The 72,089-nt window shown below is 40.3% G+C and overlaps 2 protein-coding genes across 2 annotated transcripts; both read right to left on the bottom strand.

The window, feature by feature from the left end:
* Positions 1-2,484: 2,484 nt before the first annotated feature.
* LOC125466449 (cytochrome c oxidase subunit NDUFA4-like) lies at positions 2,485-8,415 on the bottom strand. Its single transcript, XM_048560968.2, has 4 exons — positions 8,292-8,415; positions 6,485-6,573; positions 4,964-5,024; positions 2,485-2,703 (listed from the first exon to the last, which is right to left on the bottom strand). Exons 1-4 carry the CDS (start codon positions 8,331-8,333, stop codon positions 2,647-2,649), a joined length of 249 nt encoding a protein of 82 aa, XP_048416925.1. The 5' UTR covers positions 8,334-8,415; the 3' UTR covers positions 2,485-2,646.
* A 35,492-nt stretch (positions 8,416-43,907) lies between these two features.
* slc35b1 (solute carrier family 35 member B1) lies at positions 43,908-70,179 on the bottom strand. Its single transcript, XM_048560647.2, has 9 exons — positions 69,756-70,179; positions 66,810-66,907; positions 66,106-66,236; positions 60,489-60,519; positions 58,681-58,841; positions 53,789-53,915; positions 50,488-50,594; positions 48,114-48,267; positions 43,908-46,865 (listed from the first exon to the last, which is right to left on the bottom strand). The coding sequence occupies exons 1-9, from the start codon at positions 69,911-69,913 to the stop codon at positions 46,813-46,815; spliced, it is 1,020 nt and encodes a 339-aa protein (XP_048416604.1). The 5' UTR covers positions 69,914-70,179; the 3' UTR covers positions 43,908-46,812.
* Between the last annotated feature and the right edge of the window lie 1,910 nt (positions 70,180-72,089).

The raw sequence follows: 72,089 nt of genomic DNA, 5'->3' as shown, positions 1-72,089 counted from the left end.
GAAATAGTCCAGGTGAACTTAAGGTTGGGGTGGAAGGTATTGGCAATGTGGATGAACTGTGAGCTCCTCATGGGAGCACAAGGCAGTGCCAATACATTTAATCAATGTAACAGAAGAGATGGGGGGGGGGGGGGGGGGGGGGGGGGGGGGGTGGTTTAGGGTCAGTGTAGCTATAGAAGAGGGATTGTTTTATGTAACGACATAAAGGAAGGCATAGCCTGAGCCCATGTAGGTACCCATGGCCAACCCCTTTGTCTGTAGCAAGTGGGAGGAATTGAACGAGAAGAAGTTGAGGGTGAGGACGAGTTCGGCTAAGCAGATGAGGGTGTCAGTTATAGGGGACTGGTCAGGCCTGTTGGGACTATCTGAACAAAAAACAAACTTTGAATGGAAGGGGAGACAAGTACTGTGAAATAAAAGCCAACCCTTCAACACAAATACGATTAGTATGTTACATGCTGTGATGGTCTATTTTTCGGTTACTCTTATCATGACATTGTTTCAATAGTACGAGGACAACCATAAATGTGTGGCATTTTTGTCTTTAAAAGACCCTGACTTGAGGAATCTCAGTAAGGGGTGCCTTTTGAAGCACGTGAAAGATTCAAAACCGAACAAATTCATAGCTGCTGAATTGGAAGGAATAAGACCATAAACACACAGAAGCTAGGCCATTTGGCCCAGAGTCTGCTCCACCATTGAATCATGGCTGATAAGTTCCTCAACCATGCTTTCTCTCTGTAACCCTTGATTAATCAAGAACCTATCTGCCTTAAATACACAATGATATGGCCTCCTCAGCCTTTTATGGCAATGAATTTCATAGACTCACCACTCTGGCTGAAGTAGTTTCTCCTTATCTGTTCTAAAAAGGTCTTCCCCTTACTCAAAGGCTGTGCCCTCAGGTCCCAGACTATCAATGGAAGCATCTTCCCAACATCCACTTCATCCAGGCCATTCAGTATTCTGAAAGATTCAATTAGATCCCCCCCGCACCCCCCCCCCCCCACCTCATCTGTTTAAACTCAATGAGTATAGTCCCAGAGTCCTCAAATGTTCCTCATTTAAGCTTTCCATTCTTGGGACCATTCACACAAAACACCTCTGAACCCACTCCAGGGCCAGCACATCCTTCCGGAAATATGGGGTCCAAACTGCACACAACACACCAAAACATGGCCTGACTTGGAGCCATCAGGCCTCAGTCATATACATCCCTGCTTTTATATTCAAGTCCTCTCAAAATAAATGCCAGAATTGCATTTGCCTTCCCAACTACCGAGAGCCTGCAAGTTTACCTTGAGAATCCTGGACTAGAACTCAAAAGTCTCTTTTCACTTCTAGTGCTACTATCTTGTAATGTTTCAAATTAAAACAAATTTATACAAGAAACGTGTCAGAATCAAGTACATTCAGCCACATTCACTCACTTCCAATCATTCTGCAGAATGACAAATCAAACAACATACAGAATCTATGCTTTTACAACAAACCTGCTTGTTTTTAAACAAAGTTGCATTTATTTATTCTACCATTTCTTATATGCAATGCTTAAATTTGACAGTTGTTTAATTAACTCATACATGGAGTAGAATTCTGATCTTTGATCTTGTGGAAACTCCCTTCCATCAGGCATTTCCCAAATTTGCAGGAAACTGCTGGGCGACTTGCTGAGATATTGGTACAAAATTGGTTTGAAAGTAGGAAAGAGGTGGTTGCAGGTTCTGGGGCCACTGCTTTGCCGTTTATACAACAGATTTGATGTTAGTATGGGATGTTTGCAGATGACACCAAAATAGGTGTAGTGGACAGCGAAGATTCTAAAGTACAAAGTGGCAGATGGAGTTTAATGTAGATAAATGCAAAGTGTGTCATTTTGGTCAAGCAAACCATGGCAGGGTTTAATTTGAAAAAGCACACATCATTGCTCTTTCACATATAGTACAATGGTATTTCTATAGTCTCCAGTAATGGCTATCTGACTCAAAATATCCCCAAACCTCCAAGTGACATTCCAGGCCAAATATATTACTCTACAAGAGACAGAGGTAGCTTTATCTGCCACGAAAGTGAACCCTCCACCTCAACAAATTAAAGTGTAACCCAGAACAGAATTTATGTCCAAGCCAATACACCAGCAAAACTACAAGCTCCATCTGGCAGAACAGTGCTGTACTTCGGTAACAGCAATTATGCTCAAATACATACCAGGGCTGATCAACATTTAAACAATGCATAAAAAAATCTTGCTTGAGTGTTTTGGGCATGGCATTCATAAGATCAGTGTCTTGCTTACCTTATAAAGCAAGCTATCAACTAGCACCATTTATCTCAATACCATCATTTTTCTTTCAAAAGATTCAAAGTACAAAGTCTTGAGTGAAATTATGTTTTTTTCATTCCTCTCCCAAATGAGTGGCTCGTGAACTTGCATTTTGCAAATAGAAGACGCATTGACAAACAGCAATAAACAGGCACAAGAAATAGGTAGTGCACACCAGATTTATTCTCAATTTCATATATACACATAAGTGAAAAATAACTGATTCCCAAATGGTGCACTAAGACATACAGTAGTAATGTTGGCTGCAGGGCTCATTGCACAACCTAGCAAAGCCACCTGGACAAAATGGTCCCATTCAACAGTTAGAAATCTGGCCGATCCTTCTTCAGTTTACTGTAGTCCATGTTTACAGCAAAGAACTATTGAAGAAAGAGAAAACAAAGGAAATTCAGATCAAAAGTTCCAATTTAAATGCAAGTCTTTTCCAAAAAGTCCCTCAATGCCAGGGACACAGGTTCAATTCCACACTTTGTGACTGTACAGAGTTTGCACAATTCTGTGTCTGCATGGGTTTCTGCCAGGTTCACTGGCTTCTTTCCACAGTCCAAAGATGTGCAGGTTAGGTAGATTGGCCATGCTAAATTGCTTGCAGTATGCAAACTAAGTGGGTTAGGGTAGGGAATGAGTCTGGGCAGGATGCTCTTTAGAAAGGCCAATGTGGATTCAGTGGGCTGAACAGCCTGCTTCCACACTGTAGGGAGTCTATGGTTCTATGATTTGTTTCTGATTCTGCAGTAGAGCCAAAGCTCATCACCCCACACCCTCCCTCAAAGGGGAATGACTTACCTTCATTTGGCAAAGTGAGCCAGTTTAGAACAATTTGACATCCCATTTTAAAAACAGGGCATGCACACCAAGTTTGTATTATGACATAAGCAAATTTGCAGCTATTTTAAAGGGTGGGGAAGAACAGATTCACTTGCAAGTGTCCCTATGATCACTACAACTACTAGCAGCACACTAAACACAATGGACAACTGTCAACTATTGCTCCGAGCACAGGCCTGTTGAACAGCATCAGAATCTGGGGACCTGCCTTGAAGTTGGTGCCTTATTTTAATTGAATGAAAGCCAATTTCTTTAATGTGATTATAAATCAAAAGTTCATGCTATGGTCAGTGAAGCATAAAACAGACCTAAAAACCTAACATGCATATTTTATGGTTAACTCAAAAATTTGATTGTGGTCTCTGATCTCAGTTTTCTGAATAAAGAGCAGACTTGATTAGGCCTTATCGGCCTACAGATAATAGCCATATTGAACAAGTGCATTTGAATAGGATGCATTCTGATACCACATGCTCATGATCTGGTACCAGACTTTTGACACTATGCAATTGTTTAAGTTTAGTAATATCTAAGTAAACAGTCATTTAGGCCTTGCACCCACTAGTAAAATCTTGATCACCCAACCTAGACCCATTCACTGAATACCTTTGACTTAAAACGGAACTTGCTAAGACTTGTTAAAAAGTGAACCAACCTGACTAACTGCTTTTTAAAGAATATTAAGCTTTACCACTTGGCAAGTCTGCCCAACCTCACTGCTGAAACAATATGTTCTAATTTTAAGACCACATCACTTGATCCAGATTCTCCAATCAGTAGATTTTCTTCAAGCTTAACACTTCAATTAATAGGAAAACCTAGATCACAAATTTAACTGTCTAAATGACAGTCAATACAACACTGGTTAGTACAATTTCTCAATTGAAACTATTTAGACTGGATATGGGCAAGTTATACTGCAATCCCACCCAGTTTAAATATCATTCTCAGTGTTGTACTCAGCAATTTGAGGACTTCTAGTATGTCTAGTGACCTGTACATCTGAAGCATGACTTAACCTCATGTTTAGATATACAGTCAGTGATCTTACTGAAACACAAGGTTGAGATGTCACATTTCTAAATCCTGACTCCTCCAATAATGAGTACTGTTCAAAAATAAGGAGCATTTCATTTAATAGGAAGAATGTCTTCCCTTGAGGAAGGCTCATCTATTAAAATTTACTGTGGAAGAGGCAAGATCAATGAAGGCATTCAAGACTTTTGACCCAGAACAGAATCAAGGATTTTTAAAAAGGCAAGCAGAAAGGCCACAATTAAAATCTACAAACATTGTTTATGATAGTTGTGCACTGATACAGTTTACATGGATCCCCAAGACTAACATTTAAAACGACTTGGAAAAAGAGTCCGTCTTTGAGTCCAAAGCAGACAGTTTAACACTGGCTACATTTGTTTCAATTTATCATAATTTTGTCTGTTCACTTCATCTTGTAGTACCCTTAATGTCATACTTCCATCTACATCTGTAATTTTCAAGCTACTTGTTGGAAGTGGCTCATTTATCACTGCCTCAAAGTAGTGCACGTATGGTACAAGGTTCAGGTTGTGAAGTTCATTGCAGAACATTAGGGCAGAAAACAATTCAAAGAAACTGATTCCATATAGTGTCCAGCTTCTTGCTAAGTCAACAGCTTGGTTTCAGCCAATTGACAGAATTATTTTGTGATTTGTAGTGTATGCACAACAATGGATCAAGGCAATAGATCAAACAGTGAAGTAGGTTTTCAATGAAGATCAGTTGAGTTTAAGTGCAAGAAATGGATATTACCTTGTACTGCTCATTGGGTGCTATCTTATTCCATGGCTCAGGGTTATTCTTGCGATTCCAGCTGAAGAGGCAAAAGGAAGATGTACAATTAAGAAACTTGCCACATTACCTGACAGTTGAGATAAGAAAATAAAAGTTTTGCTTTGACAAGTTGCTGGTTAAAATGTGAACATTCAATTCCTTAATAAATTTACTATAAACAAACATCTACTGACAAATTATTAAATCAAAAGCCTACTTATGGTGAAAATAAGCAAGTGTATGGAAAATCTGCATTAACACTGAAAACCCCAAAGCCACTTAAGCTATTTTGAATGCACTGATTGAAGTTAATTTTAACTGTTGCTGACGTTCCACATTTAGAATCCAAATTTTGGAAGCAGGAACTTATACTCTCACTTACACAATCTTTTTATAGATGTGAACCAAAATTTAAAAGGTTCAGGTATTTACATGAATATTGCCTCTAAGCATTCCTCACAAGAGCTACAGAGCAGAGCACAAAAAGTGGCATAAGGAGATATTAGGTCAGATGACTAGATGCCAATTTTAAGCAGCATTTGAAAAATCATTTGTAGGACATGATGTCACTGACTGGCTAGCATTTATTGCTCATTCCTAGGTACTCATGAAAAAGCATTGCTAAGCTGCCTTCTTGAATTGCAGCAAAGCCACCTGCTCGTACTGAAGCAAGGAGATGCAAAGAGGAAATTCCAGAGCTCAGGCCACATGTAACTGAAAAGGTGCAAAAAAATAGCATATGCATCAATTAAAGCGATGGTTGCTGACCAGTGCAATATTTAGATTGACATGCGTTGGTGGGTTTAACATTAGCAATACATAGAACAAAGCCTTGGAAAAATTTTAAAACAAATAAGAATCTCAATCTGGACTTAGCTTGGCTGGGCACAAACGTAGGTCAGCAAGCACAGGGTGACAAGTGAACAATGCTTCTAAGTGTAGGTGCAGGCAAAGGCTTGGATGATCTGTCTGTGGAAAATCAAAAGCAGGAGAAATGCATAGTTCTCTCCAACTTGGACTATCCCAAAACTGCAAGTGACGGTTTCAGCAGATAAGCTGATACAGGGGTAAAAAAGTTAAGACGATGGAAGTAAGTGTGTTAGTGGCTGTGAGAATACATAGTCATATGCCCATCAAGCAAGGTGCAAACAAGTCAGTTTAATCTGAACTTCTGACAGGGCACCCATAATCCACTGCTGCATCTGATTTTAATCAATCAATTGTTGGTCACACTTTGCTGCCTAGGCTCCAGGTTCTGGGGTTCACCACCTACATACTCCCACTTTTCCCTTTCTTGAAATAGATCCCTCCATTCAAATTCACAACATAACTTAATCAAACTGTTAGTTAGTTTAGTTGTTATCTCCTATTACATTTGTGATTAAATTGGTCATGTGACAGTGAAAATACAGCTAACAACCTGTTTATTGAACATTCAGCTTGCACACATTCAACGAACCATAAAGTACACTATAATGTTACAGCTCAATTGTCACCAACCTAACATCAGGGTTACGGAGAGCAAGCCGCAGGAGGTACATGCTTGCTCCTAAACTTCCGGTTCCAATGAAGATAAACAATGGGATTAACTACAAAGAAGAAAGTGAATTATACATATTAACAACCATAAAATTTAAAAACACTTGGGCAGTAAGATAGTTCAACATTAAATAAAACTCACTATAAAGCTAGTCACAGTCAAGAACATGAAGTTCAGTAACATTATTTCAGTAATATTAAATGAGCAGCTTACATGTAACAATGTGGCTGCTGCATTTTTTCACTTTCCAGCAAAAATAAACATCCAACCCATAATTTTAACTAAATAAGAGCTCAAGTATTTGCATTTCCAATCTAGTGGAATAACCTTCAGTAATCACCACAAGGTCACTGGAGACTGCCGTGAAAGGTTTCCTGCTTCAGTGCCATTTAAAAAGGCTTAGCAACCTGGTGCAAGGTATGTCAAAAATTACTAGTTTTAAATATATGCACAGTTCAAAAGACATATGGTGCATTTGTTAAGTGTTGGTTATTCCCACTCAGCAGATAATTTGGACCATTTGAACTTGCTCCCTGCAAGTAAACTAAACCAGAAACATTCATTCTGTACAAGTGCATGGAATGCCACAAGAGCAAGGAAAAAACTCATTTTCTTCAAGGTCAAAGTCTATCACTGATATTTGCTACACATTTAACAAGTTCAGAAGCCATGTGAAAAATTTGTGGAATGTCCTTCTCCCTACACCATCTGCAAATAGAAAATCAGAATTAAATATATCATACCCATGCTCAAGTTATAGTTTATCCACATGCAAACAAAAAACTGTCCAAAGTTATTTGCACAACTGATCAAGGGCAACAAGAAAATCTTAAATTTTGTGATTTAGGTATTTTTACTGCTTTAGTCTCCACTTTGGAACAGAACTGGTTCAACTGAGATTCCAGGAGAGAGAGAGAGAACAAACCAACTTTATTGAAGTCAATGAGAGGGTCAGAGTTCAGTTATGATGATGAAGTGTCAAATTAACATCAGCAATTTTAAGCCAATAAACATTTGACCTTCAACTCAATTACCCATAATCAATTAATGCTAAATAAAATGAAAGCTGCACAAATAGCATTCTAGAACTCATGCCAAAACAAGTAACACAAGACAGAAGCTGTCATCACTGCAGTCCTCATTATAAACAGAATGCAGCAGCAGCCTACCAAATGCTGCTTGTTCAGGATTGTGAAGCTGTTAGAATAGCTCTAAAGCTGTACATCTTCACACAAACAAACGGGTTCTCTTAAGGACAGAAAAAGCCCTTAGGCAACACAAACCAAGATTCGTGACTGGCAAGTCAAAGGCAATTAGGAGTTTAAGTAAAAACAAGAACTTGGGAGAATTCCTTCCCCCCACCAAAAAGTCATCCTTTCGGATTCTGAGTATATAAACCATGCACAAAAGCGAATGGTAAAACTCTGGCAAAATGCGAAACCCTCGTCCTCAGACACCCTCTTTCAGGCGGCTACCAAAATGCTGGCAGTGTAGTCTGATAGGGTGAAAACACGACCCGCACTTAACGTAACAAAACTATCACTTGGGGGAGGCACGTATCATTGTCATGGTTGTTAAAACAAAATCAAAGTGCATTAGCGACTGCAGCTAGAAATACAGGTGACTACGGCCTAAGAGTCACAGAAGGCGCCGCCAACCTCCTCCACATGGCTCCGCCAAAAAAAAACGCCGAATGCGGACTTAGAAAGCCCGGCGGGAGGAGACCGCGACTCCCGGCTGTTCCCCACTCGCACGCCATGTACTCACGCTCGGATGGCTCTTGACCTGTCGGATCATTAACCCCAACATGACAGCGACACGTTCCTACCCCACACCGCACCCACCCTCCAACTGAGGCGCCTCAGCCGCGTTCGCTCTAAGTCATCAGGGGTCTTTGATTAGAGTAGACCGCGCATTCTCCTGACCATGGTGGTGGTTGGGGGGGGGGGGGGGAAATTGAACACAGTGATGCTCACAATTTTTTCGAAATAATTAAAACATCCAGTGGCAGTCAATAGTAAAAATTCAGTTTGACTTTGGTTTTAAACAATTTCAGATAGAAAATCTGGCGCTCTATCCTGGCACCTTACCGCTGGGAAAGCCCCTTTCCTCCCTCTCCCAAACGAGATCTGTCACGTGAGCTGTGCTTGCAACATGTGAATGACGACACTCTCCAGTCTGGAGCTGAGAACATAGGGACATTAGCTTACTAACCTAAAATTTCCAGAAATTACAATCTTAAATTTACAGTTGTCTATTTAGGTATCGCAGAATGATGACAATAAAGAAAGACTTACATTTATATAGTGCCTTTCACATACAGTGCAAACAACTCATACTTGGCATCCAATGGGCCAGGGAGTTGCATGTGCCTTGGTGGGTACAGAAGATGTTGGCAAAGCTACAGCACCTGTGGCAGGGTGGAGACGGTGGTGTCAAACCTGTATGTACAGCAGATCACAAAAATCAATTGAACAGAAAGTGGAGCAAACAGCATGTCTGATGCAGAGAGCTTAGGTCGGGCACCTCTAGTATCGGATGCTCTTGGAAAATCTACAATGTTTCAACCCAACATAACATCCCCATTCTAGGGAACTTACTCATGGAGACCAGAAACACCAGGTACTCCACCTATCAACCTCCACACATGCACAAAAAACTGCAAGTTGGCAAGCCAGCCAAGAATTAATTAAGCCAAGTGTGGAATGCTGATGGTACATTCAAGATGGTGACAACACTGGGCAAGTCTTTGCGAGCCTTCTACACCATGTCTTATTCTACAATTCATATAACCATTCCACACTTTTAAACCTAAATGGTCTTGTTTTGTGAACCTTCTGTGAAGCTGTAACCTTATGTGCCTTGTTCTGTGTAAGCACCCTCTGATCTGTATGTCCTTAATTGCTAAGACCTGTCCTGCTTTCATGAAACGAAACGTTTCACTGTACTTAGGTACATATGACTACAGCAATAAATTAAATCAAATGATCACTTTATTGATGAAGTTTAAGTAATAATGAACAAAATTAACTAAGCAACAACTCATATGTAACAAAATGATCAAGAATTTAAAGTCAATTTAGCCACCATAAGAATGGTTAATCTTTATACTTTTTCACATACTTGGTGTCATTCAGAAGTTCTCAGTAACATTAAGGACAGTGTACCCTGTGCAAAATATTACCAAAGTAATTGGCTGTAACAATGTTTTTGGAACACCATTCAGTTTCTTCTTAAATTAACTTGTCCAGGCATGGCACACTGCCATGACAGGTGGAACTAAAATCTAGATTTTTCACCTAAAGGAAAATGTACTGCCACTATGCCTCAAGACTACCTACTCTTTCAGCTTTTGGTCAACGATGTTGCACGGTCTGTAATTCAAACTTGGGTTGTCTGCAGAATACACTGAAAGTTTTGTTCTAGTCTGAGATTGAAGTTACTAACTTTGAGTAATGTCTCTCCTGCAATTACTCTTAAGGTTTGCTGGCTATCACGATAGGAACCCAACAGTAAATGCTTAGCCCCATTCCATAACATTGAAATATCTCAAAATTAATGAGAAACACTTTCGTTCTATACCCTGGTTACAGACCCTTGAGGGTGGCTCAGTGGTTCAGTCATTAGCACCGCTGCCTCACACTGCCAGGGACCTGGGTTTGATTCCAGCCTTGGGCAACTGTCTGTGGGCACTTTACACATTCTCCCCAAGTTTGTTTGGGTTTCCCCCAGGTGCTCCAGTTTCCTCCTACAGTACAAAGATGTGCAGACTAGGTGGATTGACTATATTAAATTTCACCATGATTTGCATGCAAGGTGGGTTAACCACGGTAAATGCAGGGTTACAGTGATATGGTGGGGATGTGGGATGCTCTTCAGAGATCAGTACAGACTCAATAGGCAAAATGGCCTCCCTCTGCACTGTAGGGATTCTATGATTCAGAAGTATCAAATGCCAAAATAATTCACTTTGATGTAATTAAAAAATTTCCGTTTAGCGTTGTTGCCTTTGTTTTCCCACATATTAGGTTTCTCGTCACAGAGGACACACTCGAGATTTCTTCATCAACATTTACATTGCAGCTCAAATACCTGTGAGACTAATGGTGCTTCACTGGCATTGAGTCTTTAGTTCAGCAGCTGTCATTCTGTTCTCTTGAGGCCATGAGGATAATCTAAAAAAGATCCCAATGATGATGTATGCACTTCTAGAAGTAAATCTGTGCTTTTCTCACCAGCTGTGCTGATCAACCTCCTGCCTTCTTTGGTGGCTGACATATTATTACCTTGATGCAAAGCGCATCATGCTCTCCCTTCCTGGTCTTTTGCTAAAATGTCACATTTTACCTCATATTTCACTTGGAAACCCTGCAGCCCAATGGTATCAATGTGGACTGCACAAGCTTCAAAATCTCCCTGCCCCCAACCTCATCCCAAAACCAGCTCAGCTCGTTCCAACCTCCATAACCTGTCCATCCTTTCTACCACCTATCCACTCCTCCCACCTCAACCCCACCGACACCTCCTACCTACCAGCCTCCTCCTTGCCTCCTTGACCTGTCCGTCTCCTCTCCACCTATCTGCTCCTTTAGCCATCTTCCAACTGCCTCTCCCCCCTTTCTATTTATATCAGAATCCCCTTCCCCTCCCCCATTTCTGAAGAAGGGTCCAGACCCAAAATGTTAGCCTTCCTGCTCCTCTGATGCTGCTTGGCCTGCTGTGTTCATCCAGCTCCACACCTTGTAATCTCACACTCTTTACACCATTCTGGATTGAATTAGACATTTTGATTTGATGAATGCAACAATGAGCGGGATGATGAGAATGATGCTAGTAGCTAGCCTCAATGAATGCATTGAATACAAGAGCATGGAGATTATGATGGAGCTGTGTATAATGTTAGTCAGGCAGCTGGAGTACAGTATGCAGTTCTGGTCACCACATTATAGGAAAACTGTGACTGCACTAGAGAGGGTGCAGAGAGCTGAACAGATCGGAGATTAGTTAGGCTGGGATTGTCTTCCTAAGAAGACTAAGGTGGCGATCTGATTTAAGTATACAATGTTCTGAGGAACATAAACAGGGGAGATAGAGGGAAACATTTCCACTTAGTAAAAGGGTCAATAATGAGGGGGTACATTTGAAGACATATAAGAGGAGGCGTCATGGAGGACATTGCTGAGTAAGATAAGGGCCCATGGCATTAGATACAAGTTGCTAGCAGGGATAGAAAGATAACAAAGTGTGAAGCTGGATGAACACAGCAGGCTAGAAATGGATAGAAAGATTGGCTAAGTGGCAGAAAGCAGAGAGTGGGGCTAAAAGGGCCTTTCTCAGATGGCAGCCAGTGACAACTGGTATTGCAGAAGGGTCGGTGATGGGACCACAACTTTTCACTTTATACATTAATGATCTAGATGAAGGAACTGACAACATTCTGGCTGAGTTTGCAGATGCTACAAAGGTATGTGGAGGGACAGGTGGTATTGAGGAGGTGGGGAAGCTGCAGAAGGAATTGGACAGATTAGCAGAGTGGGCAAAGAATTGGCAGATGGAGTACAATGTGGGAAAGTGTGAGGTCATGCATTTTGGTAAGAAGAATAAAAGCATTACTATTTTCTAAATGGGGAGAAAATTCAGAAATCTGAAGTGCAAAGATACTTGGGAGTTCTAATCCAGGATTCTCTCCAGATAGACTTGCAGGTTGATTCAGTATTTACGAAGACAAATGTGACTTTGGCATTTATTTTGAGAGTACTTGAACATAAATGGAGGGATGTACCTCTGAGGCCACATTTGGAGTATTGTGCACAGTTTTGGGCCCCATATCACAGGAAATATGTACTGGCCCGGTATCGGGTTCAGAGGAGGTTCAGAGAATAGACCCAAGAATGAAAAGCTTAACATATGAGTAACATTTGAGGACTCTGGGTCTGTACTTGATGGAGTTAAAATGAATGAGGAGGAATCCAATTGAAACTTACAGATGAATGGCCTGGACAGAGTGGATGTTGGTAAGATGTTTCTATTGGTAGGGGAGACTAGGACCTGAGTGCACAGCCTTACAGTAAAGGGAAGACCCTCTAGAATGGAGATAAGGAAAAACATCTTCAGCCAGAGAATGGTGAATCTATGGAATTCATTGCCACACAAGGCTGTGGTGGCCAAGTTATTGAGTATGTTTAAGGTGGAGATTGTTAGGTTCTTGATTGTCAAGGGGATCAAGGTTTACAGGGAGAAAGTGGGAGAATGGGGTTGAAAAACTTATCAGCCATGATAGAATGGCAGAGCAGACTCAATGGGCTGAATGGCCTAATTTCTGCTCCTATGTCTTATGGTCTTATGGTTTAGAGGGCATTTGAGGAAAAGTGTTTTCAGTCAAAGAGAGGTGGATTTCTGGAAATCCCTGCCTAAAAGGGTAATAGAGAGAGGGATTCTTAAGACATTTAAGGATTATTTAGATGAACACTTGAGGCCCCACAGCATGCAAACTTATGGCCAAGTGCTGGAAAATGAGAATAGAATAGGTGGATGTTTGAAGACCAGCATGGACAGGATGGGCTAAAGGTCTCCTTCCGTGCTGTAAAAGGTCTGTGAATCTACGACCTGAAAATGCTCTTGAATAACTGACATTGATATTAACCAATGAGTCCGGAAGGCCAACATGATATACCATCGAGGGAACCACATTAAGATTACAGTTCAGGTCCAATAAGACCTTTACTCACAGGCATTCTCACTGACAATGAATTGATCACAGATGATATTTGACCAATGAAGAATAACCATTAGAATTAACTCTGACTGGATGAATAGTATTCATATTAGTTGGCAAGTCCCTGTGAATGAAAGGATTTTCCCTTGGATTGGCCTATGGCTGGGCAGTGCAAGCTTCTAAATATTGGAAGTAAAGCCATCAAGTATCAGAATGAATCCCCGCAGTAGATTGTTCAGTATAAAACCAAATATATGACCGCCTCTATGGATATCATCTTTATTTACAAAAATAAGCACTTTTGAAGTCTAGATATTGTTGTAACTTATGACAGCAATCAATTTGTGCGTGGGGAAGGCTCCCACAATCAGCATTACAATCACTTGGAAGAGCAGAGACAGCCTCCATTTAAAATGACATCTGACCGTGCAACACCCCCTCAGCACTGAACTGGAGTGTGAGCCTAGATTATCATGCTCAACTCACTGCAGTGGGACGTGAAACCATAAACATCCCATTCAGTTGCCAATTGAGGCATGGCTGACACAACTGTTCAGTGTGAATGTTGGAAAAAAATTAATTTTCTAGTCACATAGTTTGGGTATAGTAGGCCAGAGAACCAGCATATCAATACTAAAATAATACCTAGAGGTGATTGTCTATAAAACAGGTGACATCTTGTAGTTTATGAGTTTGTTTTGTTTTAATGAGCAGCAGATTGCAACATAAAGAAACTAATTGGTCCCCATTATAAAATCATATTGTGTGAATTATTACCGGTGAGATTCATGTGCGAGCTCAAAACAAACTTTAAAAGTCTGTAATTGAAAAGAACTACAAATTGCAAAAAGTTCAGTTAGCATCCTGTGTACAAAACCCATTTAAAGGAATGAACTGTGCATTTGTATAGCACCTTCAATGAAATATAATCATTCCATGATGAAGATTGTTATCAAACAAAACTTAACACTGACCTACCCCAGATGGTTTTAGGAAAGGTGATTAACTGTTTAGTTAAATAAGTCCATTTTAAGGATTGTCTTAGGAAAGGAATGAACAAGATGCAGAGAGGTTTCAGGAGGCAATTCCAGAGATCAGGGCTAAGACAGCTGATGAAGCAATCACTGGAAGTAGTGATAAACAGTAATGAAGCACAAGAAAGGTGAGAATTTGGAGAGGTTGAGAGAACACGCAGGGCTAGAAAACTGGAGAAGATAACAGAGATGGGGATAGATATAGTGATGTAGGGATTTAAAATTGAAGACTAGAATGTCAAAATTATGGCATTTAACCTGATACCACTGCAGATTGATGAGACAGAATAGATTTAAGGCATGACGGCCGAACTTTGGAAGAGCTTAAGTTTGTGGAGGGCCAAGGCTGAAGGACAGGTAGCATGAGACTAGAACAGTAAAATCTAAATGTAACAATGTTATGATTGGAGAGTCAGAAATCACACGACACCAGGTTATAGTCCAACAGGTTTATTTTAAAACACAATCTTTTAGAGCATAGCCGCTTCATCAGGTAAAGTGAGAAAGAAGCACACAGAACTCAGAATTTATAAGTAAAAGATCAAATGGTTATACAACTAATGAGGATGTATTAAACAAGCCTAAGATGCTGTTAAATATTTAATCAGTTAGAAGGTTTTAATTGATTAATATGTTTGTGTAAATCCCCGAATTCCTTTCAAGTCACTGCCCTGAGAGAACTAAAAATTTTATCAGTATAAAGAAGAGGTGATATTTTAGGTCAGACAATGCATGTTAGGTGTGATGCCTTGTTTAGAATCTGTTTGTGTTTTGGTTTGGGGTCAGACATGTTGAATGAGGTCACGCAGAAACAAAATTGCTCCTGGGACCTATTCGGACTATGACTTTGTAGCACACTATATGAAGTAACCCTTGTCAGATCAATGTAACATGGCTTTTCACCCTTGAACTTAATAGTGAACCTACTACAAGTAGATCAAAATAAAGACCTCTCTTGTTAGTTCCAACAGTCCTAAGTGAACTGAGTTCAATTAAATTCCTAATAGACACAAGCCCACAATCCACAGCAGTCCACAGACTGGAATTTAGTTGGCAGCTTCAGGCAGGCTATGTCAATTACGAGGAAAATGTAAATATCACATAATAAAGTATAGAATTTTGAGAACTGATTAGTATGTTTTTCTGTTACGTATAAGAAGAACTTCAGAATATAGGTGAACCAGGAGCAATTGATACAAATGCAGCAGAATATTCTCTGGCCATCACAATAACTCATGAGTTAGCTAAGTGCATTTTTATGAAACATTTTAAAAGTATACTTGCTAAATATTCTTCCCTCCTCTTGTCTGTCAGTTGCTTTCTTGCATAGATCTATGAAGGCAGCCATTCCTTCCCACTTTGTTCTTTCCCAATAGATAGCACTGTCATCATTCATAACATAATACTGAATTAACAAGTGGCAACATCTGATAAACTGAAACCCAATTTTGCCTATCTCAATAAAATTTCAAATCAAATACTCATAAAGCATAAAGTGGAACTGTATTTGAATGCAATAACAAACAAACCAAGCGTGAAACTTTTACAGGTACTTTGTGTATAGTTTAGACAACAGGACTTTAATTATCTATGACCAAATCAATAATCTTAGCTGTTCCACTGATAAATGGACCATTACTAGTTCTGAGATAATGGGAACTGCAGATGCTGGAGATTCCAAGATAATAAAATGTAAGGCTGGATGAACACAGCAGGCCAAGCAGCATCTCAGGAGCACAAAAGCTGACGTTTCGGATTTTTGCAGGAGGGTGGGTGGGAGGAGGTGTATTCTAGGTAGCTGTGGGAGTCGGTGGGCTTGAAATGGACATCAGTTACAAGCTGGTTACCTGAGATGGAGACTGAGAGGTCCAGGAAGGTGAGGGATGTGCTGGAGATGGCCCAGGTGAACTGAAGGTTGGGGTGGAAGGTGTTGGTGAAGTGGATGAACTGTTCGAGCTCCTCTGGGGAGCAAGAGGCGGCGCCGATACAGTCATCAATGTACCGGAGGAAGAGGTGGGGTTTGGGGCCTGTGTAGGTGCGGAAGAGGGACTGTTCCACGTAACCTACAAAGAGGCAGGCATAGCTGGGGCCCATGCGGGTGCCCATGGCCATTGAAGGGTCTAGGCCCGAAATGTCAGCTTTTGTGCTCCTGAGATGCTGCTTGGCCTGCTGTGTTCATCCAGCCTCACATTTCATTACTAGTTCTCTTTGGAGTCTCGAAGAAAATCACAGTGTCCGTGCACATTATGGGAGTAAAAACGACAACTTCATATTTCAGGACATGGATCCTCTCAAGGTCCTTTGCTTAAATCTCCCTTGATCCATTTTAACATGGTTTCCTTTGCAGATTCAAGTCAAGATGTAGAGGCATTCTGTCATCTCCTGCCCAAATGTAAACATCTTTTCAGAACAAAATCAAAATACAATTAAACTCTCTTCAGAATTAGATGATCTTTTCGCCTTGTTCTGGAGTGATCTTGGAGTCAAGACTCATTGAGTCCTCACCTTAAATACACAACTGTATTTCTTCAGTCCCTGGATAATAATTGGGAGAAATAATTGGCTGATTTGTTTTATTCTCACTTTCCAAGAAAAGTATTTAACATCCTTATTATTTCTGTCTAGTTGAAATCAGATTGTGATTTGGCATATTGCAGTTTAATGTTAAGTGTTGCATTTTTCATGTAATGCTACCTTTATCTTAAAAATCACACAGTATCATCAGTAACAATATTAGGAGTGAATATACCACAAAAACAATCAGAAGGGCACACAAATGGAGCAGGGCAATAGAGTTCCAGCATCGTGTGAAGTGGAATAGGGTAAACAAATTGATTAACATTCCAGAAATTCAATTTACTGAAGTTATCATTTCAAACTGCTGCATTATGGCAATTTGCCAAGAGGAAGATAAAGAACAGGACAAAACTCATCAACTAGGCACTTTATGGCAGCACAGTTGTTCAGTGGTTGGCACTGCTGTAGCCGGGTTCAATTCCACCCTTAGATGATTATCTGTGTGGAGTTTGCATGTTCTAATGTGTCTGTGATGGTTCCCTCCCACAGTCCAAAATGTGCAGGTTAGGTGGATTAGCCATGCTAATTGTCCATAGTGTTCTGACTAGGTGGACTAGCCATGGGATATGCAGGGTTACAGGTAGGGCAGGGATGGGTCTGGGTGGGATCTCTTCAGTGGTTTGGTGCAGACTTACTGGGGCAAATTATCTGCTTCCACACTGCAGGGATTCTACAATTTCATGGATGTACATTCATCCAGAGAATAACACAGGAATACTGCTGGTGGGTGGGGAGTGGGAGCACCAAAAGTGAATTACTCAACATGGGAAAATAGAAACTCAATACAGGGCAGTTTACAGGGAAGATTGAATTTTCATTGAAAGAGAACGTCAAAGGTTTTTTTTAACCTCAATTCCTTGCTAAAGTAAGCTGACATACCTCAAGTTGTGCAATTCTTGTTGAAAATGAAGTGCAATGTTATTAATTCCTATTTGATTAGGAATCCATGCCACAACCTGTGGCATCTATTGGTTGGTCCAGTCTCCTGTGAAGATTTTAATGATGCCAAATTGCTTCTCCACTGTTAAAGGATGCCACTGTGTGACATCTAATCATAGTTCAGTACTAAACAAATTTTGTGATTCAAATTACAACACTTAGCTAAACCTGGCGGTATTTGAAAGAGCTATTACTTGTGCTTCGATTGAAAATTAATGCCATGAGTACAGCTGAAGGGTCCAAAGATCCTTTTAAATGACGGTATTATTATGCAAATACGTGCTATGAAAGCAAACCTTGTGCAATCAACTAAATTGGAGTTCTCCACTAAAAAGCACAAACATTGATTAATATCAGTTTAATGAAAGTCTATTAAATGGATGATGAATTTGATAATACTGTATTTTTAATGACTTTTTTTGATACTTTTGTTCTTCTTGTGCCCAATCTTGATTTTATTATTTTGTCCTTTTTAAGGACTGGCAAATCAGCATTGAAGGAATCAGGTGTAGATGCCTGATTTTGAAACAGTTTCACTGCAGATCTAAGCAAAACACAATGCTGTTGCGGCATTCTGCATCAACATAATCAAAAAGGTTCTGTGAAAAAGAAACCAAACATGATGGAGATGCACATCAGGTCAGCAAGTGAAGGAGAAGGTAGGTTAACATTTAGATTGAAACTTCATTAGAATTTAAGTTCTGATCGGAGGTGACACCTAAGTTGCTTCTCGCAGTTTTGTGCACTGATTGATACAACACCTTCTCATTACTCTTTATTATATCTTTTTGTTGAGGTTTACTGATTATTAAGCCTCACTTGTTTACTTAGCAACTGAGTGCTTTAGAAAATATAGATTAGCAAATTCCAAAATTCAGCCCTGTGGCGGATTCATTGATCATAAATTGTTCATGTTCTACAATTAGCCTTGGTCCATTGGTTTAGAAAATGGGAAATTGGTCCAGATGATTCAGTCACGATTACTGGAAAGGATGATCAGGTGATGACAAAATGTGTCTGGATTATGATTCACTCTGCAGCTGACTGGCTGTCATGGCTAGAAATTTCCTTGCCTAGCACCATAAACCAGTATGCCCTGTACCTCTGTTTGCACTTTGTGCAGTACACGCAGTGTTACAGTAGATAAAGGTGCAAAAGAATGTGCGCCCTGCATACCCCAGAAAGAATTGAGATAGTGCTATATAGTGGCAGCAGCATGTATGATCCACAAGGAACACTGCAGAAATTCACTAGAGATCCTTAGATAACACCTCCCAGATCCATGACCGCATCCACCCTGAAGGACAGGGCAGCAGATATAAGGATACCACATCACCCCTGCAAATTCTCCTCCAAGTCATTCACCATTCTGACTTGGAAATATATCACAGTTCATGTAGTATCTTTGGATCAAAATCCTGGAATTCTCTCCCCTAATGACAAAGTGGGTCTACCTACAGCACAAAGTGGTTCGAGAAGGCAGCTCACCACCATCTCCTCCCGAGGGATGGGCAAAATATGGCGCCCAGCCGCGAGTCACCCATGTGTCCCACAAGTGAATAAAAAAACCTAACATCACAGAGACGGTGGAAAGTCATCAATCCAAACATCCACACTGTTTCTCTTTTCACAGATGTGTCAATCTTGGATGCTAGGCATAAGTCCAGAGTGCCAGGGGTAGCTGATGTGTGACCTATTGAACTGATGCTGCAATCACGCCAACAGGTAGGCACAAGAAGGAGTGATAATGGGGACTGCAGATGCTGGAGAATCCAAGATAACAAAGTGTGGAGCTGGATGAACACAGCAGGCCAAGCAGCATCTCAGGAGCACAAAAGCTGACGTTTCGGGCCTAGACCCTTCATCAGAGTATCTTTGGATCAAAATCCTGGAATTCTCTCCCCTATAGGCATTATGATCTCTGATGAAGGGTCTAGGCCCGAAACATCAGCTTTTGTGCTCCTGAGATGCTGCTTGGCCTGCTGCGTTCATCCAGCCTCACACTTTATTATCTAGGTACACCATGCATACATGTTTTCCACCTTGATCTAAATGAGCATGATTTGGTTACAAATTACCACCTCATGTTCTATAACGAGGGCAATGGAATTTCTAACCCTCAATCTTTGTCAAGGGGTGACAAAAGTCTATGCAGCAATACCCGCAGGCTAAGAAGATAAAGCGTACAATCCTGGCCTTTCTGCAACAGGAAAGATGTTGTTAAACTTTAAAAGGTTCAGAAAAGATTCACAAGGATGTTGTCAGGGTTGGAGGGTTTGAGTTACAGGGAGAGGCTAAATAGGCTGCGGCTTTACTTCCTGTAGCATGGAGGCTGAGTGGTGATGTTATAGAGGCTTATAAGAGAATGAGAGGCATGGATAGGGTGAATAGCCAAGGTCTTTTTGGCAAGGTAGAGGAGTCCAAAGCTAGAGGGCATAGGTTTAAGGTGAAAGGGGTAATGTTTAAAAGGAATTTTAATAGGCAATGCTTTCATGCCGAGGGTGATGCATGTATGGAATGAGCTGCCAGAAGAAGTGGTGGAGGCTGATACAGTTACAACATTTGAAAGGAATCTGGATGTATGCATGAATGTGAGGGGTTTAGACGGTTATGAGTCCATTTCTGGCAAAGAGGACTAGGTTTACTTTGGGATATCTGGTCAGCATGGACAAGTCTGCCACACAATTCTTTGACTCTGTTACACATTTGGCTTAACCATCAGCTGTGTTCTCTTTTCTGTGTTTGCATTTTCTCATACCATCATTTTTAGCTTAATTTTCATTCCCGACACCTCTAACTTAATTGAAGTGCTTCTAAATATTCCCAAGCAAAAAAGGGAATAAGCAACTTCCTCCTGAACATTGCCATCTGATACCTATTTGAAGGGGCATGAGAACAACAGATTGTAGTCATCTTATAATTTCCTACAAATAACTTAATCAAATTTGGCCAAGAAATACAGGGAGGCAAACACCTCTATCAATGGTCTGCAAACATTTTTGACATTTGTTTTATCAGCTTAATTTTTTTTTAAATGAGAAAACTTGAATTAATCAATACAAAATAAATTAATTAATTAAGATTTCAAGGAGAATAAAGTTTGCTACTTTGAAGATTTTTATTCAAAACACAAATTCTGTTTACTAATTAATTATTTGTGAATGATGGTGTGTCTTTTTTTAATGATCTGGTGTGGAATTATTAGCAACGGGGAAATGAATGAACTTCATGCATAACTTGCATGAAATCAGCCTGAAAAAGGAATGAAGGCAGTTGCTAATCCAAAGGGAGATAATATTCCCATCTGTTAAGTTTAGAAGCCAATGTGCAAACAGATGGAACACCAAGTAGTACATCTGTCTGAATGTGCTTTAATGTGCAAAGTTTGATCTTCTGAGAATTTCAGTGTTGGTCATAAAAAGGGATTATTATATTAATTAAAACATTTGTGGACCTAAGAAGTAGTAATTCTTTTAGCAAGAAATGTAGACTGCATAAAATGAACATATTAATTAAACTATTCTTATAATTCAAAAATAATTTTCAAACAACTGTGGGATAGTATTTAAGCCTTATCATTGAAAGCATATTAAGTTCCTAATTTAGTGTAACGTTTACTGCAGAGCAGGATAAATAAAATGACTTTTGTTTCCAGATGAGGCTGCAGAGGAGTATGAAGTTGCAGAAATACTTATTTCTATAACATGAAAACATTTGTTTCAGCAAGTTTTGCTCTACATTATTTTGAAGACTTTTATTCAAAAATCACAAAACACAAAATTTTGTTTACACGTTCATTATTTGTGAATGGTGATGTGTCTTTTTTTAATGATCTGGTTTAGAATTATTAGCAATGGTGAAATGAATGAACTTCATACATTTGAAAGAAAAGAATTAATGGGTTTATACACACGTGCCTTTTACTATACACCTTTTCATGATTCAAGCATCCGCAACAAAATATTAAACTACCTCTTTAATGCTGCATCTCATAAGTCTAAATAGATTTTGAAGAAAATAAACAAACAAACCAAAATAACAAATATGAATACGGTGGCAAGAGCTATGCTGTTAAAGAAATACAGTAGGTTAACATTGTAATGAAGTCATTCTTCAGAACAATTTTCTGACATCCCTTGCAAAGCCCTTAAATATGATTTTATAAGTGATTTCCTTCAAAATAGTTGATATTTCCCAATAAGTGACTGAAGTGTAGTGCCAGGGTCCTGACTTCATTACAGCTTTGGTTCAAATGCGAACGACAGAGTTGAATTCCACAGTGTGGTGAGAATGATTGATTTGAGAACAAGGACAAATTTGACTGACTATGGCATCAAGATGCTCTAGCAAAACTAGAATTAATGGGTTAAAAGGAAAACCTCTCACTGATTGAGTCATACCTAGCACATAGGAAAATGGTTGTGGTTGTTGAAGGTCAGTCATTTCAGGTCCAGGACATCTCTGCAGGATCTCCTTAGGGATACAATTGGCAGCATGCAACTGCCAAGCAACAACCATGTCCAAGAAGAGAAAATCTAACTCGCCATTTCTTCACATTCATTTATGACCAATATTGAATCTTCCACTGTCAACATCCTGGGGTTTAATCGTAAAGGTATAGTCACCACAGTCTAGAGGATCATAGAGCTGCTCTCTCGCTAGATAGATAACTGGTGGCAAGTTTAACCTGAGAGTCATCATGCCTCAGGTGAGATGATCCTTAGATTAAACTGACTACCCAATATCTCTCTGGTGGTTACCATTGACCAGAAATGGAACAGGACTGGGCACATAAATACGTCCATCCACCATCTACAAGACACAAGTCAAGAATATGATGGAATATCCTCCACCTGCCTGGATGAATGTAGCTCCAATAATACTTGGGAAGCTTGACATCCAGAACAAAGCTGCCCACTTGATTAGCACCAGATCCACTCTCTCCACACTGATGCTCATTAGTAGCAGTGTGTACCACCTGCAAGAATCACTGCAGCAATTAACCAAAGATCCTTACACAGCACCTTCCTAACCCATGACCACTACTGTCTAGAAAGACAGGGGCAGTAGATACATGGGAACACCACCACCTGCAAATTTTCTTTCAAACCACATACGATCCTGACTTGAAAAATATCACCGTTGGTTTTGTGTTGCTGGATCAAAATCCTGGAAATCCAGCCCTAATGGCTTTGTGGGCCTACCTACAGCATATAGTTTAGATTCCCTACAGTGTGGAAACAGGCCCTTTGGCCCAACAAGTCCACACTGCCCCTTGAAGCATTCCACCCAGACCCATTCCCATCCCCCTATAACCCACACACCCTTGAACACTACGGGCAATTTAGCATGGCCAATCCACCTAACCTGCACATCTTTGGATTGTGAGAGGAAACTGGAGCACCCGGAGGAAACCCATGCAGACATGGGGAGAATGTGCAACCTCCACACAGACAGTCGCTCGGGGCTGGAATCGAACCCGGGTCCCTGGTGCTGTGAGGCTGCAGTGCTAACCACTGAGCCACTGAGCCACCATGCCACCCCAAACAGTTCAAGAAGTCTGCTCTCCACCACCTTCAGTTGCCTTTGTATTACAGTATGTTAATATTGTGCTAGGAATGAGTAATAAATGCTGACACAACCAGTGACACCCGTATGTCCCACAAATATATAAAAAATATTTGAATATGAATGTTTGAACATGATGTTATCCACCTGTATGAGTGCTTGAAGTAATTTTGTCTTATTTTGCTTTCTCCTGTTACAGAACAATATTTCTGTTTAGTGTTTTGATTCATAACTATTAGCTGGCATATACACAAATTTTACCAATGAATGGATTTCCATGTCAATGATCTGCATTGTTACCAAGTATAATTATATCTACCCTGTCAAGGTAAATAAGGAAAGAAGTTGACAGGTGTAAGGGAGAAAGTATTTTCTACAGGTGAATGTCAACAGAAGATTGCCATATCTACAAAGTCAACTACTTTCTCCTTTGCTCTAACCTTGTTATCACCAGTGCCTTGCATGTAACTTTGATTGATGATAAATTGCTTTTGGCAAGTTAATCCAACTGACGACTGATAGCTGTGGGCTGGCAGTCTCCAACCTTACGTCAATAAACTACCTAACATGGCAACGTAAAGACAATGAGTTTTGTTCAATAAATGCCTAATGACATTTCCCCTCCCTCAAATTATTAAAAGGGACACTTTCCATTAGTGGTTGTGATAAGAACTTAAATGGAAGCTGTCAAGAGGAATCAAGGCACAGATGGGTTAGGGGAGACGTCAAAGAAGTGATATGTAGTCAGTTCAGAACAATCAGGATCACAGACAATAATAACTATTCAAGCTTAATTGAAAAGGCTGTACCAACTTCAAGAGACTTCTCATTTGGGATGCTTAAATTTTTCCTGCATCTATCTGTTCATTACACGTAAAAATAATTGCACACAGACTAAATTTAAAGTGAGTATTTCATTTGACTATTTTGGCAGGAATTCAAGATTCTCCAAAGCAGATCTTTTCAATGTAACTCTAATCTTCTACAAGAAACGCCTTTGAATTTGAATGTTCTGGTGCTGTTGATGTAGGTAGTGTTTCCACGCTGAATCATCTGAATGCAGTGAAGTTGCAGACAAAGTATAAAAGTAAAGCAAAACACAATACTACTGAATGTTGCCACAGTTGTTTTTAGCAGTGCAACACCAATACGGTCCCACTCTCAGAATAGCTTTCACTGTAAATTATGTAATAGGTTTCCCTCTGGGATTAATTCAGTTGCCTTTGTATTACAGTATGTTAATATTGTGTTAGAAATAACACATTTGCTGCAGTCCAAGATGGTGAGCCCCCAAACTCAATTTGGATAAGGTAGACCTGCAATTAGAAGAATACATACTTTCCTTAGAACCGTGTTATCCACATGTGGGTAATGGGGACTCCAGACAAGATTAATTGCATTTCTAATTAGTAAATAATGAAACATACAATAGATACTATGGTTGTGCATGTGATCAGAATAATCATATTCTGATAGAGAAGGCACCCATACTTTTGTTCAAGGATTGTTTGTATGTCTCGAAAGGATTCAAATACAGTTGGGAATCTGCTAATATAGCAAACAGTTAAACCAATGATTGAGGTTAATTGATTAATTAGTAGATAAAAGTGAGGAAGACGTTAGAGAAAGTGGGCATCGCAGAGGCTGGCATGTGTTATCTCCCCTTCCAACATCGTTTTTACTTAGTCCATCTTGCTTTCCATACCCCACTCTCACCTTTGATGGTTTGCAGTGCCTTTAATGCTTTACTGGTTTCCTCCGGGTTCTCCGGTTTCCTCCCACAGTCCAAAGATGTGCAGGCTAGGTGGATCGGCCATGCTAAATTGCCCGCAGTGTTCAGGGGTGTGTGGGTTATAGGGGGATGGGTCTGGCTGGGATGCTTCAAGGGGCGGTGTGGACTTGTTGGGCCAAAGGGCCTGTTTCCACACTGTAGGGAATCTAGTCTAATCTAATCATACAGAACCAAGTATATGCAGAGCAGATGCTCTATTTCACAAAATGTTGCAGAGTGGCTAGAATTAAATGGCCAGTGCTCATTGAGATTGAGGAAGTAGTGGTTCAGTCAGCTTCTCAGACAGCACAAATACAGGTTAATTCGAATGAACAAATTGACCATGATAGCATGGTACAGGGACTAATTCCAGTGAGAGTGAGATAACAGGAACATTGTAGTGGTAAGAAACTGTATATTAAGGCAGATAGATTCTGTTTTTAACAGCTATCAACATAGATTTTGAAGGCTATGTTGTCTTCTAGGGCCGGGATGAAGGGCATCTGTCCTCCTGGGGCTAGAGAGAAACTTGGAATGGGAGGGGAGGAATCTGGTTGTTTTTGTCCATGATATTAATAGGACTAGAAATGAGGATCTACTGAAAGATTTTGAACAGTTAGGAATTAAATTGCAAAGCAGGACCTTGGAGGTAATAACCTTGGCATGACTGTATGAGCCACCAGACAACTGGCATTGGGTAAATAAAGTCAAGGATTGAAATGTGTAGCCCAAGGATTGGTGTGGAGGAATGGATTTCGGTTCTTGAGCACAAATGTCAGTATTGAGGAGAACAGAGGTGGCCCATTGGAAAGGATTCACCTGAACTGTGCTGCGACAGTGCCCAGGCAAATCGAACAGTGAGGGCCATAAGAAGGCTTTAAACTAAGTAGAGGGGGTGAAAGTTTAGGACGGGGAGACATAGGCTTATGAAGCAAAAGGATATGGCGGCATGGCAGACCAGCTATTTAAATGATGATAGAGAGAGCTGGACAGGAAGGCACAGTGTGTACAAACATAGAAAAATAGCAACAAAGGGTCAGAGAGGAGGAAAGATGGCAAAAAAAGCAAAATTAGTGGTCCTTACTGAAATGCGCATTGTATTTGTAATAAAACAAATGAATTAATTGAGCAAAGGTTAATGGGTGTGATCTTGTCACCATTAAGGTACATGGATACAAGGAGATCTAAATTATGACCTAATTAGGGTTGTATGACTTCTTTCAAAGGACAAGCAGACGAGGGAAGAGTGTTAATATACCTTTGTTAGCACACTTTGGAATAAGTTAAATGGCAAAAAAAATCTTGGATAGAGGGATAAGTAACAAGGGGAAAAGACATTTGTGGGAATAGTCTATAAGTTCCCTAACAATAATTGTCAAATAGAGAATAAATCAGTAGATAATGACTGCATGTAAAAAAGTCAGCACATTAATTGTGGGTGATATTAATCTTCATAATCATCAAAAGTATCCCTGAGGAATAATTCATAGAATGTATTTGAAATAGTTTCCTAAAATAATATATTGTGGAAAAGATTATTTTGGTTCTGGTAGTGTGTAATAAGGCAGGTTTAATAAATAATCTCATAGTAAAAGATCCACCAGGGAATAGTGGGCATAATTGGTAAATTTAACAAGCAGTTAAACTTAAATTAGGGTAGTTATATTGGAATTAGGACAGAGTTAACTGGAATGGTCTGATAAAGGAGCTTGTCAAAAAAGAAAACCATGGCAGACATTTAAGCAACTAGTTCATGAGTCACTGCAAAGATATATCCCACTGAGAAAGAAGGATTTTAGCAAAAATACAAACCAACCAAGGCTAACTAGGAAAATTAAGGATAGTATCAAATTGAAGAAAAAACCCATACTGTGGCAAAGTTTAGTGGCAAATCAAAGGGTTGGGAAAGTATTAAAAACCAACAAAAGTTGACAAAAATGGAGAAAATAACCCATGAGGGAAAACTGGCAAGTATAATAAAAGTGGATTGTAAAAACTTCTTAAAATATTCACATGAGAGACAGGCCATTGTGAACAAAGTGCCCTTAGAGAATTGGAGGAAATAATAATGCTGAGGTAATAATAGCAGGTGTCAGGAAATGGCAGAGGAGTTGAATCAGTAGATTCCTGAGTTGGAGGACCCTATTAGCATTCTAACAATAGTAAACAATCACGAGGCTAAAGGAGGGGGCAGTGATGGGAGGAAATAAACAAAATGATAATCACTAGATACAAGGGAAACTAATGAGGCTAAAGACCAATAAGTTCCACGGACTTGATGGGTTGTATCCTCACATTTTAAAGGAAAAACTTGCTGAGTTAGTGGATGCAACTGTAGTAACTTCAAAGAATCCTTAGATACAGGAAATGTTTCAGAGGATTGAAAAACTGCCAATGCTTTTACTCATAAAAATGAGAAAGACAAAATAAAATAACGATAGACCAGTTGGCTTAACATTTGTCGTTGGGATAATGTTGGCCTACTATAAGGGATGTAAAAGCAGAGCATTTACAAATGCATAATATAATCAAGTAGAATCAGCATGGCTTCAAGAAGTAAATTCTCTGAGGAGGCAACAAGAAAGACAGAATAGATGGGAACCAGTAGATATAGGGCAGCAACCATATTATTAACCAGCGCCTATGGGACCAGGAGTGTACTGGATGATCAAAAATTCTGAATAATCAAGAGGGATGTCAAATAGCAGTATAGCCTGGTCAAGTGAAGCTTCATGACATCAATATTCTGCAAAAAAATCTATGTTAAAACATCAACATTCCACCTAACATCAATGTAAAAACGCACAATAATAGAAATATTCTACAGGGAAGGGGTTTACACATCACTGTTATCATTTGTTTATAAATACTGGGACATTGCAGCAGATTGCAGTATTCATGGTATTTAATTTTTGCCGATTCATCAAAAGTGCCAGTCGATTAAGGTGCCAGTTAAAACAGAGCTTGCTGTATATTTGAAATTCCAAAAGATGTGCAATAAGTTAACGAACATTAGGCTACTTAACAAGACGTAAGCCCATGGTAGTTTACGTATATTTGTATAGATGGATTGGCTAACCAATAGAAAACAGTGAATTGGGATGCCAACCTTTAACTCATAGAACACCACGGGATCAGTGTTAGGGCCACAAATACTTATAATATGCGTTAATGCCTTGTGCAACTGAAGTGATTATGTTGTTGCAATCTTGTTGTGAAACAAAACAAAAGGTGGGAAAGCAGGCAATGAGGATGACACAAGGAATCTACAGAGGGATAGAAACAGGTTTGGTCGGTGGGCAAAAACTGACAGCTAGAATGTAATGTGGGAAAATTGATGTTATGTGCTGTTGATGTGATGTTGGCAGAAAGAATAAAGGAGCTGAGTATTATATAATTGGGGAAAGACTGCACAAATCTGCAGCACCAATGGATTTGGGAGTCCTTGTACATGAATCACAAAAATCTTCAATCCGAGTTCAGGGAAGGCAAATAGATTTTCGGCCTTTTCTAAAAAAAAGAATGCAGTATAAAAATAGGGAGGTTATTCTAAAACTATTCAAGGCACGAACAGACCCACACCTGATTTACTGGGAACAGTTCAGATCCCTGGATCTAAAGAAAGATATACCTTTATTGAACGCAGTCCAGAGGAGGCTCACTAGGTGGATCCCAAGTATAGAAGGATTGTTTTATGAGGAAACATTAAGGAAATTGGGCTTGTCCTCATTAGAGTTTAGAAGAATGGGAGGAGATCTTATTGAAACAAGTAACATTCTTAGGAGGCTTGACAGGGTAGCTGTGGAGAATTTGTTTCTCTTGTGATTGATTGATTTACTGTCATGTGTACCGAAGTACAATGAAAAGCTTTATTTACAAGCAGTATAGGCAGATCATAGTTAGCAAGAACGTACAGATCAAAAAAGTCCTAGACAGAGGCATACATGTTATACTGCACAGGACATGCGCTAGGCAAGATCAATGTTAGCAAGGTCAGCATTATATGAGACTAGACAGCCCATTCATCAGTCCAATAATGGCCAGAAAGACCCTGTTCCTGAACCTGCTTGTGCATGTGTTCAGACTTCTATATCTTCTGCCTGATGGAAGAGATTGTAAGAGGTCATTAGGGGGGTGCAATGAGTCTTTGATGATGTTGGCCACCTTTCCACAACTGTGAGCCATGTAAATAGAGTCCATGGATGGAAGGTTGACCTCCGTGATGGTCTGGGCTGTGCCCACCACCTTCTGTAGTTTCCTACAGTCCTGGGCCATACCAGTTGCCATACCAGGCCATTATGCACTTGGACAGTATGCTTTCAATAGTGCATCTGTAGAAGTTGGTGAGGGACCTTATGGACTTGCCAAATTTCCTGAGCCACCTGAAGAAGAAGAGGCATTGTTGTGCCTTCTTGACTGTTGCATTTATGTGGGAAGTCCAGGACAGGTTTTCGGTTATTGTCACTGAAGAAGGTGACACTCTCCACCCTCTCAACCTTAGTTCCATTGACATAGATGGCGGCGTGTTCTCCTCATTTCTTTCGGAAGTCAATGATCAGCTCTTTAGTTTTGCTGATGCTGAGAGAGAGGTTGTTTTCATTGTACCACATCAGCAAGCCCTCTAACTCACTTCTGTATTTTGACTCATCATTGTTAGATATCCATCCCACTATGGGGATGTGGTCAGCAGACTTGGAGATGGCGTTCATTCAGAGTTTGGCAACACAGTCATGGATGTACAAGGAGTAGAGTAGAGGCTTGAGGACGGATCCTTGGGGGGTTCCAGTTTTGGGTATTATTGTGGAGGAGATGCAGTTACCTATCCTCACTGATTACAGCCTGTGGTCAGCAAACTAAGGATCAGTTGCAGAGGGTGGGGCTGAGACCAAGGTCATGGAGAATATAGGACTTGAAGGCATAATCTCAGAATTAGGTCTCATCCATTTGAGACAGAAATGAGGGTAGTGAATTTGTGGAATTTCCTACAGAGGACTGTTGAGGCTAGATCATGTGTATTAAAGACTGAGATAGTCAGATTTCAAATCAGTAAGAGCATCAAGGTTTATTGGGAAAAGGCATGAAGTGAAGATTACTATATTAGACATGAGTGCTTTGAATGGTGCAGCAGATTCTGGTCTGACCACCAAATTCCTAACAGTGTAAAGTTACCCATGGAGGCGTTAGGAAGGAAGTTTCAGAATTTTGACCCAGTGACAATGAAGGAATGGTGACATAATTCCAAGCCAAACACAAGCCTAATTTGCACTTATATTGCTATTTTTTCACTGTTGCTGGTTGAAAAACCTAGAAATCCCTAACAGTGTTCCCACAGCACACGAACTGCAGTGATTCGAGAAGGTAGCTTCTTCTCAAGGGTAATTAAAGATGTGCAATGTTATGGACCGGACCAGACCTCCCTCAGAATATTTTAAGAAGTTAGCTGAGACACTAACTTTTTCTTATTTTAAACATAGATGTGAATTGCGTATTCCAAGTGTGATGTGACTGGTTAAACTCTCAGGAAAACTTAATTTATTCAAACACTGTAGTTAAAATATTAACAAAAGGAAGAGGAATTTGGAATAACTTAACTATGGGAAATCTTAACCGAATAATAGGTAAAGTACCTATTACTAACTAACTGTTCCAGTCAAGTAACATCCCATAAACGCACCCTTTGGCAAAAAAATGCAAATTCATACACAGATTCTCACAGGCAATTCTCCAAACCAAAAGGAAACAATATCAAGAGATTTCAGGGAAAATAGCAGCCAGGAATCATTTACTGAAACTTCCAATTCTTCTGAGACTCCAAACAGTTTCTGATTGCTGACAAAAACCAAGACCCAGAAATCCTGGTCGATGAGAGCTGGCCACGTCCATTCAGGCTATTTAAAGAACCCCAGGCCTCATAAGCTGCTCACTTAAGCCATCTTCAGTAGCCAGTTCTGTACCATTGCCTTTACAACCGCTCTTCAAAAAACAACCCAGGACAAAATCACCCTTTAAAGTAACAGCATTGTCACAAGGTAGCCTTGTCAACAATACTCACATCAAATGAAAGAGTAGACAAAAAATCACAAGCAAAATATTGCAAAAGCTGAATATCTGAACTAAAATGGAAAATGCTGTAACTACACAACATATCTGGTATTGTCTAGTGTAGAGAAAGAAACAGAGTTCATGTATCAGGTTAATCGTATTTCACCAGAACTGGGAATTGTCAGAAATAAAATTGCTTTTACAGAGGTAGAACAGGGTTACAAAAAAAACAAGAATTGTGATAGCGTGGAAAACAGGAGACATTAAATGACAAATGAGCTAAAGGGAGTGATCATGGGATGAGTAATAAAACAAAAGATACCCCAGACAAAGTGTAAGTAGCAGAAGAAGGAACAGCTGCTGCTGAAAACAAAGCATAGAAAAACAAAGAGATAACAAGGTGTGAAGCTGGATGAACACAGCAGGCCAAGCAGCATGAGAGCAGGAAAGCTGAAGTTTCAGGTCTGAACCTTCTGAAGATGCTATGATGCTGCACCTTGTTATCTCATATTGTCCGGCATTGGCAGTTCCCACTATCCCTAGAAAAACAATATTAAAGATTGACACATGAGAAAAAAAAGAGAAATAATGGAGGGAAGAAGATTGCAGTCTGAAACTGTTGAACTCAAAGTTGGTTAGGAAGTGCCTCAATAAATGACAAGGCTCTGTTCTTCCTACTTGTGTTCAGTTTCAGTATAATGCTGCAGCAGGTCAAAACTGTCAGTGTGACAGCAATTAAAAGACTGAATTAAAATTAGTAGGAGTCACAAGCTTGGGGTCATTATTGCAACAGAGCACAGGAGTCACCCATCCTGCATTTGGCCTTCCCAATGTACAAGAGACTGGATGTGCGCAGTGAAGTATATTAAGTTGAAACAGGTACATATGAATCACCAGCTCCTGCTCCTAAGATGCTGCTTGGCCTAGTGTGTTCATCCAGCTCTGCACTTTGTTATCTTAGATTCTCCAGCATCTGCAGTTCCTATTATCTCTGACACATGAATCACTACTTAACCTGAAGGAGTGTGTATGGCTTTAAGTGGTAAGGGAAGAGGAGGTAACAAGGCAGGTATTCAATTTGTTCCACTTGTATCGGAAGGCAGCAAAATAAGATGATTTTTCTGACTTCACAGAGGAGCCGACCAAGGTGTTGTGGTAAGAACGATCCCTTAAATACACAAATTGGTGAGGTTATCAAGGTGGAAGTGACAAAAGTGATAGCAGATAATCTATTGAATACAACAAGCTTGATGGGATGGAAGCCTATAATGGAGAACCCTACAAGGGATAGAGGGGAAAAGATGAGAGCAGAGTTACAGGAAATGGTTGGAATGAGTCCAGTCAACCACAATGATATTTTGTCTGGGGAAGGGGAGTTTCTTGATTGAGGATAAAGAAGGGCATATCAGAAGGCCTGGTACAGAGGACTGTAGTACCAGTACAGAGTTGGAGAAACTTGGAGAATTAAATGGAAGTGGGCGCAGAGTGTAAATGAGTTTGTTAATTTAGCAGAAATTATCATTAGATACTAGCTCAGAATAGATTCAATATCTGGACTTGGCAATGTTCAGCAAAAAGGTGTCTAATTCAGGTCCCAAGAAATAAGCCATAAACTGTGAATTTGAAAATAATGGTTGTAAATACAATTAGACTGGTTGTAGGTGTCAGCTAATTCCGTGCTTCTTTCACTAAATGATCCTGGACATCCTCATCCCTCTGTACTTTTGAGTTTTGCAATCTCTCCATTCCAGTAACAAACAGCTTTTCTATTCTTCCTGTCCAAGTGGACAAGTTCACATTTTTCCATGTCATACTCCATCTGCCAATTCACTAAACCTATCTTTATTCCTTTGCAGACTCTATGTATCCTCTTCATGACTTCGAACCTAACTTTGGTACACTGATTAATGCTTGGTTAGAAAAAAACTGAATGCCCACCAAAACCTGTGACACAATTTCTATTTTAGAAGTGGGGTGGATGGACCCTACTGTGGAACATAAGCACACCAGTTGAAGTGAATGGACTATTTCTGTGATGTGTACATATCTATGTCTTTTTAAGTTGAGCCAGTTCTAGTCTAGTAAAAGGTTCAAAGTCAAGAGCATAAGCCACAGACCTGCTCTACTAGATTACGACAGGGTCAAGCAGTACCAGAGGAAAATGTCAGCTTTCCTGCTCCTCTGATGTTGCTTGGCCTGCTGTGTCCATCCAGCTCTACACCTTGTTATCTCAGATTCTCCAGCATCTGTAGTTCCTACTATCTCTGCTCTAATAGATTGATCTGCTCCACATTCAGGAAATGCATGTGTAAATAAAGTGAACAAAAATGTACTTTTATGTTTTGTGATTCATGCAATGATCATTCAAATCAAAAGTACATTCAGCAACTTCATTTCAGAATGAACATTTCAATGATGACACTTAATTTGACATCATGGATTTCATTTAAAAGGTTACTGTCCTAATAGTCTAACTTGAATGGAAATATTTGATATAAAATTGCACAAATCATGAACACTTGTTCCCTATTCCCCTTCCTGTCAGCTTTTAGTGCTGCCAAACAAGTACGGAGCAGTACATTAGCCAGATTAATTGACATTCAAAGGACTTTGAATGAAATATATCAAAACTGAAGTCTTAAAAAATCTGCTCAGTGAGAAATGATAAGGTCACTCCATGTAGCAGAATACTAAGTAGCTGCAAAGGCAGAGCTAACTGGATGGAAGCACTCATGACGACATACATATGCAATACCTTTCCATCTAGAGCAACTCCAGGCAAAATAAAATTAAAATGAATTTGCTATTCTATTCAGTTTTACATTCTGCTTTTCTGATGCCACAGACTTTTGCTGGAGTTCACAGAATCTCTACAGTGTGGAAAGAGGCCATTCAGTCCATTGACCCTGAGCTGACCCTCTGAAGAGCATCACATCAGAACAGACCCCACCCTATCCCCGTAACTCTACATTTCCCATGGCCAACCACCTAACCTTTACAGTGTGAGAGGAAACCAGAGTACCCAGTGGAAACCCACATGAACACAGCGAGAACATGCACACTCCGCACAGACAGTCACCCAAGGCTGGAATCAAACCCGTGTCACTGTGAGGCAGCAGTGCTTACCATGAGTCGACGTGCCACTGATGACCAACGAACTCTCACTGCCCTTTGTCTATTCTTCCCTTTGTTTAGTGACTGCTCTCCTGATCCCATTTGGCATTTTTGGATTCCTTCACTCCCTTCTGTGCTCCCCTGCCCCAGTCTCCCACTCGCCTCTACACTTGATGACTTCCTCACCACTTTGGCAGCCCATTCACCTGCCAATGACTTTTGCTGGAGTTCAGCTCTAGAAACACTAGCGAGCTTCAGGCAGCTCACTCAGTAGACAACATGTACATATAAGGATCCACTAATTACAATCAATATCTGCAATAATGAATACATTGAAATCGGACTTTGCATTGATCAAAAAATAAACATGAGTTTATTGTGGTGGCAAGGTCCAAGAACTAGAACTATGGGCTGAATCTTAATTGGTTTAGCTAAGTCCAAGCTGTGATGTGTTTCATGTAAGTTATCTTGCTGTCACTGATCAAACTTCCATCATTAATTAATTACTTACCTTGCCTCTCTGACATCTCTCACATCCAATTGCCAACCTATTTTATCATGTGCTATTCCCTCAACTTGCTGCTCAGCAATATTTACCAAGATGTCAACATTTCTTGCACTGCACCATTTTTGAAAGCCCGGTTGTGTACCCAGATGAGTTTTGGCATTCCACAACTATCTGCTCTGTCAAGAATGAATCTGGACTTGTTGGACAAATTGTCAGAGGGGCATGTCAGTCTAAAGGTCACCACCTGGGTCAGAACAATCTCAACAGTGCTGAGGAACAGCCAGCAATGCAGGAAGAAAGTCAATGACCTTCTCCACTCTGCCAGAATAAATCCCATACCCTTCTCTCTGCCACCTCACACTTACTCTATCCTTGCTACTGCACCCATCTCCTTCAAAGGTTCAGGCTCTGCCAATCTCAAATTGCATCATCTTTCCTGAGTCACTCTCCTGCACTCCAATTTCCTACACCGCTAACCCTCTGCGCTGTTTATTCAATGCTTCACCATGTTTTCACAACACCTACCACCATCAATAGCAAAGCCACCCTCTGTAATTTTACTCATTCCTCCCCTTTCTCTCAAGATAATCCATGACAAAGCAGCAAAAGCCCATATGATTAGAGTGGTGTCCACCATCCATGTCCTCACCTCGTATGAGAACATAATTCTGGCCTTTGCAGCAGGATTAGATGGGAACCGCTCCTGAAGAGATGCTGAAACATCTGGTGTCCCATCAACCAGGTAAGTCCCATTCTTTATTCTATTCTAATGCTCTCATTGACCCAATGAGAATCTCAATAACTGCACACCACTTCCAAGCACTGGCTGAAATGCCTTTTCTTGCTTTGTCTTTCATATTCCATTAACTTCCCTGCAACCTCTGCAGAGACATGCTCAACTCCCTTAGAACCACTCTCCTTAACCTCTGAGGACAAGCATATAGAGACCTCAGAGGAAGCACTGGCAGGGTTGCTTCATGCATTTCCCACTATCTTAGATACTGGCATTTTGAGGAGGACCTTAGGCATAGAGATTGTGGGACGACAATCTGGAAAACACCTCACTGCAACAGATCTTCTTCTAGCAGAGGAAGGAATGCCTCAGGCCACTGGCACTCAGAGGGCTACCAGAGATCAGGCGCCAACTCAGCCCCAGATAGATCTTGTGATGTCAGCAATCTGGGTCTTCGTCCACAAGCATAGGGAGAAAGAGCAGTGGCAGACAGGTATATGGGATAGAATGGGCCTCAATGCCCAGAAGCTGCAGCAATGTAGAAAATCCTGCAACCATCTGTCTGCTTCCATGGCATATATGTTCCTGATTTTAATGTTCCTGTGGTTTCGAGTCACTTTGTATAGGGATTATACATGTTTTCACACCATCTGGCAGCACATCATGGGCATTCAATGGATGAGGGTTGGTGCTGAGAGTCTACTGTACTATCTGGAAGCTGGAGGAATAGTGCATACTCATGGCATTGAGTCACACTGATAACTTTAGCCCTCCTTGTTCAACATCCCAAATATTTAGTTCCTCTGTGTCCAGAGGTATGGCTGTCAAATAGTTGACTAGCAGTGACTGTGCCAGGGAGGTGCAACATATAGAGAGTGAATGCTGTTAGCTGGCCAGGGGGCAGATCTGTATTCTGGACATTGAATGGGCTTGTTACCAATATTCTTTCCCTTTAAAAGCCCAATGATTGATGGTTACTGCAGGCCCCTCCCTCATAGGTTGAATCACTTACCTTGCTCACTCTCAGTTGACTTGCAGCCATTTTCTTCCCCATTGAGGTCTTTTGGTCCCCAGCACAATGGAAAGTGACAGAGAGCACTTCTCTGCTAGTGACTTCCAGCATCAAGCTGAAAAAGCCCGCAAACATTCACATCGCCTTCCTAATCGCCCGCATGCTCCACACTAAGCCAGGTCCCAACTTGGCCCATTTCATTTTGTTACACCTGCCTACTTTCCCACCTCGGCTCTGGCATGAGGTGAGTACATCTGATGTGGTCATTAACTGCCAAAAACCATGACCACCTTTGAAGCCAAGATTTGCCTGATTTTGGATAACAGCCCCCTCCCACATTATAGCCTTCCGAGCTGCGTTTTACTGTGTGTCAGCTTTCCCCTCTCCAAAAATCTTGCTGCCCCCATGCACAATTGCAATGTGCCTTTCCCCAGAGACAGCAGCCCTCCATCCTGAAAACCAAACTGCTGAGGTTCAGTCTCATGGGAATGGCCACATTTGCCCTCTGTCAGCCCCTCCGCCTCACTTCCTCATTAGTTTCCTTTGGGCAGACCTAATGCAATGACCATAGCCCACCTCCTTGACAGACCAGCTCCTAGCAAGACATGTCTAGACCCCTGATTGATGGGGTGAGTGCTGGTGAGTCAGAACATTGATGAACTTTCCTTATTCCTATTTCTTATGTTGGGGAGATTTAGTACTTCTTATTCAGGAATTCATTGAAGCCGGGACTCAGTTAATTGAATTAAATCTGCTTTTTATTAATTTTGCAACCATAAAATATCAAAAAATATACGAAAATTTCCAGTAGGAGCTACTTATGCTTGTAATGTTCTATTAAATCAGCAGTATTTACACAGCATTTCTATTCTAGTAAAATTATTGAAGTAGCTTTGATTTCAAAATCATTTATCCTTATCATTCTGTTCATGTGGTCTTTCTTTGATTTATCTCATGATAAAATAAGTCAAATATTTCATTTGGGGCTTGGTGATAGTGAGACATTCAATAGAGATGAATCCAATAATATTTGCAAATAATAGGCAAATGTCTCATGATCAAAATGTCACTTGGTTAAGTCTCAAGGATGGTGTCACTTCATTAAGTGCCTCATAATTAAATGGCGCATGCTCAAATCTCCAGGAATACACAAAACCAGAATGAAAAATCCGAATGTAAATAAATAAGTGAGCAAGAAACCAAAAGACAGTGCAGGGTTAAACAGGTATAATGCTATAACACCCTTTTCACAAGAAATATGTATACATATCGTCTAAAGAGAGGGGAAAACAAGTTGTGCCTGTACTGTCTAAAACAAGGTGTAATATCTGCAGGGGCCGATAAACCAAGCTGCATGATTGGCACAAAAGATGACGAAACACTCTGGAGAGGAGGAGTAAGCGGACTGTCTTATCAACTCCTGAGCTGTATTTAAAACAGCATATCAGAGATAAGAAAACACTGCTAACCTTGTGTGGAATCAGAACAACAAACCTTGGAACTTGGGAAGGAAGCTAATAGGTGTTAAATAAACAACTTCCATCATTTTACTGATGATCAAGGATAGATGGGTGATAATTATTCAAGTTGGATTTGTCTTGCTTTTCTGCACAATATATACCTGGGCAATTTTCCACATTGTCAAATTGACATCAGTGTTGTAGCTGTACTGGAGTTGCCCGGCTTGGGGTATGGCAAATTCTGGAGCACAAATCTTCAATACTATTGCCAGAATGTTGTCAAAGCCCATATCCTTTGCAGTATTCAGTAATATAAGCTATTGCTTGATATCACATGGAATAAATCAAATTGGCTGAAGGCTAGCACCTGTGCTGCTACATCCTCTGGAGAAAGTGGTAATTGATCATCCACTCTGTACTTTTGGCTGAAGATCATTGTGAATGCTTCAATCTTTTCTTTTAAAGTAGATTGGGGATACACCAGGCCATGAGATTTCAGATTACATTGAAGTGCAGTTCAGCTGCTGCAGATGGTCCATAGCTCTTCATGGAGTTTTGAATTGCTAACTCTGTTTGATGTTTATCCCATTTAGCATGGTGATAGTGCCAAACAACATAATGGAGGCTATTTTTAATGTATCCTCAAAACTGATGGGATGTATCCCATGATATTAAGGGAGCTACAGACACAGTGGATGCACAGATAGTAATCCTCCAAGAATTCTTAGATCCTGGAAAATTGTTAATGTAACACCTTTATTAGAAAGGGAAGAAGATTCTAAAAGGTAACTAGAGGCCAAATAACTTATTGTTATTGGGAAAATGTTAGTTTGTTACACAGGATGTAATAGCAGATCAGAGAAACATAATATGATCAAACAGAGGCAGCATGCCTTCTTGAAGGATAAAATTTACTAGAATTATTTTAGGAGATAATAAATAGAAAGGGAAAGCAGGGATACAATATGTTTGGATTCTCAGAAGGAATTTGGTAAGGTACCCATAAGTTACTAAATACCCATGGTGTTAGAGGAAGTACTTTAGCATAGATAGAGGATTGGTCCACTAATGGGTGAGAGTTGGGATAAGGGAGGCACTTTTGGGATGGTAACCTGCAACTTGTTGAATGCCACATCACTCAATGCTGGGCCACAATTATTTACAATACATAGTGACAATTTATGTGAGGAAAGTAATCATACCACAGCTAAATTTGTGTATGACACAAAAATTGATGGAAAGGCAATGGGTGAGGATGACAAAGAGGGATATAGACAGGTTAAGTGAGTTGGCAAACTTGGCAAACAGAATATACTTGGGAAGAATAAAAGCAGCTGAATATTATTTAAACTGAGAAAGACGGCAGGAAGCTACAGAACACAGGGACTTGGGAGTCCTTGCCGATGAATTATAAATAGCTAGCATCCAAACTCAGTGGGTAATAGGCAAGGCAAATGGAATTATTTCAAAGGGAATATGTATAAAAGTAAAGAGTCTTTGCTAAAACTGTAAAAGACACTAGTGACGCCAAGCCGGTATACTTTCGACAATTTTGGGTCCCTTTTCTAAGGGAAGGCAGGCCGGCATTGGATGCACAAGGTTCACTAGGCTCAACCTAGTTATCCAGGAACTGTCTTATGAGGTGAGGTTTAGTAGGTGGGGCCTGTATTCAATGGAATTTTGAAGAATGAGAGTCAACCTCATTGAATTGTACAAGATTGAGGAGAGCTTGACAAGGAAAATGTAGGGAGATTAAATCCCTTCTGGGAGAGTTTTCACCACAGGACATAATCTCAAAATAAGGGGTTGCAAATTTAAGACAAAATGAGGAGGAATTTCTTCTTTTAGAGGGTAGTGAACTTGTGGAATTTGTGACCAGAATGCTGTTGAGACTGGGTTGTTAAATGTATTCAAGGCAGAGACTGACCAACTTTTAATAAGAACCGAAAGAACTGCAGATGCTGTAAATCAAGAACAAAAACAAAAGTTGCTGGAAAAGCTCAGCAGGTCTGGCAACATACGTTAAAAAAAATCAGAGTTAGCGTTTCAGAGCAGGTGACCTTTCTTCAGTACTGATGGTAGCTGGGAAAACATTGGTTTATATGCAGAACGCAGAGAAGGGGGCGTGGTTAAGGGAGTAAATAATATGATAGAGCCCGGAGAGAAGAGCAGTAGGATAAACAAAGGAGTTGATAACGATCTCGCTGAGAGAGTGAATAGTTAATGGGGACTGTTAGTGATCAACAACAGTTAGTGTGTAATGATAGGCTATGTGGTAACAAAGCCTGCTATGCGGGATAGGAGGCTAAGACATGGCAAAGGTTAAGCCCTAAAATTATTAAACTCAACATTGAGTCCGGAGGGCTGCAAGGCTCCCTCATGGAAAGTTAGGTGTTGCTGTTCTAGCTTGAGTTGAGCTTCACTGGAACACTGCAGCAAGCCAGAGACAGAAATGCTGAACAGAAACAGGGAGGCATGTTAAAGCGGCAGGCGACTGATAGCTCAGGGTCTTTTTTGCGAGCAACATGTAGATGTTATGTGAAGCCATCGCCCAGTCTACACTTCGTTTCCTTAAGGTAGAGGAGATCACATTATGTACAGCAAATGCAGTAGACTGGATTCTGGCAAGTGCAGGTGAACTGTTGTTTCACCTGGAAGGTATGTTTGGGTCCTTGGATAGTGGGGAGTAAGGAAGTAAATGGGCAGGTGCTATACCTTCACCAGTTGCAGGGGAAGGTGCTGTCGGGTGTGAAGGCGGGGTGGGGGGGCGTCGTTGGGGGTGAAGGAATGAGTGGACTAAGATGTCCTGGAGTGAATGGTCTGTGTGGAAGGCAGACAAGGAAGGGGACCGGCATATGCACCTGGTGGTGGCACCTTGCTGGGGGAGGCAGAAATGGCAACTGATGATCTTGTGGATGTGGATGCTGATGGGATGGTAAGTAAGGACAAGTGGAATCCTATAGCTGTTGCAGGAGGGAAGAGAAGGGTGAGGGCAGAAGATGGGTCTGACCCCGTTGAGGGCCCTGTTGACAACGGTGCTGGGGAATCCTTGGTTGAGGAAGAAGGTAGCCATGTCGGGAACTCCCTTGCAAAGTAGGCCTCATCTGCCCATATGCAACAAAGACAGAAGAACTGAGAGAATGGGATGGAGCCTTTACAAGAAGTAGTGTGAAAGGATTCATAGACCAGCTATCAGTGGGAGTCAATGGGTTTATAGCGGATTATTCTTCTAGCTTGCGTTGAGTCTCACTGGAACTTTTTTCTTCCAGCTTGTGTTGAGCCCATCCTCTATAAACCTACTGACTCCCATAACTACCTGGACTATACATCCTGACACCCTGCTTCCTGTAAAGATTCCATCCCATTCTTTCAGTTCCTCCATGGCTGTTACATATGTTCAGATGAGGCCAACTTCGACAAGAGAACCTCTGAGATGTCCACATTCCTCCTCAACCGAGGATTCCCCAGCACCATTGTCAACAGAACCCTGAAATGGGTCTAACCCATCTCCTGTGCTTCTGCCCTCACCTTTCTCATCACAACACATCACATGCACTTCCCAGAATCTAGTCTACTGCATTTGCTGCACACAATGTAGACTCCGCTACATTGGGGAAATGAAGCGTAGACTGGGTGATTGCTTTGCAGAACATTTACAATCTTGCTCGCAAAAAAGATCCTTAGTTACCTGTTGCCTGCCACTTTAACACACCACCCTGTTCCCTCACCTACATCTCTGTCTCTGGTTTGCTGCAGTGTTCCAGTGAAGCTCAACGCAAGCTGGAAGAATACTTCATTTTTCACTTGGGGACCCTGCAGCTCTCTGGACTCAATGTCGAGTTCAATAATTTTCGGGCCTATCTCTGCCATGTCCCAGCCCCCTACCGCACACACCACATAGTGATGAACAATAGGTGGTGAGTAATGGCAGCCTAACAGTCCCCATTAACAACTATTCACCCTCCCAGCCAGATCGTTATGAACTTTGTCTATCCTACCACGCGTCTCTCTCTTTGGGCACTATCCTATCATTTGCTTCTTACCCCACTCCCTTTCCTATTTTCCACATATAAACTGCCGTTTTCCCAGATATCATCAGTTCTGAGGATCACCGGACCTGAAACGTTAAACTTTTTTTTCCTTCACAGATGCTGCCAGACCTGCTGAGCTTTTCCAGTGACTTTTTTGTTTTTGTTCCAACTTTTAATAAGCATGGGTATCAACGTTTGTAGGGGAAATTGGAATTAAGGATTAACAGATCTGCCATGATCTCATTGAACAGCAGAGTAGACTAGGTGCTGACTGGCCTAATTCTGCTCCAACACATTATGCCTTCATCACCCCAGATTTGCACCCTGAATTAGTGGAACTATAACTACAACTGCTTTGTTACAAATGCAGGATCTTACAAGTTTTGTTTTAAGCTGCCTCCTTTGAGTTAAGGTGAAACAATTTTCTGCTACTGGGAACGGTGGCCAAATTGAACCACTGTTTGCAAAAAGGCATACATGATCTAGGTACCATGAAAAAGAAATCCAACTAAAACTTACTGAAAATCAATTAACAGTGGTCATTACTTGACACAGAAAGAGATGGCTGTTTTTTTGGATGTAGAGATACCAAAACAGAGAAAAATGCTGTTGTGAAGAGTGGACTTGCACCTAAGCAGAATGCCTTTGAAAGCTGGTTCTCAGTTCAAAAAGACAAAATGAATGGGACTTTGAGATTTGAGTGACAAAGAGTCAACGAGGTGGAATCACGTGCAGAATCCTTTATTCCGGTAGAGTGGAGGTGATTTTCATCGCAGGCAGAGGGGAGACTGCGAGAAAGTTGGGTGCATATTGGATTTGGACCTTGTAATGTCATGTATCTATACAGCAAAGGAAAGTTGTAAGACATATCCTGCTTGCAGTAGTTAATATGGAAGTACTCTTTCATTTAATTTTATCCAAGTTGTCTGTCAAGTAGTGTTTGGTTTATGGTGACTTTTAGTTTATTACAGTAAAAATCTTTAAGCCTGAAATCTTGCCTCTTCCATCAGTAATAAGGATTTTTTAAAAAAGGGAATCCATGTCTATAGGTATCTGTTTATAAAACCAAATGTCTGCAAATATGCTTTCTAATTTTGACACAGATAAGTGGTTTTAAATATCATTTTGATTTAGTAAATACTGCGTACAAGGTTGCTGCATCAAGACAACTTTTTATATTACACCTGACACTAACTTGTTGAAATTATATTAAAAAGGTGTGATAGTAGCAAGTTAATAAGCAGACATTTACACATCAATGAAATATGATGGTGTAAATTAAAACTAGTATTTTCACATTTCCAACCATTATTTCTATCGACACAGTGCGTTATGCTTAATGTATTTAGGGACTAGTTAAGTGCTTGAGAAAATTTCCAAAAGCAAAAGTCTTTCAAGTTATATTTGCCGAATGCCTATGACCTCATTTCCAGCTTTGGCTTTTGGTTGAAATCAGAAGCTAAAATTAACCTTTATCTAGGTTGTGAAGTTTCAATTATTGACATTCTAATTTTTGTAGCCGATGCTGTAACTTAGCTTTTTTTCATAAAGTCCTTCATTCAGAAGATAGGACTTAGTTTAGTTTTCTGTCGTAAATGTTGGTACTCTGAATCTAAAGGATATGAAGCCACCTGGAATACAAAGGATAAAGAGCCAGATGCTGCACATGTTCAAGTTGACAGCACAGAATTAATCAGAAGTAGCACACTACAATGATATTAGACAGTAATGATCATCACACTAAATATCAGTGTGACAAGGTTGCATAATTCACCATAACTGATTTGTGCAATGGTACTGGGACTGTAGAATTTTTGAAATCAAATGCTGAATGACGCCTTTGTACAGCACACTAAAAGACAACCAGTATGAGAAGCCATTAATCAAAAACTGTTTTTATTTGTTGAACTTTGGAGACCCAAAAGTATGAAATAACATTGTACATTATTTATTCTCAAAAAATGTTAAAAATCAATAACTGGATTAAATACACGAGAACAAAAATGATCAATGCAGTCTTATCCCCAGCCCCACGCACCACCTGAACACATAAAACAAAAGTTTTCAGTATTGCTTTCAGGGTTCAAAACAGTTAAACGTTCACCATTGCTTTTCACTTCCTCTATGGGTCTAGAAAACTAAATTGCTGATGCAGGTTTTGACAAGTACTACTGTAAAGCAAATAATGCTGCTAGGAACAGAAACTGCATCTTAATATCATTTGTTTCTTCTGCCAAAACCTATGCTATTCCTGAGAATATGAAATGTCTGTTAATCCAGATCAAGATCAGCTGTTTTTATGAAGCTTTTCATGAACAGTGCATATTTTATTTATTTGTGCTTCAGCAAGTGGAACTGAAGCGTGAGGGTTAGAAATGCATCTTCAACTCAGGCAATTTGATTTCTAAAGTTTAATACAAGTATACTTATAATTAGCTATGGCCACGCATTGATTATAATCACAAACTTATGGAATCTTGCTCCAAAATATTATAAAATCAATTTTTCACAGATGGCATTTAATAATTTCCCATAAATTGCAAACTCACCTGTGCCATCTCATATTTTACAACCACTCCCAAATGGAGAAATCAACCTGATCATCTACAGATGTAGACAAGGCTTTTTTTGCCCTCAAACCTACAAATAAGGCAAATAAAATGATATCAAACTTTCCTTACAGTATTGATACAATTAACCTGCATGATATTCCACCTCAAAGCATCATCATTGCTGCATTTTAAAACAGTAGCTGGAATGTACTATATTTACACGTAATATGGAAACTAATTATTGGTCAAACTGGTCTACATTGCTGCTCATTCTCCATAAAAGCAGTTGTTCCTGCTCCGTAAAAGCAGTTGTTCTAATAGTCCTAATCTCTAATGCCTATTCTATATTGCAATTTTACCCTTTCTTTCAATAACCATTTAATCATCTTAAACATTGGCATGGTCTTTGTTTCAACTACTAAGTCTAGTGGTACAAGCCAGTCTCAAAGCCATTTCTTACACCTCGTCCAAACTCTCACATTTAATCTTTGATCTAGTTTCAGTTTTTGAAACTATGACCAATGAAAATTGTCTGTTTCATTCTACAATGCCCCAATCATACATAATTGTAAACAGCTCAATCAAATCAATACTTATTTTCCTCTGCTCTAACCAGAGGTCTTTGCTTAATTAGTTGCCTTCTTTGAAAGGCATAGTCACTTCAAAGGGCAATATAAATGTATACAATGTATTACAATAAAGGTATGGTTTAAAGCTTTTATTTTGAAAATAGATGATTTTCTTTTGGAAAACTTCCACAACTTCCAAACGTCATTTTCTGAACCATGTGGGACAATGGGCAAAGAACAGATGGTTCTCTGACACAGGTTGCATAAATGGAATGCAATGAAATCAGATTGTAGTGGGTTTATTTCTTAACTTTTTCTGCATCCCTCTAGAATAGCTATTAAAATCACAGTACGTTTAAATGTAAATATGAGCATTTGAATCAGAAGCAGTGGTTGGCTATTCAGCCCCTATGGCCTCAAAGCTCCACCATTCAATAAGATCATGGCTGATTAAAATAGCATCAAGTAAACTGTGCTTAATTTCACACAGACTACAGTGACTGGGCAATATCAAATACAAACTGATAACAATTCTCAATCCAAATTGCAGAAACTGGAGTTAAGGATAATCTCTAGTTACTGATTTTTTAAAAAAATTAATTCTTAATTGTTACCGCAATAACTTTTGGTTGTGCTTTTTAAACAATTCAAGAACTTGAGCATTAAAAGAAGAATACTCTGGTCTAGTTAATGACCTCCAAAAATTACTGGTTTCTCTCTCCACTTGTTGCCAGACTGACTAAGTGCTTTTAAGCTTTTATTTCAAACTTCTAGCATGCTCATTTTTTTTTCCCTTTTGCAAGGCTTGAGAAGAATTGAAGTAAACACTGAGATTTTCCGAACAGGGTCATGCGGACAAGCAATCATGTAACTTTAAGCTACAACTATATAATCGTATCAGTATCCAAGTTGTACCGAACCACTGATCCTTTTCATACACTATAGGCAAAAACATGAGGAAGAGGTTTCAGCAGTTTTAAAGACAATTAAAAATTTGGACAGAAAATGCTATAATTCAATTCTGCAAAATGATAACAAAAGCATTACACACATGCAAACAATACAAAAAAATTAATAGGAATAAATTTTACCTTTTAAGAAATTCAGGATTTTTATTTAACAATCCATGGCAAATGTCAAGAACCAAAATCAGTACTAGAATTTTATTGTAACATGAACAGAAATTGCTGGAGAAGCTCAGCAGATTTAGCAGCATCTGGGAGAAGAAAGCAGAGTTAATGTTGAGTCTGGTGACTCAGTTCTGAAGGGTCACTAAACTTGAAACATTAAAGTTTTCTTCCCACAAATGCTGCCAGACCAGCTGAGTTTCTCCAGCAATTTCAGTTTTTGTCTCAGATCTCCAGCATCTGCAGTTCTTTGTTTAAACCTAGGATCTTATTGATAGCACTTACCAGTGAAGTCTGATACAAGGCATTAATTTAAATGTCCTAGATTATAAATGAAGTATTGCACAAACTGTTGGTGTAAAATCTTAAAGTATTCATGTGTATACAGAATCTAGGAACATTCTTTTCAAAACAAAAAGTCAGCTATTCCAACAGTTAATTGACATAACACCCTAAGGAGAGAATTTAAAAATAAATGAAGTTCAGGCAACATCATTGATGATCAAAATCTTCTGGTTGAATAACAGCCTCAGTGTTTAGTGATGATTTTTTTTATTTGCCTTTCCATATTTGGCATCTAAACCAAGTCCTAATAAGAGGGAAAAAAAACAAAATGAAAACATTATTAATGAGATCTATGAAAAGCAAACGGCCTAGCTTATGAGATAACAAAGTGTAGAGCTGGATGAACACAGCAGGCCAAGCAGCATCTTAGGAGCACAAAAGCTGACGTTTCAGGCCTAGTTTTGTGCTCCTAAGATGCTGCATCATCCTAACTTATTGCATGTTTAATAAAATGCATATTAAACTAGATTCTCTGAATCCTAAATCACTTTGGCAGCCGACGAGAAGAACCCATTCTTACTTATGGGTTCAGAGGGTTGAATGAACAAGAGATTGTAGGAATTTCAAAAAACAGACATGCAGGTTACAGGGTCATTCATATAAGAATACGTGGTTAAAAGTTCAGCAATGTGTCCAAGCACCATTTGTTTTATATAAGTAAACTACAATCCTGTGACTGCAGAAGTAATCCATTAGCCCAGCCTGATGACCTATGGGTTCATTTCCTACTGTGGAATTTGGTGAAATTTAAATTCATATTTTAAAAAGTCTGAAATTGCAAGTTAGCCTTAAAATCTAACATCTAATTGTGACCACGACATAATCATTGATTGTTGTAAAGACTCATCAGGTTCAACAACATTATTTATGAAAGGAAATCTGCCATTCTTACGAGGTCTGGACTTTGGACTCCAGACACTCAGTAATGTAGCTGAATCTTAGATGCCTCAAAAATGGCCCAACAAGCCAATTGGTTTAAAGGCAATTAGGGATGAGCAACAAACGCTGGCTTTGTTGATGATACCCACGATCCATGAAAAGAATAAAGCAAAGAGAAACAGATGAATACTTAACAAATTTACAACACAGAACAAGTGAATGCCTCAATCACTGGGAACATTTATAAAATAGAAATGGCATTAAAATGACACCAACATTAAAAATACCCTCAAGATATTCACGCCAACTACAAAGATCATCTCCCCCTGAAGTTGGACAATGAGGGCAAGCTTTTGTTCAGAGCTTTTCCATTTTGATAAAGAGGCTCAACAAAATAATAAACTCACGTGGGTTAGTGTTATAATCTAATAGTTATTGAGCCAAATGCCTGAATTATTACACAAAGAACTGTTTTAATTAACAGTCTTTTCTCAAGCTTCTTGAGTTATAAAGTCATACAACATGGAAACAGATCCTTCTGGCCAATTCATCCATGCCAAGTTTCCCAAACCAAACTAGCCCCATTTACACATGAAAAACTTACATCACTTACCTAGAAATACAAAGACAGTGCCTACCCACTGCAAAGAGCTAATCGGATTACCAAAAATAAGTACCGAGCCAAGGATAGTAAAGAATTTTCTGGTCGTAGTAATGATTGAACAGGTCAAAGGTCCAAAGTAAACAACTGTCATAAAGATAAAACTCTGAAAAAGAAAATTAAAATGTTTTATTTGACTTTACCCCACAGCACACACATTCTACAATGGTTTCTTTGGTGACCATATTAGATTAAACAGATCATTTGCTTTTAAGATTATCCAGTCAAGTCTTTCTACCCACAGTTCATTTTCAACTTTATACAATTCCTGGACACCATTCCTTGATTATCTTAGTTATGAACTTAATGACATTAAGCAAAAATGAATTTATATTTTGTATCTGTGTGTTCAGAAAGGGACGGTATGGTCTGCAATTTTTAATTTCATTTGAAAGTTTGGAGTTGTGGTGCCAAACAAACAATCTGGAAGTCTGTTTTGATGACATGCATTTTTAATGAGGTTTCAAAATCTTGAGGAGTTGGGTAAATTAACAGCCCAATGCATTTAAAATAAAAGTACTTTTACCTCGTCAGTGCATGGGGGTTCCACAGAGTGGAGGCAAGGTAGCCGGACTTTATAGAATCATAGAATGCCTACAGTTTGGAAGCAGGTCATTCAGTTCATCAAGTCCTCACTAATCCTATCTCTGGACATTGAGAATTTTAGAATGCCAATCCACCTAACCTGCGCATCTTTGGAATGTGGGAGGAAACTGGAGCACCCGGAGGAAATCCAGACAGACACGGGGAGAATGTGCAATCTCCACACAGTCACCCGAGGATGGAATCGAACCCAGGTCCCCAGTGCTGAGAGGAAGCAGTGCTAACCACTGAGCTACCCATGCTACCTTGTCTGAAGGGAAAAGAAGCTGTAAAAAGTCTGGTTTGCAGTTTGCTTCAGGTGACTTGGGGAAAGAGACGGTAAAGCATCTAATAACTGAGAAATCTGCTAAAAGGAAACTGACTATTGCTGTCTCAAGCAGAGTCTGAGCAGGAAACATTAAAACCAGTAATGACTCTTCATTGAGGTTTGATTGTTGTAAGGATATTGTTAGGATAAACGTGACAGCATAAAGCTTAATCTTTTTCTGATGCCTTCCAAACTTTTTCATTCCTCATGTGGCATATTTCATATCAATGTCTTTCTCTTGTCTGATTCGTTTAAAAATTTACGTTAAAAGTACACTGGCAGTCTCTTGTGAATGTGTTCAGTATCTGACCTCCACAGTTCAAATAAAATAGGATCTAATTTGGATCTCAGTTTCACTCTGGGATCTGATCTATCTAGTAGCAGCATCAGCTGGGATCATAACAGTGCCTATGAAAAGCTGTTGTACAATTTGCCTACCTTCCCTTCCTCGTCTGTCCACCCAGATGTTACCATTCCAAGAACAGTTAAGTTGATATAGGCCAAAATCAACTTCAAACATTGTTATAACAATTTAGTTGTACTAGTCACATTCACTTGCTAATTAATTAGGATAACTATTAACATTTTAATTTATTTTAATGAGTTTTATCATCTTTCCAGATATGAAGCTTTCATTCTGACTTTCCAATTGATTCCAAAGTTCTAAATCCACAAGGAATCAAAGCTTCAGGTATGAAACATATGCAAAGAGCAGGATGATGGGATAACTACAAATCCCACGCAGGGAATAGTGTAAATCAGTTTAACCAAATAAACTGTAGTCAAATTATTGTTAATGGGGCAACATGACGGTTCTGTGGTTTGCACTGATGCCTCACACAGCCAGCGTCCTGGGCTTGATTCCACCCTTGGGCAACTGTGTCTGGAATTTGCACATTCTCCCGTGTCTGTGTGGGTTTCCACCAGGCACCCCGGTTTCCTGCCACAGTCCAAAGACTGTGCATATTAGATGGACTGTTTATGCTAAATTGCCCATAGTGTTCAGGGATGTGTAGATTAGGTGCATTAGCCATGGGTAATACAGGGATACCAGAAAGGGATGGGTCTGGGTGGGATGCTCTTTGGAGGGTTGGTGTGGACTTGTTGGGCCAAATGACCTATTTTCACACTGTGGGGATTCTAACGACCTTATTATGTAGCATTGGAATGTTTTAAAAAAGTTATAACTTATATTTCCCAAAACGGATCCAAAACATAAACTACTTTCGAAGACTGGCTACTACTTCCTTAACCTTTGCATTACCATGCATTGGTACTTTCAAATAAATGCTGAATTTTTATCACAATAGTATGTACCAAGTGGACATATACAAAGAAAGCTTGTGTACATAATTAAGTAACCAGCTGAAATTGTGACAGCCTTAAATGTTCCATGGGAATACAAATGGTACTGACCTGGCCTAGGGCACTAGTTAAACTAAACAGAAGTATCTTGTAGAGAATATTGGGGTGGCGTTCAGTGAAGTTTAGAAATTCCCATAATTCTCCAGTACACAGGACTCCTAAAAGAAAAGCAGTAACTGTTAATGGAATAAAAAATTATTTGACATTTAAACTAGGTTATGAAAAGTGACAGTTAAAACAATAAAACTTAGGTAAAAAAATTACACAATGTATCTAAATAGATGTTTGACAGCAATGAAGGGAAATTAGAATTACTTGCACTCATAACGCACAAATGAAACAAAACAGAAAGCTTTACTGTAGTTCACATCTAATTTCTTTCCAACAAATTAACTTTGGATACGAATATATATAGTGGCAAAATAAGCTTTCAAAGACTTTTTTTGAAAAATCCTTGATTTGCCTCTCATATACTTACAATTAATTTGAACCAATTCTTCAGGACAGTTAAGAAAGTAATAGATCTTTTCCACCAAATATAAAAAAAATTCAAGAAATAAATGTGCTTTTTCATGCACAGCCATACTCCATTTTTTGCAGTCTGAATACCTAAATCTCTCAGCATTGAGCATGTTGAAATAACGTACACCTTTTCTTGGTATGCAAAGCAATTTTCATCACCTCAAGCATTTTTCAAACATGAAAATAATCTGAATTTTATAATATGTTCAAAAGTAAGGTGACAAAACAGCAGAGCTCAGAATAATTTGAGCAGAGAACAACATGAATGCCATCTAAAACAAAACAGATTTAGTACTGATGATGGAAGGATGGAAGGAAAGTATTTTTCCACCCATTTTGTACACCACAAAAAAATCTGTGCTCCAGAAATATCATGCCACTCTATATTTCATGGAGTAAAATACCCCTAAAAATCTAGCACTAATTAGCTATCAAAGTTAAGAGTAAGCACCCCACACTAATCAACAAAAAATACCAGGCACTGTGAAGGAAAACTATTCTATGAGGTTGGGAATATGCCAAATATACTGGCATCAATTCTGAGAAAATGACAAGCTCTTTGGGGAACTTGCTAACAGATGCAACTGGATTTCATGTGGGAAATAAAACATTTTCTGTGAACTACGTTGCAGCTACTCAGTTATTTTAAATTCACTCAGATAAAAAGATGTCACATTTAAATAGAAGGTACTTTATCTTCAACATGTTTACTGGTAGGGTCTACTTCCTTTCCAATATAAGAATTGCATTCACTTGCTTACATACATGATGTAGCTTCAGTTTAATTAAATCTATTTACCAGCAGATAAACCAAATTAGGCCACAATGAAGAAGAAAAAAACATGAGGACATATATTCTACACCAAACATGCCATTGCTGTTCAAAACAAAACTCTTCCCTAACTTCTCCAAAAGACAAATTTTTATATTTTAGAATGAAAACCAAAATAGTAATATACATTGCTGTCATTTCAGCTTTTCAGATTTTGACTCCAGGAAGAAATGGGTCAAGTCCAGACACCAATGGCTTCCCCTACCTACAGCCACATCTCCTCCCAAACCACTGCTGCTCCTCGCAAGCATGGACCTTTGATTAGTTAAAATCGAGCATTCCCACGTCAAATGATGTAGGATTGCTACTCTGGATGAATAACAAATGACGTATATTTAAATAAATATTAAGCATTCCATAATTGCTTCCAAACCATAACAAAAGCTCACAGAAGAATGGGACTACGCTACAGTGAAATGCCAAAGCTTGCAGATAATCTCTGCCAGTGTATTAGATTTTTTTTTCCTTTCATTTTCCAAATGTCACAAATATTACAAATGTTTAGGTACAACTGGTGTGCTCAAAACCCCAAAATTTGTATTAATATGGCACTTTTTACAATCTGAGAACATTGTAAAGAGCACAACAGCTAATTAATTATTCTGAGGTACAGTCACCATTGTAAATGTAGGAAACATGGCAGCTAATTTGTGTACAGCACAATTTCCAAAACAGCAACAGGATAAATGACTGGACTTTATTTTTAAAAAAAACTGCTGATTGAGGGATAAATACTGGCCAGAACACTGTGAACACACGAGATCTTTTATCTGACAGGATATCACAGCCTCTGTTTAATGTCACACTCTGAAGACAGCACCTTCAATAGTTCAGCACTCTTAGTACTATGCTGGACAACCGGCCTAGATTTCATGCTCAAGTCTCTACAACAGGATATAAACCTACAACCTTATGCCTCAGGGGTGAGAATGCTTCTTTCATGACATTTCCACTGTCCAAGTCAATGTCAGGTGTGTTACTTATCTTTGCAAGAATTCCTTTTGGGTTCAAATTTCAAGCTCTGTTATAAAACCAAAAAAACATAATTGTCTTTACTTAAGCACCCCCTTGTGGATTACAGGAGTTTATGTTATCAAAAATGTAACCTAACTAACATAACGTTAAATGTATCCTACGCAAAGTTTACTACTAAATACAATTAAATTTGTCAGGATATAAAACATTTTGCTGAGACTATACTATAATTCATAAACAAAAAAACCATACAAGTTTCAGTTGAAATTCTGAAATTACAGCTTGTGCATTGTGTGCCATGAATTATAAAAGGAGAAATGGCCACCATCTAATATCTTCACACACAAAATTTAAATTTCCAAAATCTTATCAATATGCAAAGATTTGAATCTTGAATTCTGCTGTTCCTAATTTCCACCCATACTGACTCAGTACGCAGATCTTCCTCGACAATGGAAGCTTCTGTAGCTGTGATACCCTCTCTGATTAGTAGTGCTACACCCCCTCCTCTTTTTCCCCCCCCCTCCCTATTCTTTTTAAATGTTCTAAACCCTGGAACATCCAGCAACCATTCCTGCCCATGAGAAACCCATGTCTCTGATAGGTAAAGAGATTAATACCAGGACAGGATTATTTTTAAAAGGTGACCATTAATGCTTTTATAAATCTGCTGAATATACAAGAAATCCATAACTAATAATTTAATTTTCACTTTGCATTCAGCCATTTCAATTGAAAGACAGTGTGCACCTGTGGTAGGGAAAGGGTCAAGATAGATGTCTTTGAATACTGGCAGAGTACAGAACTACACACTTCAGTAACTTGTTCAATACACTGCAAACAACAACAATTTAAGGAATATATCCCACAGTATTAAATTGGAGGCCCAGTATATTAACTGCCCTACATAACCACCCATCTGTTACAATTTCTATTCTTCATGCAGCTTCAAGTTATTGAAAGATATTTACCATTTCATAAAATTATTTTTAAAATTCCAAAACATATCTACAATATTTTTACCTATTCCCAGGAATAAACTGGACCAAACATTTATATTCAGCATCATCTGGTTTGACCCAGTCTGGAAATTAGCTCTCATGTGATCTTGTGCTACTCCAGTTAATCCATCCAAGGTCAAGGAGACTAACTGTAAAAGCAAGGGAATCATGTTTGTCATACATACAAGTATGGGGTGCTCAGTAAGCGATCAGTATCATTATTCCTTAGTACTGATAAGCTCTAATGGTAAAATATATACACATATACACACACACACACATTACTGTTAAAATGGAAAGAAGTTACAGCTTTTGGCATCACAAAAACACTTCAGGCAATCTTGTTAAGCCTTAAGGATGGATAAAGAGACTGAGAACTTAAATGAGATTGGTGAGCCAAATTGAAAAAACACAAATCAAGAAAAGATTGCACTCAAACCTGAGAGAAAATGGGGTCTGGCGAACAATAAATCAAAAAGGGAGACCATTAACTATTGTATAAAAATAGCTCATTTAACATCTCACAGAGAAAAAGTCAAGATATTGGGCAACGTTTTTGTGTCCTAACAATATCCCAGAGATAGCACTGACATTTTTCTTGATTCATTCACAGGATCAATATTTATGGGAGTAATGTTGGAAAGTGGAATTAGGATTCTTAGATAAGCCATGATCTCAATAAATAGTAGATTGGACTTGATAGGCTGAATGACCTACTTCTGCTCTTGCTTCTTAGGATCTTATTTGGGTTTCGCTGGCTCAGTCAGCATTTATTGCCCATCCTTAACTGTCCTGGAGAAGGTGCAGGTAAACCATCTTCTAGTACTGCCTCAGTCCATGTCATGCATATGTCTGAGTCAAGCTGTTCCAGCCAAGGTGATACTGATATCTAGCTGACAGATGTATAAGAAATTACTAACACAAAAATACCTTGCCTTAGCCAATCATTTAGGTTGATTCCTCTTCAACAATGTGGTGGTGAACGCATTTTTTTGAAATACTGATAGGTATGAATCCACTAAAACAAGACCTTCCACAATTTTAAAAATATTATTCAACCAGGAGATGTTCGTGTTGTTTGCAAGGCCAGCACTACGGCACATCCCTAATTATCCTTAAAAGGTGAAGCACTGAAGCTCACATTGTTATGGTACTCCATGGGGAGAAAATTCTAACTTTGCTCCACCAAAAATGGAACAGTTGCAATTTATTTCTGAAGCAGAAGGTAATGTGACTTGAAAGGAAACTTGGTGACGTTCTCATCACCTGCTCAGTATTTCTGCAATTTGGAGACAGGGTGCAGAGCAGCCAAACTAACCCAATGGTAGAGGGATTAACTAGTTAAACCCATTGGATGGAGTGCTATTCAAGCAGGTTACCTTTTTCTTGATGTTATCAGAGCTGACAGATGTATAAGAAATTACTAACACAAAAATACCTTGCCTCATCTAAAAAAGCAGACAGCATTCACATTCCTGGCTTAAGCATTAGGTAAGGGAAAGGCATTTGGGAGTCAGAAGGCGAGTCCATCACTGAAGAATACTCAGTCTCTGACCTGTTCTTGTAATCATAACATTGATGTGGTTGGTGACTCCCACGATGTTGATACTGGGGAAGTCACCAGATTGATTCTTGGGATAGGATTGTTGTCTAAGGAAATATTGAGGAAAGCGGGTTTGTATTCCTAAACATTTCAAAGAGCATGTGGAGACCTTATTGGAACCAACAAAATTCTCACAAGGTGTGACAGGATGAATGCAGATAGGCTGATTCTCCTGACTGGTGATTTTAGAACCGGGGAACATGATAACTGCCTTACTCTCGATACTGCTAGGATGGAGATCCACAGCATTTCTTAACTCAGAGGGTGAATCTTGGAATTCTCAATCCCAAAGAGAGCTGTGGAAGAGGGTTGCTTATTTACAAATGTCTGACTTACGAACACTTGTTCTAATGAAAGCGATCCCATAAGGGTGTAATTTTCAAGACCCGATATATGAACATTTCCTGTACTGACAAATGGCTATTTTACATTGTCTTGCACGGTGTTCCAACGTGCGTATAAATTGACTTGCGAACGGAGTCCGTTCGCAACCCCTGGGCTGCCTGTACAGGAGATCAGAAGAACACTGTAGATATTCAAGGCCTTAGCTTTGAATGTCTAACTAACCCAAAATGATTTATTTTGATTTGGTGATTATTATCCATTAGCCATCACTTATGTATATACATTCAGAGTATTTTGCATATTTAAACTGGCAACGGCATCATTTTACAACATGGCCTTTCGTTTGGTCATTTAAAATCTTTTAAGTTTTTGAACAAGTGACTTTTAGAAGTTTTGCTGACTTCAAAAATGGGCAATGGAAACCAGGAGATCAAAGAGGTGAGAAACATTTTAATGAGTGCTTTAAAAACATAAATATAAAAAAGACTGCTTTGATAAAACAGTTTTTGACACATTAAGATAAGAGAATGGGAGAAAACAGGGAAGAAAGGCAAGTTTATTTAATATTTTAATAAATTGATTAAAAACTAGAATTCATCAGTAATTAAGAGTTATCGTCACAGAACCATTTATGCCATTATCATAAAGAGCAGGGTGAAACTTTATGGGTGTGGCCTATTAAGAAGATTTTTAAAAAATAATTGTAGGTGGTAGAAATCGGAAACAAAAGTACAAATGCTGGAGCAACTTAGCAAATCAGGCAGCATTTGTGGGCAGGAAGCAGATTCCACATTTTATGTCCAGTGACTCTTCTTCAGAACTGATTGTGGCTAAGAAAAGGCAGTATTTATGCTGATGAGGGTGTGGGGCTTGTTCGGAAGGAGTAAATGATAGGGGCAAATGGAGCCCAGAGACAAACAACAGTAGCTAGTAGCTAGACAAAGGGATGGATAATGGTGAGGCAGGGAGAAAGAAACCTGATAAAATGGACCATTAGTAGGAGAGACATAATGGGAACTGCAGATGTTGGAGAATCCAAGATAACAAAGTGTGAAGCTGCATGAACACAGCAGGCCAAGCAGCATCTCAGGAGCACAAAAGCTGACGTTTCGGGCCTAGACCCTTCATCAGAGAGGGGGATGGGGAGAGGGTTCTGAAATAAATAGGGATAGAGGAAAAGATAGGTGGAGAGGAGACAGACAAGTTAAAGGGGAGGGTATGGAGCCTGCAGAGGTGAGTATAGGTGGGGAGGTAGGGAGAGGATAGGTCAGTCCGGGGAGGACAAACAGGTCAAGGGGGCGGTTAGTAGGGAGGAAATGGAGGTGGGGCTTGAGGTGGGAGGAGGAGATAGGTGAGAGGAAGAAAAGGTTAGGGAGGCGTGGACAAGCTGGGCTGGTTTTGGGGTGCAGTGCGGGGAGGGGAGATTTTGAAGCTTGTGAAATCCACATTGATACCATTGGGCTGCAGGGTTCCCAAGCGGAATATGAGTTGCTGTTCCTGCAACCTTCGGGTGGCATCGTTGTGGCACTGCAGAGGCCCAGGACGGGCATGTCATCTAAGGAATGGGAGGGGGAGTTGAAATGATTCGCAACTGGGAGGTGCAGTTGTTTGTTGCGAACCGAGCGGAGGTATTCTGCACAGCGGTCCCCAAGCCTCCGCTTGTATTCCCCAATGTAGAGGTAGCCACAACGGGTACAGCAGTTGCAATATACCACATTGGCAGATGTGCAGGTGAACATCTGGTTTGATGTGGAAAGTCATCTTGGGGCCTGGGATAGGGGTGAGGGAGGTGGTGTGAGGGCAAGTGTAGCATTTCCTGTGGTTGCAGAGGAAAGTGCCGGGTGTGGTGGGGTTGGAGGGGAGTGTGGAGCGGACAAGGGAGTCCCAGAGAGAGTGGTCTCTCTGGAAGGCAGACAAGGGTGGGGATGGAAAAATGTCTTTGGTGGTGGGGTCGGATTGTAGATGGTGCAAGTGTCGGAGGATGATGCGTTGTATCTGGAGGTTGGTGGGGTGGTACGTGAGGACGAGCGGGATTCTCTTTTGGCGGTTATCACGGGGACGGGCTGTGAGGGATGAGTTGTGGAAAATGTGGGAGACACGGGTGAGGGCGTTCTCGACCACTGCAGCGGGGAGGCGGGGGGGGGGTGTGTGTGTGTGGGGGTGGCGGAGTTGCGATCCTTGAAGAACAAGGACATCTGGGATGTGAAATGTGTTGGCTGCGATGAAAGCATCCCATATGGTGATGAAGCCAAGGGTGTGGGGGTGGGTAAAGGGCACAGAACTAGGTGCTCGGGCCCCAAAATTATCAAATTCAACGTTGAGTCCTGAAGGCTGCAGGGTCTCCAAGCAGAAAATAAGATGCTGCTCTTCCAATGTGCACTAAGCTGCAGTGGAGCACTTGAGCAGCCCCGAGTCAACGATGTTGGCCAGGGAGCAAGGTGATGTGCTGAAGGGTCAGGCAACCTGAAGCTTAGGGTCACTTTGGCAACAGAACTTAGGTGTTCTGCAAAGCAGTTGTTCAGTCCTTTTCCAAGTGAAGCAGTGATTTACCTGTACTTCACACAGCTAGTCGACTGTATTCGCTGCTTACAATGGGGTTCCCTTACATTGGAAACACAAAACAAACCCCATGACTACTGTTCTCTCTCTGGGCTCTATCTCCAGCTACTGTTTACTCTTTCACACCACCCACTCCATCTTCAGCATATACACCACATTTTCCAATTTCCTGGCAACAATCAGTTCTGAAGAGTCGTCACTGGGCCTGAAATGATGGTTCTGCGCTCTCTCTCTCACTCCACTGACATTGCCAGACCTGCTGAGTTTCTCCAGCAATCTGTATTCTTGTTTTGGCTTAGAGAAGAGTTATTTCCACAGTTATTGGGCTCTGCTGAGTCCAAAGGTTATGGTCCAATAAGAATTATACATTCGACAAATAATGAAAACACTAGATAACATTTACTTACTAGTAGTGCTTCCCCAAATCCAAAGATATGGTCATCCGCACTGCCAATCCCTTTCTTAGGTTTGTACATAAATAATGCTACTCCCAAAACTATGAGCAGCACACACAAATATTTGGTGAATGGGTATCTTTTCCTTCCAAGTAGGACTCCTAAAACCATCACTGAAAGACAAAACAATTCAACCAATTCAAAAAACTTGAGTACAAATCACAACCTCACCAAGAATATCTAGACTGAAGTAACTGTAAAGTAATATAATATTGTAAATAAGGTTAAAAAGTCAACACATTCCTGATTTATCCGTAAACAGGCAGGCACTCACTAAATATGGAGATGATAATCTAGTAGGAGAACAGTCATAGATTCTCAATGGTCTCATTGTGGACTTTACTAGTGTCAAAATCTCTGCACCTCAGATCTTATCCCAAGACCAGCTACCTCTCCATCCCCGCCTCATTGACCTGTCCGTCTTCTCTCCCACCTATCCACTCCTCCCATCTGACTGACCAATTCCCCTCCACTGCCTACTTACATTCATCTCTACTGGCTTCATCCCAATTCCTTGGCCTGTCATCTTCTCTCCCACCTATCCACTCCTCCCATCTGACTGACCAATTCCCCTCCACTGTCTACTTACATTCATCTCTACTGGCTTCATCCCAATTCCTTGGCCTGTCATCTTCTCTCCCATCTATCCACTCCTCCCATCTGACTGGCCAATCCCCACCACGACCTAAGCCACACTGACCTAGACCAGCTTCATCGCCGCGTCCTTGACCAGTCCGTCGTCTCTCCCACTCGTCCGCTCCACTATCTACCTGCTATCACTGCAACCCCCACTCTATTTATTTCAGAGCCCCCTTCCCCTCCCCCATTTCCGAAGAAGGGTCCCAACTCGAAACATCAGCTTTCCTGCTCCTCTGATGCTGCCTGGCCTGCTGTGTTCCTCCAGCTCCACACTGTGTTATTACAGATTCTTTTAGGGTATTACAGAACTGTCCCTGCAACATATGGCAAGATTGAACACTGCCTACTTTATTGACCTACATTATTTAGCAAAGCATTGTTTTCAGATTTTGCCAAAACAATTACTATCTGGTAATCTGCTCACGGTGATATAAATAATTCTGTAATGTTATTTCAAAAATAAGGAATTATCTTATAATGTGGGCCAACACTCCTCCATAATTCACCAAAAATAGACTATTTGATTATTCGAGTGATCAAAGAAATTGGCTGCTGCATTTACTCACACAGTGACACTAACTGCAGTTCATCAAGTGATTTAGAAGACGTGAAGTATTTTGGTGCATCTTGGAAAAACAAAGTCTTTATTGTAGCCCATGTCATAAATTCTGCATTCTAACCAACAACATCCCTTCCACAGCCACTTTGTTAAAGTGATCCAAAATGACTGAATTTAGTTTTTTTTGTAAGTCAGAAACTGTCTATTCACCTCCATTATCTTTTTGCAGAGAACAGGAATTCATCCATTCCAATAATTCCCTTCTCCTCCCTCAATAATGCCCCAGAGAAGGAACTTATCCTTCTGTTTAAAGTATCTATGGCTTTGCCTCTTCCTAGCTCTGAAATCAGCCACGTAACACCCGAGAACTGCCTACCTCTTGCCTCTATGTATTTTCCTAACCTTTTGCTCCACCGTTGGCGATCTTATCTTTCATGATCTTAAGGTCTAAGCTCAACAGTCATTTCCTTTGTGCCTCTGCAAAGTGGCACGTGCATATCTGTCATTATTGCTGAGGTACAACAGGACCCTATATCAGTTCAACTGCTCCATTTTAGCTTACCTGGAATAGGTTTACATGATTTACCTAGAACCTGAAATGAGAAGAATAACCATTAGAAGCTGAATACAATAACTAATAAGGAATAATATTTTATTTAAGAAATGAAATATCCCACATAAGGCACCGTAATAATTTGTTCACTATTGCACATTTGGATGCAACATCAATGTACAGAATGCTCCCTAAAACTGATTTCAGACAGCATAAGATGCCCAACTAAGGAAAAGTCAGTATTAAATGAAGAGAAACCATAAGTGAGTAGTGTTTCTATTTTAGTGTTGTATTCTTTGGATCAGCTGTTGGAGTCACCGTGGATCATTCAGGAGACACAGATTGAAGGTTAATAGCTTTAGAGAGATGGTCACACCACAGGTGTAGTCAGGTAAATGGGTGGCTGTCAAGAGAAGTAGGAAGGGATTGCAAAAGTATTCCATGGCTATCCCCTTGCAAACAAATACACCATTTTTGGATACTGTTGGTGTGGGGCGGGAGGGTTGGGGTAGTCTCTCAGAAGAAAATAGCAGTGGCAGTCAGGTCTTGGGCCCCAGGACTGAAACTGTTATGCAGGGTTTGTCAAGGTTCAAAAGAGCAATTGTGATAGGAGACTCGTCAGTCAAGAGCACAGACAGACAATTCCACAGATAAGCACGAGATTCAGGATGGTGTGCTGCCTCTCTGATGCCAGCATTAAGGATGTTTTGGAGCAGTTGCAGAAAATTGTCAAAGGGAAGAGTAAACAGCTGGAGGTCATTGTACATGTTGGTTAGAAATGACATAGGTAGAGGAAGGGATGAAGTTTTGCAGATAGAATACAGGAAGTTAGGTGGGAGGTTAAAAAGGAGGACCTCAAAGGCAGTAATTTCTGAGTTACTTCTGGTGTCATGTGCTAGTGAGAGTAGGTATGGGAAGACAATGCAGATAAATGAATGGCTGAGGAATTGGTACAGGGGGCAAAGATTTAGACTTTTGGATCATTGGGATCTATTCTGGGGTAGAAGAGACCTATTCAAAAAGGCTGTGTTTCATCTGAACTGGAGGGGGACCAATATCCTAGCAGGGAAATCTGCTATCATTACTTGGGAGCCTTTAAACTAGTAATGGTGAGTGGGTGGTGAAGATGATCCTCAGCAGCAGTGAGGACAGAAAGAAAACTGAAGATGGTTTTGGAGTTAAACACAGCATGTTAATTAGACAGCCAGGCGAGAGCACGTCAGGGAACGAGGTAATTCTTTAGAATTAAACTGCGTTTGTTTCAACGCAAGAGGTCAGACAGTAAGGTGGATGAACACAGGCCATGTATGGGAACATGGGACTGGGATATCACAGATATTAGAGGCAACGGCTTGGGGAGGGACAGGACAGGACAAGACATTCACGTGTGCATCTGAGTTTGTGATGCACATACGTTATGAGGTGAGACAGCACATGTGTGAGGGAGACACAGGGTGTGTGCAGGCACATGACTGTGACAGGACAGGCAGCTTAATGTTCTGGAGTCTCAATCCAAAAGGTAGGACAAAAAGGGAGGCAAGAGAGGAGAAGGAGCATTTTTGATTAGGGAAAATGTTACTGCAGTACTTAGAGAGGATATTCCTGGAAGATCACGCAGTGAAGCTATGTGGGTGGAACTCAGAAATAAGAATGGGATGATCCCTTAATGGGATTGGGAAAGAGATAATTGGCAAGTGGGAAACATTCAAAAGTGAGATAACGAGAGTTCAGAGGCAGAATGCAGGTAAGGCTGTTAGGGAACAATCAATAAATACAGAGAAATTGACAAATATGCAAATGTAAATCCCCAAATTACTCTGAAGTCTCTGTCCTGAGAGATCTAAAGGTTTTATAAGTGTGAAGAGGTGACATTTCAGGTCAGACAATGCATGTTAGGTGCAAGGCCTCATTTAGAATCTGCTTGTGGTTTGATTTGGAGTCAGACTTGTTTTATTTCTAAAGTAGGAAGTTATACTGACTGACTGTCTATGAACTGTGTGCTTTTTGAACAAAATAGAATGTATCTGCAAATACAAATTCACCCCTTAGATACTCATGCGCGTGCATGTGTGAGACAGAGAGAGCGAATGTATGCTTGAGACACAATCTGTATACGAGACAGGATCTGTGTGAGAATGTGTGTGTGGGGGTGCACATAAGTGCGTGCGTATGTATAGGTGTGTGACACAGTGTATAGTGTGAAGGAGTCACTAGTACCCCAACATGAACCCAAGACCCTGGTTAAGGATGCCGTCATGCATACCGATCTCTCTCTCACACACACACACACAGGGTGAATTTGTATTTGAAGATACATTCAAAGAACACAATTTATAGACAGTCAGTCGATCAATGCCATGGGTTATAATTTCCCACTTTAGAAATAAAACCAGTCTGACTCCAAACAAAAACAAACAGTTTCTAAACAAGGCCTCACACATAACACGTGTTGTCTGACATAAAATGTCACTGCTTCTTTACACTTATGAAACCTTTAGTTCTCTCAGGGTAGTGACTTGAAAGGAATTCAGGATTTACATATACATTTTAATCAATTAAAACCTTCTACTTGATTAAAGATTTAACAGCATTTGAGGTTTGTTTAGTACATCTTCATCAGTGGTGTGATCCTTTGATCTTTTATTTATAAATTCTGTGTCTGACACTGCCTCTCTCATTAACACCTGAAAGTGGTGTAAGACTCCAACAGCTTGTGTCTTCAAATAAGTCTGTTGGACTATATCCTGGTGTCATGTGATTTCTGACCTTGTCCACCCCAGTCCAACACTAGCACCTCCACATTATAGAGACATTAAGGCTCTGGTCATGAATCAGAATGAGACAATTGACAGATAGAGGCAAATGGGATCAAGTGAATCTCTTGAAGAGGAGAAGGGGAGCAGGGGAATCCTTAAGAGGGAATATGGAAGGCAAAATGGGTTATGAGTTAGCCGTAGCAGATAACATTAAGGATAATCCAAAGAGATCCGACAAGTACATTAAGAAAAGAGCAACTAGAGAGACTGGGGCCCTTTAAAGATCAACTAGTCATCTTTGTGTTGAACCTCAAGAGATGAGAGATATTAAATGAATATTTAGCATCAGTTTTTAATGTAGAGAAAGAAATAGAGGCTAGAGGAAACAGGGATATAATATCGATGTTTTGAGAACAATTCACATTAGAGAAGACAAAGTGCTAGAGGTCTTAAAATGCATAAAGGGAGATAAATCTCCAGGACCTGATCAAGTGTCTTCCAGGATATTGTGGGAAGCTAAGGAAGAAATTGTAGGGCCCCCAGCAGAGATAGTTGTGTTATCTGCAGCCACGGGAGAGGTACTAGAAGACTGGAGAATGGCTAGCATTGTACCTTTATTTAAGAAAGGATGCAGGGGAAGTCTGAGAACTATAGGCCAGCAAGTTTGATGTCAGTGGTGGCTAAGTTATTGGATGGGATTCTGAGAGACAGGATTTACATTCATTTGGAGAGGCACGGACTGATTAGAGATAGCATGATTTTGTGCGCAGGAAAAACGCAATCAAGTTCATGTCTCAACTTGATTGAGTTTTTTTAAGGGTGTGACCCAGAAGATAGATGACAAAGTGGTAGATGTTGCCTACATGAACTTTGACAAGGTTCTGCATGGTACACTCGTTAGTAAAGTTATATATAAAAGGATTCATGGAGAGCCTATTAATTGGATACAAAATTGGCTTGAGGGTAGGAAACAAAGGGTAGTGGCGTCGGAGAGCTTTTCCCCCAGACTGGAGGCTTGTGACCACCGGTGTTTTGCAGGGATCAGTACCAGGACCACAGCTGTTTGTCCTTTATATGAACGATATGGATAAGAACATACGAAGTATGGTTAGAAAGTTTGCGGATGACACCAAAATTTGTGGTAAAGTAGATAGTGAAGAAGATAATCTAAGATTACAAAGGGATCTTGATTAGTTGGACTGAGAGGCAGATGGGCTTTAATTTAGATAAATGTGAGGTGCCACATTTTGGTAAGGCAAACCAGGGCAGGACTTACACAGTTAATAGCAGGCCCCTCAGGAGCGTTGTCTAACAGACAGACTGAGGAGTTCAGGTACATAGATCCTTGAAAGTTGTGTCACAGGTAGACAGGGTGGTAAAGAAGGCATTTGTGACATGCTTGTCTTTATTATCAGCGCACGGAGTAAGAACTGGGACATTACAATGCACTTGTACAGGGCACAGATGAGGCCACATTTGGAATACTGTGTACAGTTCTGGTTGCCCTGCTATAGGAAGGATATTATTTAATTGGAGAGGGTGCAGAAAAGATTTACAAGAATGTTACCGGGACTGGAAGGCTCGAGTCATATGGAAAGGCAGGGACCTTTTTAAACCGGAGCTTAGGTGGTTGACAGGTGACTTTATCGAGGTTTATAAAATCATGAGGGGCATAGATAAAATGAATAGCAAAGGTCTTTTCCCTAGGATAGGGGAGTTCAAAGGCAGAGGGCATAATTTTAAGGTAAGAGGAGAAAGATTAAAAAGGCAGCTGAAGGGCTATTTTTTCCTGCCTGAGGAAGGGACAGGAACAGTTACACCACTTACGACATTTGCCAGGTAGATGAATAGTAAAGTTTTAGAGGGAAATGGGCTAAACACAGGCAAATGGAACTAGTTGTGTTTGGGAAACTTGGCTAGCATGGACAAGTTGGACTGAAGGGTCTGTTTCCTGCTGTATGACTCTGATCAAAATGGGGAAGGTGAAGGCAGAAGAAAAAAAAACATAATGCAACATTCCTCCACGGCTTAACCACTATTTCTTCAAGGTTATTTTCTCACAGCAGGACACAGTGTATTCAGATATGTTGACCATATTTTCTCTGTGCATTATCATACAAAGTGGTTCAGTAATACACACAAAGGATTTGTATGAAGCACGATATTGGAATTTAATTTTGAGACATAGGATGAGCTTCTAAACAAAAATTACTTTTATTATTAGGAACTGAATTAATGAAGTATTGTTGTAGCCATCAACTGGCAACTTAGTTCATTAAACACAAAATGCATACAGTTTGGACAGCAACTATTACAACAATCAAGATTAATAAATATTTGCATATAATTTGTGCTGCACTTTAATAACTAGACTGTATTTTTTAAATCCAGTTTTCTGGATCAATTCAATAAAATGTGAGAATTTGGAATATTTGGATTGCTTGAAACACATTATTCTCTGAAACATTATCTAGGTACTCATCTGTTTCGTACACAATTTAGTGTTAAATTTCTTTAACACTTGCAAATAAAAATGGCTACTGTCAAAGAAGATCTGTGTTAACCAAGGAGGTCCAAATATTTATAATTATAGAATGTGGAGAGGAGAGATTTTTTAAAAGCTACCACTTTCTTTGAATAAATAAATCAGAATAATTACAAAGGTTAGCGAATGCTTGATTCAAATTATTTACCTCTAAAATGTTGTACAGCACAAATGACACTATAAAAATACATAAGCATAAATAGAAAATATCTAGTTGTTTTAAAAGGAAAACATTACTTCAGCAATGTATTCCTAAGAGGAACAAACACTGAGCATTGAATTAAAAACTATTTTCTGAGAAAACTATGCAATGTCCAATACCAACCTGCGTTGGATAGTTGACATACTGAAGTGCAGAATTACTAGAAACCATTGCTCCTAAGTAGGACATTGAACAAACCGCATACAACCAGCGTGGCGTTCGTTCAAATGAAGGTTTTTCCAAGAATTGTATGACTGGAACAAGATGTGTCAGATATATTAGTTAATACAATTTAAATATGTGGACAAACTACTTTGTAATTTTGAATACCACGTTCTCCTACTACAGTATTTTGCAAATCTTTACATGCATAAGTATCTGCGCTTAGTGATACTGCACCAACCAAAAACATCACCATTCATAGCACATAAATACAAACTATCTTTGAACTGAAGTCAGATCTCAAAGTAACCACTTCCAGCTCATGGTTTTCTTTTGGAAGGAGGGAGTCCAATGCTTTGCTTGGAATGCACCTTAACACGAGGCATCCCTATTTACATTACCAATACACTTATAACGATAGATGGGAAAGCAAGTTTCTGCTGCAGTCTATGAAAAAGACATGATCACAGTTTAAAATGCAATCAGCAGTGTATGCCTCCACTTTGCTGCTGACCACAAGATCCAGGCCAGTAACTGTCATAAGTTTTCCACTACAGTAAGTCCAAAAACTAGAAAAAGTTAGAACAGTTCGAGATATCGAATGTACACATATAAATACTCCTAAAAATATTTAGGATTTTTTCTGCACATTTAAAATTACTTACTTAATTTAGAAAAGATGGCATTAATAATACACTGTACAAACACAAGTGATTTTGCATAAGTGAATGATTCTTGCTGCTCTCCATATTTGCCTCTGGTTCTGTAACACAAAAGATGCAAGCGTTCAAATTAGACAATAATTTTTTGTAGCACAAATCACGTAATCATTTTAGTCACCAATTAGATATCAAATATGTAAAGAAAATTACTTGCATGAACTGAGACCAGACTCCAAAAACTTTTAGGTCTAACATATGCAAATCAAATTTGGTTCATGTTTGTTGCATATCATGTAAACTAAACAAAACAAAATATCAGGATTATAAAGTGTGAAGCTGGATGAACACAGCAGGCCAAGCAGCATCTCAAGAGCACAGCTACTAACCTCATCCCACCTCCTTGACCCGTCTGTCTTCCCTGGACCTACCTATCCCCTCACTACCTATACTCTCCTCGCCACCTATCTTCTTTTCTCCCCATCTTCGGTCCGCCTCCCCCTCTCTCCCTATTTATTCCAGAACGCCCTCCCCATCCCCCTCTCTGACGAAGGGTCTAGGCCCGAAATGTCAGCTTTTGTGCTCCTGAGATGCTGCTTGGCCTGCTGTATTCATCCGGCTTCACACTTCATTGGATTCTCCAGCATGGGCAGTTCCCATTATCTCTGGTACAAAAATATCAGGATTGTTCCTAAAACATCCTGAATGAAGTGTTGACTTGTCCTGAGAAAATTCAAAGAGGCTAACACTAAGATACTGTCCTCAGATAGCATGGTCATAAAATCTGAGCCGCAGCCTAACTGTACTACTATCATTTTAAGATGGACTAAAGTTAAACTTACAAAGCTAAAATATGGCTCTACATCACTCGTTAACCATAGAAAACAGTTCTCTACCCATTTGCCAACAACTGACCCATATCCCTCTAAACTCATCCTATTCATACACCCATTCAGATGCCTCTTAAATGTTGTAATTGCAGCGATCTCCACCACTTCCTCTGGTAGCTCATTCCATACATGCACCACACTCTGCATGAAAAAGTTGCCCTTAGATTCCTTTTAAATCTTTCCCCTATCACCTTAAATCTATGCCCTCTAGTTTTGAATTCTGCTATCTGGGGAAAGACCTTAGCTATTCACCCTATCCATGCCCCTCATGATTTTATAAACTTCTGTAAGGTCATTCCTCAGCTTTTGACGCTCAAAGTAAAATAGCCCCAGCCTATTCAGCTTCTCCCTATAGCTCAACCCTCCAAACCGGGCAACATCCTCATAAATCTTTTCTGAATCTTTTCAGGTTTCACAACATCCTTCCTATACCAGGAAAACCAGATATGAATGCAGTGTAAGTGGCCTAACCAATGTCCTTTGATATTGAGATTTATTAAAGGAAGTAACTAGTAGAGTTGGAAGGGGCACCTGTTAATGTAGCATGCTTGAATTTCTAAAAGATATATGGTCTCACACAAAAAGCCAATATGCAAGATAAGGACGAGAAGTTAGAGGTAATATATTAGCATGAAGTGAAGATTGGTTAATAGACAGGAAACAGAGCAGGAATAAATTAGACATTTCGGAATTAGCGGTGTAACTAGTAAAATGTCAAAAGAATCAATGTTCACAACTCAGGTATTTAAAATCTATATTAATGACTTACAAGAAGAGACTTGCAATGTATCTACATTTACTGACAATATAAGCTGAAATCAGGACACAAAGAATATAGACAGGTTCAGTGAACGGGCAACAAGGGAGCAGATGGCTTTTAATGCAGGGAATTGAAAGGTCAACCACTTTGGCAATAAGAACAGAAAAGTGGAATTTCTTTTTAAAAATAGTGACACATTAAAATCTTAATATTGAGTTACTAGCTATTCACAAAAAGAATAAGCCTAGCAATGCATTATAGAAAGCAATTGGAAAGGAAAACTACACATTGAATTTTGTTGTAATAGGATTGACATGATAAAAGACAAGAAAATCTTGCTAAACTTATAAAGGGCATTAATCAGACCATGTCAGAAGCACTGTCTGGAGTTCTGTTGTCCGTATTTAAAGGAAAGATATACATGAATTACAGGCAGTAAACAAGGCTTGACTAAATTGGTTCTCAGGATGAGAGGCCCATCCAAAGATAGGAGATTGAGCAAATTAGACATCTCAAATTTAGATGAGTTAGAAAAGTAAAGTAATCTCATTGCAATACAGTGCTTCTGAACGAGCATGAAAGGCAGACACTTAAGAGTAGTGGGCAAAAACATTGGGGCAAAGTGTCTTGAATGTATATTGTCACGTTAGAGACGTTGTGATAAAGTGGCGGAACAGTCACGAAAAACAAAGGCAGACGTTTTGCCTTCGAAAGTATTAATACATTTTCAGAGGAACAATGAATGTGGGAAATAAAACTTTAGGCAGCAGAACTAGTTTCTACAAATGAAGCAACTCCGTGTCCTAAAACTGATTTCCACTGCATGACTATGGAGGACGGGGGTCTCAATAGCTCTGCAACTACAGGAGGCAAAACTGCCACATGTCAAGAGCGTGCATTGCATCACCTGTGCATCACTGCAATAAAACTGAGAATTGCAAAAGCTGGAGAAATGAAATGAACAAAAACAGAAATTGCTGGAGAAAACTGTTCAAGACTGGTCACTGGACTCGAAATGTTTCTTGGTCCACAGATGCTAGCACACCTGGTGAGTTTCTCCAGCAATTTGTTTTTGTGCAATATTTCACTTGGCTTTATCATTCCGAAGGAAGCAGTAAGCCTGTTTATTCCACGGGGAGTGGTGGGAAAGATGCCCAACTCCAGGTTAGGGGAGGTTGATGAGTCTCCCTCCCGACTGCATTTCCACCTCATCATTGCTGCCGCCCCCCGCCAAGCACCGAGCATCCAGGAACAGAGCTGCATCGCCATTTCAATCTGGGAACCTTTCTCCCGAGCACTCACATCGTCTCCTGCAGAATCCCGTAGTAAAAGTAACAGACGAAGACCCCCAAGAAGCAGAGGAGGAGCCGCAGCTTCTCGCTGGATATTCTCTCCATGGGCGGTTTGGTCGCCTCACTCGGCGCCTCCGGCTCCACGGCAACAACTTCAACCGGTCCCATCAGCCTCCGCGCGGGCCGCCAGGTCCCCCCGGCGGGGGAGAGGACGGCGGGCCAATTCTACTGCCTGAAGACGGAGTGGGAATCCACAATTCCCTACCCCCCCCATTCAGACATCCCCCTGATCGTTCCCGGTGGCATTTCTGAATATTAATATTTTCCGGCAGGCTTTCCCCGCAGCAGAGGAGAAATAACCGGCGCAACTGAGACCCCCGGACGAAGGGGTCCTGTGGGTGACGGTTGGGCTGTCGTGTGGGTTGTTGATAGGGCGCCTGCGCGGGAGGAGGAGGTTGGGGAATGCTAAGACTACGGAGCGATTACTGTGAGACACCGGAAGTGAAGTAGGCCATTCAGCCCATGGTCACTCCTACACCGTTCATATGGCTAGTGTGATAATCCTCGACTCCACTCTCCTGTCTTTCCCCTCCTGTGATCCCCTTAATCATTACAAATCTGCCCACCTCAATATACTAAATGACTCAGCCCATGCTGGTAAATTATTCCACAGATTCAGTAGCCTACAAAGAAATTCCTCCTCAACTCCCTTGGGGTGGCTCAGTAGGTAGCACTGCTGCCTCACAGCGCCAGGGATTCGGGTTTGATTCTGGCTTTGGGTGACCGTGTGGTGTTTGCACATTCTCTACGGTGTCTGCATGGGTCCCCTCTCGCTGCTCTAGTTACCTCGCACAGTCCAAAGGTATGCAGGTTAGGTGAATTAGACATGCCAAAAATTACTGCAAAGTGACCAGGGATGTACAGGCGACGAGGTGTTGTGGGGATGGATCTGGGTGGCATGTTGTGATCAGGGATAATGGGAACTGCAGATGCTGGAGAATCCGAGATAACAAAGTGTGAAGCTGGATGAACACAGCAGGACAAGTAGCATCTCAGGAGCACAACTCATCCCTGCCTCCCTAACCTGTTCTTCCTCTCACCTATCCCCTCCTCCTACCTCAGGCCGCACCTCCATTTCCTACCTACTAACCTCATCCTGCCTCCTTGACCTGTCCGCCATCCCCAGACTGACCTATCCCCTCCCCACCTATCTTCTCCTCTATCCATCTTTGGCCCGCCTCCCCCTCTCTCCCTATTTATTCCAGAACCCTCTCCCCACGCCCCCGCTCTGACGAAGAGTCTGGGCCTGAGGTGTCGGCTTTTGTGCTCCTGAGATGCTGCTTGACTTGCTGTGTTCATCCAGCTTCACACTTTGTTATCTTAGCCATAAAACTCTATTCTGTCACCTCTGTGTGAAATCTTCTGTGGTGATAATATTTCTCTGCATTGATCAGTGAAGCCATCGCCCTGTCTGCCATTCCTGCAATGTGCCACCTCACTCAGAATAATCTCCAGCGCAGAGTCCCACCCTAAGATGGTATATACCCTCCATACTCATTCACCTCCTGACCACCTCATCTTTTGGATGATCATCCATCTACTAATCACTGAACACTCTACGCTGGAGCTCAGAGTTTCACTCTGGTTTGCACCTACATTAACTCTATTGTACAGGCACTAGGTCAAATCAATGCAAAGTGCAGTTCTGCTTGCACAGTTTGTGTCAATATAACAGAGTGTGGGACTGGATGAACACAGCAGGCCCAGCAGCATCTCAGGAGCACAAAAGCTGATGTTTCGGGCCTAGACCCTTATGAAAACAGGGTCAGAGGTAATAGTTGCAATATGTATTTTCTTCAGTGGTAGTGCAGTAGCAGTTCCTTCAAATCTCAAGCTTAATTGCCAATTTTTGCTGCTATCAGACATTGTCTGAAATATATTTGAGTTTTGAGACATTTTATTGGCTTAAGTCTTTGTTTTGCTGTTCACCAAAAGTATTGTAGGTGTTCAGCACAATAGTTCAGTGATTAACACTGCTGTGCCATGGCACCAGGGACCCAGGTTTGATTTCCAGCCTTGTTCAATTTTCTTTGTGAAGTTTGCACATTCTCCCAGTGTCTGCATGGGTTTCCTGTGGGTGCTCTGGTTTCCTCCCACAATACAAAGATGTGCACGTTAGGTGGATTGGCCATGCTAGATTGCCCTAAGTGCAGGCTGGGTATATTAGCCATGGTAAATGTGGAGTTACAGGGATGGGTGGGCTGATCTTCGGAAAGTCAGAGCAGATTTTATGGCTGAATGGCCTCTTTCCGCACTGCAGGGATTCTATGATTCTAGATGTAAC

The sequence above is a fragment of the Stegostoma tigrinum genome, chromosome 31 (genome assembly GCF_030684315.1).
Source record: "Stegostoma tigrinum isolate sSteTig4 chromosome 31, sSteTig4.hap1, whole genome shotgun sequence".
In the NCBI taxonomy this organism is placed as follows: Eukaryota; Metazoa; Chordata; class Chondrichthyes; order Orectolobiformes; family Stegostomatidae; genus Stegostoma; species Stegostoma tigrinum.
Note: the sequence above shows the minus strand (reverse complement) of the source record. Positions and strands in the feature narration are given on the sequence as shown.

What these genes read in the sequence shown, in the direction of transcription:
- LOC125466449 (XM_048560968.2), bottom strand. Translation starts at nt 8,333, where the DNA reads ATGTTGGGGTTAATGATCCGACAGGTCAAGAGCCATCCGAGC. An exon ending in AGGTCAAGAGCCATCCGAGC is followed by an intron (nt 6,574 to 8,291) that starts GTGAGTACATGG and finishes TCTTCTTTGTAG; the next exon opens with TTAATCCCATTGTTTATCTT. An exon ending in CTCCGTAACCCTGATGTTAG is followed by an intron (nt 5,025 to 6,484) that starts GTTGGTGACAAT and finishes TTGCCTCTTCAG; the next exon opens with CTGGAATCGCAAGAATAACC.
- slc35b1 (XM_048560647.2), bottom strand. Translation starts at nt 69,913, where the DNA reads ATGGGACCGGTTGAAGTTGTTGCCGTGGAGCCGGAGGCGCCGAGTGAG. An exon ending in TGCCATCTTTTCTAAATTAA is followed by an intron (nt 66,237 to 66,809) that starts GTAAGTAATTTT and finishes ATCTTGTTCCAG; the next exon opens with TCATACAATTCTTGGAAAAA. An exon ending in ATCATGTAAACCTATTCCAG is followed by an intron (nt 58,842 to 60,488) that starts GTAAGCTAAAAT and finishes TTTGTCTTTCAG; the next exon opens with TGATGGTTTTAGGAGTCCTA.